The 72,089-nt window shown below is 41.0% G+C and overlaps 1 non-coding gene across 1 annotated transcript; it reads left to right on the top strand.

Moving 5' to 3' along the window:
* The first annotated feature begins 61,127 nt into the window (after nt 1-61,127).
* On the top strand, nt 61,128-61,209 carry TRNAS-GCU (transfer RNA serine (anticodon GCU)). Its single transcript has one exon. It is a non-coding gene; the product is annotated as a tRNA-Ser (tRNA).
* Nucleotides 61,210-72,089: the final 10,880 nt, after the last annotated feature.

Genomic DNA, 72,089 nt, shown 5'->3' with positions numbered 1-72,089 from the left:
AATGGGATAGAGGTGAGTTAAAGTAGCAGCAACATTGTATTTCTTACTTTAAGAATGTCCAAGCAAATATGACACCATTTTTTTGGATGCTACTTTGAAAAATGCCGGTTATGTGTGTGTGGGTGCTTGTAATATTCATCAATAAACTTTGAAATATTTGATAATTAAAAAGATTTCAAAAGAACTAAAATCTGCTGGAACAGCAAATAGAAACAAGCAATAGATGTGATATTAACATAAAATAGTGAGGAATTTAAGAGTAAAATCCTAAAAGGAGCAAAACTCTTACTTTACTTTCATCTTCCATTTTAATTGATATCTTCTCTGTTGAGGATTTTATGAATATTTTACTTTTTAATTATATTGTATATGTTTTTATAAACCACCCCAAATCTGTTGTAGAATGAGGCAAAATTTAAACAAAGCAATAAGTCATCCAGTAATTTTCATAAGTAAATAATTAATCCTGGTACTTCTAAGGCATGCTGTATGTCGTCTACCATTATTTTGGTTGGTTTAACTATATAGTGAGGATCATTAATACTTGTGGCTAATGGATAAGTCTTGAGGAAATTTAGAATGAGGTCAACGAATTTCTTTAAAGGTCCAGATAGTAAGTATTTTAGCTTCATCTGCCAGACAGTCACTGTTGTAACTCCTTGATGATGTTGCAGCAGGAAAGCAGCCATAGACAAAATGTAAATTAATAGGTGTGGTTGTGTGCCAATAAAACTTTATTTACAATAACTGAAAGCAGGTTGGGTTTGGCCAAGTGCCATAAGTTTGTCACCTCTAATTTAGGAGACAGTACTCTCCAACGGATTTTATAGGCTATCCTGAGAAGCATTTCAGGTTGTGTTCTGAAATAAATGGCTTCTTTAAGGAAGGCACAAGATAAATCATACCTTAGTTCTTTGTTTTATGTGGACAAGAGTCTTGGTTTCCAATACTGGGTGGAACAAGGCATTTTCTTATATTTGTTTTTGTTTTTATTTTAAGCAGCTCTTCATCTATATAATTTCTGCATCATAATTTCCAGAGACTTCAAACTTTTCAGTCATGAAATCTGTGACTTGGATAAGTCTCAGGGAAATTCTGTCCAAGAACCTGTGGAGACCTAACTACAAAAAAGACTCATCAGCAGTAATTTGCCCAGGATGGGGTCCCTTCAGCAACCGCTGCCATTCCCCGCCACTGCAGACTACCATGGAACAGATATTTAGAAAATCACTTGAGAGCATGAAAAGAAGGGGAGAAATGCTCACTCATTCTGTTTCTTTCATTCGTTGGACCAGGATTTGCCAAGCACCATGTATGAATCTGACCATGCTGGACACTGAAAATATGTGGGTGAACAAAAGAATCATTGTGTTTTCCCCACTGGACTCAAACCAATGTCTATACAGGTTGGATGGATAATGTCAAATATTAAAACAAACGAGGGCTCTCATTTATCTAGCAGTCTTCATCCAGATTGAAAGCTGATCAGAAAAGAAAGGAAAAAGCACAATTTGGATAGCATGTATACAAACCAGAAATGTAACAATTTGAAATCATCTATTGACGTGGACACCCCAACATGAAAGGCTCTAGTACATTGGTCAAAATATCAGTCTTTTTTTTTTTAATTTTTTTTAACCTTTATTTATTTTTGAGACAGAGAGAGACAGAGCATGAATGGGGGAGGGTCAGAGAGAGGGAGACACAGAATCTGAAACAGGCTCAAGGCTCTGAGCCGTCAGCACAGAGCCCGACGTGGGGCTCGAACTCATGGACCGCAAGATCATGACCTGAGCCGAAGTCAGCCGCTTAACCGACTGAGCCACCCAGGCGCCCCCAAAATATCAGTCTTACTGGAGAAACTCCTTTCCAGAATTCAAAGGAGACTTTTACCTGAATAGGGTTACTGGCACTTTCATGGTTATTTTTGTTATATTACTTAACTTTGTGAGTATTACCAGCTGGCCTTAGACTGATTACATAGAAGTTAAGGGTTTTTTGGTGGAAAAGGATAGCCTCCGAAGAAATTAAAGGCGGGTGACTTCTCCTTTCATAACTCAGCTCCCAGGCCACAATGAAAATCAGTTTCAGATAAAATTCTGACACACATACAGACTTTTAAAACTAAACAGTTATTACCAGGCAAACACAGAAGAAGCTCATACAACTTGTTTTTTTTGGCTCAGTGAAGTTCACACTCTCCCTCCTTGTATGTCCTACAGCTACAGCCTCACTTGGCAAGTTTGTTTAAGGTAGACATCCACAGTTCCACAGACAGGCTTTTGCTAATAATGTGGCTGACTTCAGGCAGGCAGAACCCTCTGGATCTCTGGATGCATATAGAGTGGTAAAGGTCAAGCTTCAGAATCATCAATCCTCTGGTCGCATGTCCCTGTTTATGCAAGGGAATGTCTCTGCAATAGTTTTGCCAATCTACGTACCTTGATTACTTTCAATTTCACCAAATAAAACATATTTTCAAAGTGTATCAGCTTACTAACAGGTCACAAACTTCATTCAAAATACACATGCTAATAACCAAGCGTCAGATAGTGTTTGCAATATAAATAATGGAAGCTTTTACCGTCACTGTCTCAGGAGAAAGCCTGCCTTTCTGAATAGAAAGCAAGTGTAGCTGCTTGGTTCCAACATGATTGGTACTTGAGTTATAGCTCAACCCAAGTAACAGGCACATTATCTCACATCTCCTTTTTCCTCTCTGTGCTCAAGTATTATAAAGTAAATTACAGGCAATACAACAATCAAGGGAACTGATTAATACATGCCTACTATCTATGCTTTTAATAATTAATTCATAAAATTACTGAAAACTGGGGAGAAAAGGTTATTTTTATAGTGGAAGTGAGAAGGTAGAGTGTAAATGTAACCAAATCCAAGGATATAGCCATTAGTAACCACCCCACACACAGGTAATAAATGATAGATAGACAGATGGTAGATGATAGATAGATAGATAGATAATATATAGATTGTTGGATGGATAGTTAGATAGTAGATAATATACAGATTGTTGGATAGATGGGTAGATGGATGGATAGATAGATGGATAGTAAATAGATAGATAGATAGATAGATGATAGAATAGATCCTGTTGAAAAACTTAAGTTCTAGGCAGAGCCATTTGCAGTGGTTGTATCTAAGATGTGTACAGCACAGACTACTAGTAAATGCATCATCTGTGAACAATGACAAATCTGAACCTAAATTCATCTTCTGGTGACCATCTTCTGCTCTACAGCAAAATCTGAAAGATCATAGACAAAGAAGTAATGTAATGTACTTATTCTGGCTGAATGTTTCACCTCCATCACCATGTTAGCCCTTTCCACAAACCCATGTGGTAAGCATTGTGATGCTTATTGAGGAGATGGGCAGTTAGAAAGCACTCTTCCCAGTGTCATTCAGTTGGTGAGTAGCTGAGCTAGTTCTAACCCAGTCTGAGTACCTCCAAGCCCATGTCTTTCCTTTTGTACTACACTAAACTTCAAGTTCCCTGCAAGTAAGGGGACTTTCAAGCTTATCCAGCTCTCTGAATCATGTGTGGATATTGGCCATAATGTACATGTTTCTATGATGTACATTTGTTCCTGCAGATTGTTCTAGGTGTGTCTGTCTTTTTATCATGTGGGCTGGTCTCAAGACTAACCCAGTTGACTGTTGCTCAGAGTCACTGACATTTTAACCTATGAAATTTGTAAATGCCCAATATTTTGTGAGATCATTAATGAGATCAATTAACAAGTTTGTCAAGGACCAGTTTTTCCATTCTCTTTAGGTCCCCATGTCTAAGCGCTTTCTCACAGAAAATGAACTTATTTCTGGAAAGCTTGGACTTTATTTTTTTGTATTTCGAACTTTCTCAACTTTCCTTATTTCCAGATCAAATTATTTCTATGATACTGAACCCTTCCTTCTCTGCTATCTTCAAGGAATAATGATGTCTTTCCTTGTCAAAGAGAATCCTTTGCCTTTGAATTCAGCTTTCTTTCCCCCTGAGGACTATAATCTATTTATTATCACCATTCATTCTTCAATCTCTATTTTCCTTTTGAATTCTTCTCCTTGACCAGTGAAATAAGATGCCCCCTGACGGAAAGTATGATTCCTTCTACCCTATGACTTCTTTTCCCTGCCCTATCTTCCCCTAATTTTTCTGTCCTAACATATTTTGAGCCTTTTTGAGGGTTTGTAGTATATCTTACCCATGTGTGTATTTTCCAGTTTTGCCCCCACTCCCCACTCAGATCATCTAATGTAAATGTAAAACACTAAATAGGCAACATTTGCTTTTGTGTTTGCCTTGATCTTGCTTGTGTGGTGTATTAACATTTAAAACTTGGTTTGGACAGCTCCAAAGGATAGAAGATATATATGTGACTTGTTCACTACTGTAGACTCAGCATATAGTGAATGTGCAATAAACGTTTGTTGAATGAAAGACTGGATAAGAAATGAAAAGAAAAGCCATCAATACAAGATGTAAAAAAAAAAAAAAAAAAAAAAAAAAAACTAAACTAAAATGTTGCCCAATATTTAACTCTTTGGTGTTGTGAAAACCATTTTCTCAGATTGTGTTTTTTTCATTTCATTGGCTATTAATGATGATGAATACATAAATACATAACCCTATAGTGGTTTCCTTAGTGCTCCTGGAGGCAGGGGTATGTAGCTAGCACAAGAGCAGGAATTTCTTGCTTTTGCTTCCTACTAGAAGCATAGCACTTGACATGTAGTAGGCACTTAGTAAATATTTGTGCAATGAATGAATTAACGAAGAATAATAAGGAAGTTGGTCTCTCTTCTCACTTGGACTCTCAAGTTGGACTCTCAAAGTCCTAGGCCAGACCCTGAGAATTGCACAACGACAGTCAGACTTTATGTTTGTAGAGTTCAAAGCAGTGTAGAAACTTAAAATGTGACTGGCTACTTTTCCCGGTAGTCAGCTCAGGCTGTGAGTGGGTATCATAACACAAGAAGCCACAAAATACTTGCTTCTGTGTGTTGTAGCAGTACTTGCAGGGACACTTAGTATAAATTTAAAATGTATAAAGAAAACTATAAATGTACTATAAACTTTAAAAAGTAAATTGAGCATCAGACTAGATAAAAGACAATCTATTTCGGGGATTTATAGACAGAAGAAATATGTGTAGATGGGGATTATGTATAGGGGTAGTGAATTTGTGTGTGTTATGGGTATTTATAGACAGGAGAAGAGGGGGACTGAAACAGATCTCAGCAACACATCCTGGTACATAGTGGATTTTATATAAGGGCACACAGGTGCACTAGTGTACAAGGACACACACACACACACACACACACACACATACACATACACTCATGCATACACACACATGCTGAATCAATGGCTGCCCCAGGGATGGATGATTAGGTGTGTCTAGGTAAGGTTAGATGAAGAGTACCAGTAGACTCCTCTCTCTCAAAGGGCAGATGGCCCCGATGTTTATTTGGTGACTTTATAGTCCTCCCTCAAACAGAAATTGTTTTTTTTTTTTTAATTTGTTTATGATTTTCTTTTTTGAGAAAGAGAGAGAGAGAGGGAAAGGGAGAGAGCGAACACATGGGGGAAGGGCAGAGAGAGAGGCAGAGAGAATCCCAAGCAGAGTCTGCACTGTCAGCACAGAGCCCCATGCAGGGTTTGAACTCGCAACCCTGAGATCATGACCTGAGCCAAAATCCAGAGTTCGATGCTTAACTAACAAAGCCATCTAGGTGCCCGCAAATAAAAGTTTAAACATTGCACTACTCGTCTAAGTCAGAATGCAAAGATTAAAGCTGCAGGGGTAGCTCTCCAATACCATCACTAACCATCATCAGACACGTTCACACTCACACTACTGCAAAGTCATCCTTGAACCTCATGGCACAGTAGGTAAGTTGGGGTGGCAGGATGACCCACCTGAATGCCCTCAATAGCAAGGGGACAGGGAAGTGGTGGAGTTATCACATTGCCTCAGCAGGCATAGCCCTGGGGGGAGACGGGGTTGACTCCTGCCATGAGTTCCCATCCTGCTCTGCACCAAGGTTATTCTTTGGCACTCAGTTTGAGAAGCAGCAAGAGCCTTTTATTCCTCTCTTTAATTGGGTATGTCTTTAAGTCCCCATTGCTGAGCTAATGGGGTGTCTCAGAGCCTCAGACGGAACATGCAGGCTGTGGGGAAAAATCACAGACTAGGACCTCAGGCACCACAGTCACCTTCATGTTTCTTGTTTGGCATGATTCTGGGTTCCTACAGGCAGAATGGAGTGCATTTCATGTTGGGAATGTCAAACATGGGCCGAACACTAGGACGAGAGGAGGAAAAGAAATAGATGAAACTTTTACCTCTTTTTTGACGAACCAGAACAAATGGAACTATAGGAAACCACTTCACACCCTTCCTTAATTTTTTTTCAAATTACATAACCTAATAAAACATTCAATTTCAGTATCCCAAAGTATGTTGGAAAAGTCTGTAGAGAAATCTGTGATGGAAAGAGTCTTGAGTTAGAAACGGGAAAATATGCCCCAGGCCACCCAAAACCACTTGAAATTAGTGGCTTTAAAGTGCATTCCCAAGAAGTGAACCTTTGGAAAAGTTACACAGTCTGCAAGCAGCACTCCTGCTCAGGTCTAGTGAGTGGTGGCCCTGCAGGTGGGCACAGAACGCTTACCGCTTGGCAAAGAACAGATCCTGGAATGTTGATGGGAGAATCACTTCAGCAAATAGCCCTAAGGGTGGGAAGAGGGACCAGTAACAGAAGAGACCTGCAAATGGGAAGAGGAAATATGAGTGCTCTTGACCAAGGAACTCATGAAATAGGTGTAAAGTGTCAGGAATGCAGAGAGAGGAGCAGAAGGCATGAGACACGTGACAAAGGGAGTCATGGACATGAGCTCAGGAGTAGAGTAAGCTCCTGAAAAATGCCATCTGTGGTGTTGGTGGAAATAAGGCTGGCCAAGACCAGGGGGCCTTTCGGGTGGAGGGGCCTGATTAGAGCAGCATGATGCATTCTAGGCAGGTTCAGCTCTCAATCACTGTTACATGCCACTCCAGGCACATCCAGACAAAGCAAAAGGGAAAGGGAAGGTTTCAAGGGCAATATTTGGTCATAAACACTTGTGTCCACAGAGACTATAGTAAAAATCACATGTCAGCAAGATGATGGAGGCACAACACCAAACTCAGTGCCTCCTTCATGAGGCCCTCCCAGCAATGTAGTTTCAAAGCACAGTGTCCAAGCCCCCATTCATTTGTTTATTTACTCAAGAATTTGTGCCAGTCACTGTTTGGGGCACAGAAGAATTAGCAGTGATGGATGTTTCCATGGGTTTTACAGTCCACTATGATGGAAAGGACGAAAAATAAAATTTACATTTTGGGAAGTACCAAGTGCTATGAATGAAAGTGGAGCAAGGTAAGGAGAAAGGAAGGTTTAATGTTCCCCAGATTGGTCAGCAGGGATGAGACAATGAAATAAGGGACCGAATCAGGAAGATATCTGGGGGAACAGAGCATTAGAGCAAAGGAAACAGCAAGTGCAAAGGTCCTGAGGGGAGTGTGCTTTGTGCACTCTGGGAGTAGCAGGAAGGGCAGGGGATTGGGGCTGAGAGGTCAATGTGGCCCAGAATAGGTAGGAACTTGGAGGTCACAGGAAGGATCTTACAGTTAATTTTTTAGTGAGATTGGGAATCATTAAAATGCTTGGGCAGAGCTTCCACATATCTCAGTTTGTGTTTTAAAAGGAAACTTTGGCCGTTTGAAACATCATCAGAGGCAATTGCAATAGCCAGGTCAGGAGAAGGTGGTAAAACCAGCATAATTTCTGAGTGACTTTTGGATGTCAGTTCTGAGTGAGAGTTAAGGATGACTGTAGGGAGGAGAAGCCTCTTTTACTGAGGTGACTAAGCAGGAAGGTGTGGCTGGTTTAGGACTTGGCAGTAATACCCTTAAGCTAACAGTTAAGCACTTGAGTGGAACACTCCTTTCCAAGGCCTTCTCTGTGTTATTCCAGAGCTGCACGCAGTGAAAGGTGGCAGATGGCTGCTTCCTTCACTCTGTGACTGTCATTAGAGCCCTAGTTCCAAAACATTATTGTATTCCAAAACTATTCCAAAACCCAGAAAAATTGCTCAAAAATACAGACTCCAGAGAGCAGCAGAAATTGATTCAGTGGGCCAGGAGAGGGATTCAAAAATGGAGTGGTTGTTAGCAAACACTCAGGGGATGTTAATGCAGAGTCCATGGGCCAGATTCTGACAAACCCTATTGTGGATGAGGGGCACTTGATAGTTTTGCTGTCATCAAAAACAATCTGGGAAGAACACATTTCTCGTATGTTGACCCAGTGACATCAGCCAACTCACCTCCTGGCCTTCTCTCCTGGATCACCCATGTCAAAGATCTCATGGTCTTAGCCCAGATGAGTCAAATTCACTAGCAAAGGCAACAGTCCTATTGGGAAGAAGGATGAACATAGCAAGCCAAGCCAACATCTGGAACACCTCCTTCTGGGACTCATTCAGTTTTAAAAGGTTTGTTAAAACAAGCTTTGAGACATCAGGATGCTATCACTTGACCAGAGGCTGGGTTCAGTTGTTGAGTCCAAAGTGATAGGCTGAAAAATGATAAACTTCGAAGGCCTAGTTGATGATAAACACTGAGAATAACCTTCAGGGTCTCATAGGTACCTGATCTAATATTTCTAGTCGGCATTTATTTGAAGGTTGTTGAGAATGAGAAAAGTTCTAAGGCCCTTTTTATGATCTTTATATCAACTGAGATTAGTATGGTCACATCCGGGAAATTATGTGTGGTCTGTGACTTTGCACAGGATGGTCATTAATGCAACAAGCATTTCAACTAACCAGGCAATGGAACTCTGCTTCATCCAAAGAAGTTTCATACTACAGGCATTCTTCCTCTGGTTTGATCTTATATACCAGAAGATCCTACATATTCCGTGTGATTCCAGAGCTATGCACAAACAATGCTGGTTAAAAATACATATTCCTAGGCTCTAGGTTAAGTGTTTCAAATTGGAAACTCCAGAAGCTCTGTACCTTTAAACAAGCTTTTCTATGTGATTCTGATATTCAGCCAGGCTTGGGCACCAATGATGAAGACAGTTCTTCAAGGAAGACCTTCCTCACTTGAGGTATGATGTAGAAAGCATAGAAGCTAGATTTGGGAACAGAAACGCAACTGCCTTATCTTTTAAAATAGGTGATTTGTGTCAGTGGGTAACCGGAAGTCACCCAGCAATTCCTCAACTGGCTAGCTATTCCTTCCATATCAAGTTAAGACAGAGCCCACATGGAATGACATGTGGTCTATTTGCAACTTAACCATTAGAAAGAAGAGCTAAACATTTGTGTCAATATGGAAGCCTTTGACGGTAGTAACAGAGTGTGATGTGAAATCTCCAAATCGTATGATGGGGGACATCAGCTTCAGCATAATTTTCCAAGCTTGTAGACTAGTGTCAGTCAGAAATCATAACCATAAGAGGCCAACACTGAATTATCTGCAGCAGTACTGACAGGCCAATGTCTTAGAAGAGATACAGCTCAAATTATAAGTAGATGAAGGCAAAAATGTCTTTAGGATATCATGAACTACAGATATTAGCGAGAGTTCCTCAGTTAATCTGTCCAATTTTTTTTTTGTTTTGGTACATGGTTCTAGAATAAAAAGCCACTGTGATTCAGAAACACCTGGCATTTAATAGACAACCACAGTTGCAGAATGTGAAATTGCCATGGTGAAGAAACTGTGGTTTATGCTCTTGGTAACATAATAACTCAGGCTGAGATTGTACCTGCTAGAATTTTCTGGAATATTAACCTCTTCCTGTTGACCTCCAAAGGCTCTGAATGACTTTTCTGGAGAGGTTGTAAAGATGATTAGAAATGTGTGCCGCCTCAGGAAGCGAAACATGATTTGAAGCTCTCAAGTTGTGTTTTGGAGATGACCAAGCTCAAACTGAATAGATTGTACCCTGGGAAGCAGAACATTACCAACCCCTTAAAAGGGGCAATGGGCATCCAAATTCATATTTTTATCTCAATGACACCCCTGCCCCTTGACCTAGTATCTGATGCCAGAATTGCTGGAGTCTCCCCAAAGTTCTTATTCCACTGATCCATTAGAGAAATGGTGCAATATAGGACATCTTAGAGATTTTTCAACTATTGTATTTCATGCTTTAATACCTTCTCTCTTTCTGTTTTCTCTCTTCAGGTGACCTCAGACATGGTCATGACGTCAATTACCAGCTATGCAAATCTTTCCAGAATTCTCTTCTAATTGTCAACCCAGCATTTCCACTTGTCCAAGCTTCTTAAATTTAACATATTTCTTTACAAAGACAGCGCAGATTTTTCTGCAGTGGAGCCATGGTCTGTAGCCCCACCAGACACTCCAGCAACATTCCTGGGAAGTCTTTGTCTAAATGAGAAATAACAGAATCCTAGGAGAAAATTAGCGCATGGGAGCACCACTGATGATGGATGCTGTGATCACGAATATGTCACCCCAGAGTTACCTTCCCTGCTTTCATCAAGCTGGGTTTTGGTGCCTAAGCAACTACTAGAGTATCTTGAGGCACCTCCTGCTCAAAATCTCCACACTTTTATGTCTTAGCATAATCCACAGACATGGCAATAAAAGTGACAATGTAGGTGCACAAAAAGAAAAAAAAAATCTGCTCAGAGTTCCAGGTACCTTGTGCAGAAAGAGCTGAATAAGCAGCAATCTTGAGGAATTAGCACATCTCACTTAGCAGTGAGACTTTTGAAAACATTCATCTTTTGCATTCAGAATGAAGCCAGATACAACACTTGGTCAAGGGCCAGAGTTGAATACTGTGCTGTAGATACATTTTGCCTCTCCCAACTTTCCATGTAGAACCAAATGTCTGCTCTATTGTGTCTTAACCAACATCTCAAGAAACCTTCAAGGTTTTTCCAACTTGTCCAATATGAATGAAAAAAAAAAAACATCCATTTGTTCTGGAAAAAACCTTTCTTTCCCAATAATTGGCATCAGAGAAACATAAATTTCATTTAAATGCCCCAACCAATTTCATATTCAAATGTCCTGATCTCATTCTATGGTTGGGTTGTAATCAATACATTCATGAGTCATTGACAAGCTTGGTTGCTTCAAACATGTCTTAGAGCTTGGAATCTTCACCCAGAGCTCAGTTCTAAGGGTTCCGTATGTTTTTAGTTAGGAAGTCAGCTAGAAATACAAAAGTGGAGTTTTTCTTTGGCACTGCCTTAGGAAAGATGGTCGTTCTGGGGAGGAGCGAGTTAGGGCAGGAAGGGAGGGGATGAAGGGCCAGGATGATGCTGTGGAGAGTTTTATTTGTAAATGAATTTCAGCCAAATGACGGGACTCTGAACTATTTGACGTTCTTTCCTTTGCTCTCCATTCAAGTTAAACAAACAACATTTTTCTGTCCCTCCTCTTCTTTAGTCTTTTTGGATGCAATGAAGCTGTGCATGGTGCCTCTGATTTTAAATATTCTGCCAAAAATACAAGTATGTTCATTTTTTTCCCTTCTTCAATGAGCACAATGTTTCCAAAGACCTGCAAAACAAGACATAATTTTAGGACATGAAATCAGATGAATACGTGCTACTGATTCTTCTCTTCTGCTAACTAAAATCACACCTTTCCCATGAGTGACCCTCCCCTGAATGACTCTAGGACACCCCAGCAATGGTGACTGTGGACACCTAGCATGCTTTTGACCAAATGCTAAGCATGGCACAGTCAGCACATTCAAGGTCCCCTGCAGCCTGTGAGGTGGGTGCCACATTATCTTCACTTTTCAGATGTGTAAACCAGCGCTCAAATTTCCAGACATTGCCCATCATGTCAAGGCCATATAGTTAGTAAGAGACAAAGCCAGGGCCTAATGCTCCTGACCAGAGGTCCATTCTGTAGACCCCTTTCCACAACTCTTCAGTGCCTCTATCGTGCCACAGCAACCTTGCTCATGATTTAATTCCAACTAGACCCTGGAGCCCGTGATGATGGTTCTTGTCTTGGGCTTTCTTTGCATCCAGGATGCCACCTCACAAAGGGATTTGTGCAGATATGCCAGCTGATTGAGGCTAAGCGTCGTGTGGATATATAAAACCAGAGACGTAGGGCACCTGGGTGGCTCAGTTGGTTGAGTGGTCCAGCTCTTGATTTAGGCTCAGGTCCTGGTCTCATGGTCATCTGCACTGAGTGTGGAGCCTGCTTAAGATTCTCTTTCCCTCTCTCTCCCTCTGCTTCTTCCCCTTCTAAAAAAAAATTAAAAATTAAAATTAAAAAAACCCAGAGACTCAAAAAATATGAAAGTAAGTAAACTTTATCATTACATGTCTTGTTAGTAGTAGCTTATATTAATGGTTATTAAAATTGTATGGCTTCCAGGCAAGTGTCAAAATAAGAAAAGAAAACCCAATAACCCATGTTAGCTTTGGTGAATGTATTGGGATCAGTTTTTTTTTTCTTTTTTATGACCACACTGTAGTAGAATATGGGAGGAGGGTTGTCCAGACACCCCAATGCAAGGAGTGTCCAAACACAGACTCACCTCCACCATGAGTCTCTGGCTTGGATCCCACCCAGCAATGGTTGTCAATGCTCCAGTACCTGAGGACATGGGATGCTCTTTTTCCAGAACCCCCTTGTTCCAGTGAAGCTTTTGGATCTCTACTTGGTTCTGAAGTCTGGACAGTTGTAGGGCATGGTCCTCCCCCAGATAGACACTGTGGGCTTAAAGATGGGGAGGAAAACTGAGCCACTATTTGTATGTGTGGAAGAGATCACTGGCCGTTTGGGAAATCTCTAGAAGTGTCTGAAAAAACCTCTCTTATTCATGCAGGCAAACCTGGTCTTAGAATTAGTTCCTGTATTAACTGTCACAAAGAAAGGGTCAGAGGATATTACACAGAGAAAGTGGGCTTTGCCATGGCCTAGGGTGTGCAGGCAAAGTGACAGCACTGTGGAGTGGTAATGGGGCAGAAGCGGTGGCCAGAGGAAGGGGGAGGACCCCGGAGGAGAGCTGATGCCAGACCAAACCACACTGCCATTAGGGCCCCGCCTGGGGCACAGCCCAAAAAGGAGCTGCAGCCAAGGGAACGGGTGTCCAGAGTTTTAGGAAAGCCGCTTTGACAGGTAGGGAATGTCAGCTTTCCATAGAGTAACGCTCTGTTCGCCACTTGTCCAAATAGCGATAAATCACCAGTAAATTCCTGCTGCTGTCGGGAAGGTTTAGACTTCAAAGCCTAAAATTCACAAACAGGAACCTTTCATTAACTCTGGAAAAAGAATTTCACTTTATTTCAATTTGTGTATTTCGGTTATTTAATGGCAGCATATATTGCTAACCAGCATGGCATACTGTTTTGAATCAGATGCCTTTTATTACATAGCCATCAGACACTGAAATTATTTGCTTAAATACTACACCAGCCTTCATCTGTACCAAATGTTTGAACTTGCCTTCTTAAAAGATGAGACAACTTTGCTTTTTAGTTTAAAAAAAAAAAAGCTAGTTTTATTCACTAGATACCATGAGACTAAAAAAAAAAAAAAAATTAAAACCTCAAAGCTGTAACATTTTGATTTTCGTGGAGTTCAAAGCACTACCTTTCTTCATTAAATAATGCAAAGCATCTTTCCTAAGAGAAGGAATAACAGCATGATATCATCTGGAATTAACTGCCTGGTGTAGTATTATTTTGTTGCGGTGAATAGCCTTACTTAGACCTTCATTTTGCCTCTTGTCTTCATGTCTCATCTGTGCTTAGAAAATCAATGTCAGAATTATTTTTTTTCATCAGGCACATGCAAAATGGAAAACTATTCTCTCCACTGAACATGCTGCTGCCTGGACCTTTTAAGGTTCAGGTCAAACACCTCTTTTTGTTTTTATTAAGAGGCACTACCTCATACAAAGAAAATATTAAACATTGATCTTGAGCAAGAGCATTCAAGAGCAAATTGGGGTCCAGCTTATTTTCAGCTGGGACAACCATTTCCTTCGGGCTTGACCTGAGGATCAGATGTTTGACTCTTCCAGGAATCAAGGTGAAGAAGGATAAACACACAAGTTTGAAGGGAAAAAAAATATGGCAATCCAACTCACGTTTTCTGTAAGTCGGCAGCAAAATATTTAACTGCCAGCCACTGACAGGTTTGGAAAAGTCATCAGTGGGAAAGTAGCCAAAACACTGCTCAAGTATGGGTGGTCACCAACAGTAAAAGGAGAGAGAGAGGAAGAGAGAAAAAGAAGGTCTTCATACAAATTGCACATGATGTGCTACCTATCTGCTTTTCTATGGACCTGAGACAGCATCACTGTCAACATCCTGCTAGAAGCTCAAATTAAGGAGACGCAATGAGGAAGCATTTCATATAAAAACCAATTAAAACACAGATGACCCAGTCATCCATACAGCTTTGAGTGGGCTGGCGTGCACCACACTTCCTGATTTCAAGAACAAAATTGCCATGTTACATCATATATTTTGCCTCCCCAAGCTCATGGTCAGGTGGATCTGAACATCAATCTGGGGTAAAAGTCCTTCCCATTATTGAAGTTTTCTTGTCTTACTGTTAGCCTGGCTATAAATTGACAGTAGATCAAGCTTCCAATAAGCAGTACAGCTGCCAACCAGCTCAACAGTGAGAACACATAAACCTAATACATTTCAGAGGTGCTCACAAACACCACCAGCTAATGAATTTTGTGGGTCTGGAAAACTACATTCTTTGGGGGAAGAGTAGAATTCCCTATTAGGTTAATCATGGTGATAGCATTGATATGCATAAATAAGGTCTTTGATTTACACTTCCCTCTTTGTTTGGTTAGTAATTTATTTTATTAGTGAGATGCACATTCATCAGAAAATATGAGTCGTTATTGTTTGCCTGTCTGGGGAAATGGTGTGATTGTCCTTGCAAGGCAGCCCAGCTACAGCACTACCCTGGATTTCCAACACCACCCTTGGATTGTACCAGAGGGCCACCCCTCTTCATGGCAGAATCTTTCTGTGCTTTGGAGCAAAAGCATCTGAGATAAAGTTTAGAGGCAACATCTCCCAAGTGAACATTTTATATTTGTACTCAAAAAGAGCTGTTTTTGTTTTGTTTTTTATGAAAGCTGCCTCAAAGACCATTTTTAAAAATTTATTTAAAATTTATTTAGTTAACACACAGTGCAATATTGGTTTCAGGAGTAGAATTCAGTGATTCATCACTCACATAAATGAAGCCCTCTGCTACCTTTGCATTTAGGACCAAAATCCAAGATTCTCTGACAGCCTCCATGCTCGTAATGGTCTCTGCTCATTCTGTAATGAATCTGCTATTTCATCATCCAACCCACTCCTCTCACTGTTCCTTGCTCATTTATATGGATGCAACATACAGCCCTTCTTCTTCATTTAGAAGACCCCAGAACTAATGTTTATCTTCATACGGAGAGCAGCCCCCTGAGTGTCCTTGCTTTATGAGGTTGTTCGCTTTACAGGTTCTGAGCAGGTGGCAGAACATGTTTCCATCCTCATTTTTTCTTCCATCTGCAAAATCACAGTATTCAAACTGTAAGTAAGTAGTTGCCCATATTTTCAGGTGATCTGCATGGTAACCATCCAATTACATACAATTGGTGTTCCTGGGTTTGTTCAACATACTAAACAGTTGTGGGACTGGATTGGTTACACTTTTTGCATAGATGTGGGTTCTGGAAATTTGCAATATTTTTGAGTCATTCTATTGCTTGGGAGACTACACATTTTGAGAGGAAAACATTGAACAAATCAGGAAGTGCAGCTGTTAGCACGTGATCAAGTTCTGCTGCCCATTTCAAGCATTCACCAGGATAAGTATTATATGCTTCTAAGGTGTGGCATCACTTTGCCATCAAAGCTTGTTTTCTCTTATGGTGTTAATTTAATAATCCCATATTGACCTGATATTGGAAGAAGAATAGGCTCTAGTTTGTCACATGGTAGTAACTCTGTCTTCTGATTTTTCATTACACAATCCAATAGCAAATCTCATATATATGTGTGTGTGTGTATATATATTACATATATATATACATACATAGATACTCAAAACATTTATTCTTTTTTTGAAAAATAATTTTTTGAGTATAGTTGGTACACAATGTTATATTAGTTTCAGGTAAACACTAATTTGAAAAGATATATGCACCTCTGTGTTAATTGTAGCACTATTTACAATAGCCAAGATATGGAAGCCATCAAATCTCCTTTATATTAATGATTGTATCTGTGTGCACATGAACATAATGATTGATACCATGTAATATAATTGTGTTGTTAAGAAGACCACAGTCTGTGTAGTAGTGGAGAAAAAAGGTAACATTATGAGCTTGGAGTTCTTGCAATGATTTAAGGCAGAATATTTTCCTTGTATGTCTTCTGGCAATTTTAAGGCAACATAAAAATATGAATGAAAATCAAAATAAAAAAAGACTTAGACAGTCTTTTCAACACTTCTGCTCCAAACTGATAAGGTTACTCATGAGATGCTTTGACAGCCTTTACATGGAATGGGACGGATATCTTGGCTAGCAAACAGAAGCGAGGGCAGTGTGTCAGAAAGGAAAGTGCTCTACTGAACTACTGGAAGAATGGAGTCCAAACCTCTTCTTTGTCTCTGACTATCTGTGTTATTTGAGGCACACTAATTCTCCCAAATCACTTTTCCTTTATCTTCAAAATTAGAGAAAATATACCCATGCCCTGGAAGTACTGTAAGGGCTGAAGTCAGAGTTTCACAATTACCTTTCCCATTATATGGAGAGAGAGAATTGTTGAAATTAGGGGAGATTTCAGATGCTTGTTCTAGAAATAATTTTGCAATGGCTTTATCTTTTGAATGCCATAGCCCCTCATAGGGCAATGACGAGGAACAGATGACAGCGTGGGTAGTATGGAGCTGAAATACCTCAAGGAAAAAACTCTCATGACTTTCCTACTTTTGCAATCTCTACCCCAGGACAGCTGTTCATTATCCGACCCTATGCCCGTTTTTAATCTCTTTGGAATTAAAACAAGTATATTTAGTATTGTGAGTTGCAGTCAGAACTCTTGATTAGGAATGGAAGAAAACCCTGTGGGAAACTTTGACAATAAAAGAATGGCACTGGTCATCAGGAGATGTGTGCTCTTGGAACCACCCACAAGGGTACCCCTGGGTCTCTGGGCCATGATAAACCATAGTCCAGAGCATTGATGGGAGCCCAGGACATTTTCTCTGTGGCTCTCAGCCATGCTTCCCTCCAGAGGCTGCTGATTCTACTATCTGTTGCAGATAAGCCTTTGGTTTCCCACTCTGCAATAGAGAAAAAAATTATTTGCAATCTTTTACAGGCAAAATCTCCCTGATTCAGGGTAGCCTTGCAAAGGGGTGGCCAGTCAAGGATGTGCTATTCCCCCCCCCCCCCAATTCTGGTGGTTTCAAAGGGGCCCAACTTGTGTCAGGTCCTTCTGCCTGGTCGAATCAGTGTAGGTGGCAGGGATGGGAGGCTCTCATTTTATAAAACATAGCTGCTCCCCCTGTAACCATATGGTTGAAGATCTGGGATGTGTAGTTTGACTCTAAGAAATCTGCTCTCCAAACCAGGAGTAGGGATGTGCCATGCATATTATGACTGAGAAAGAAAGGGGGGAAGGGAGGGAGGGGAAGTCAAGGGATGAGGAAAAGAGGTAGGGAAGGAGGGAAGCAAGAAGAAAAGAGAGACAGACAGAGAGAAAGAAGAAAAAGACCTGTGATTGTTGCGGTTTGTCCTTACAAAGCAAAGCCCCACATTCAACACAAGATAAGAAGAGTTTACGTTTATAGCAGCACTATCGACAATAGCCAAAGTATGGAAAGAGCCCAAATGTCCATCGATGGATGAATGGATAAAGAAGATGTGTTATATATATATATATATATATATATATATATATATATACACAATGGAGTATTACTCAGCAATCAAAAAGAACGAAATCTTGCCATTTGCAACTACGTGGATGGAACTGGAGGGTATTATGCTAAGTGAAATTAGTCAGAGAAAGACAAAAATCATATGACTTCATTGATATGAGGACTTTCGGAGACAAAACAGATGAACATAAGGGAAGGGAAGGGAAACAAAAATAATATAAAAACATGAAGGGGGACAAAACAGAAGAGACTCATAAATATGGAGAACAAACTGAGGGTTACTGGAAGGGTTGTGGGAGGGGGGTGGGCTAAATGGGTAAGGGGCATTAAGAAATCTACTCCTGAAATCGTTGTTGCACTATATGCTAACTAATTTGGATGTAAATTTTAAAAAATAAAAAATAAAATTAAAAAAAAGAAGAGTTTAGGCTTTGTAGTTCACTACCACCTGTTTGGAATTAACTTTTTTTCATACCAAAGTTTATTTGTTTTCCCAGATAAGACGGAATCACTACTTCAAATGACATAAGAAAGCACAATTTGATTTTTCTAATAAAGAAAATGTTTTTGTTAACTCACAAATTAAGGATTTTCACCAGCCTTCAGTTTGCTATGTGCAAACTGCAAACAGTTTAATATACACAGAAAGCTCAGGTTTGCCATGTAGGCATGTTCTTTGTGTGGAAAAGAGTGAAAGTTCTTTTCATCATTAAGGAGAAATATGTAATTTTGTTCATACATTTACAGTAGACTGCATCCTGGAACTCAGTAGGAAATTATAATTTTGGATAAGGGGAAATAGTATACATTTTGGAGAATAAGAGATAGAAGGTATAAAATATAAAATCATATGGTTAAGAATTGCATGGTACATAGTAAACAGAAAATTAAGCTCCATATCATACTTGTAGTATTTGAAAAGCAAGCAAGCCCTAACATAGAGTAAAATTGAATAATTTTTCACTGAATGTAATATGTATTTCAGGCATGTATAAAGGCAATTTATGGAGCAATTATGTTACTTTGGCCAGTTTTTATTGACTAATTAAGTCAACTATATAGAATTGTTAAAAATAAGAAGGAGAAGGAGGAGGAGGAGGAGGAGGAGGAGGAGGAGGAGGAGGAGGAAGAAGAGGAGGAGGAAGGAGAGGAGAAACAAGCCCAAATTGGAGTCATTTGTGCTCCCTCCTCCCAGTACAGCAAACTAAGACAATTATGATTTCAACCTATCCTAGGCATATGGCCTTTAAAGTAACTCTGAAATTTCCTGGTCAGCTTAGTGATGTCATCTATATGGTAAAAACCCTGCCTTCCTTCCCCACCTCCCCAAAAAACATCCTGGCCTGAAACAATCTTTCTTTTCTTTGTCAATTTCTTGTCCCAACCTCCTTCTTATAAAAACCTTCCATTTTGTACAATAGAGCATCTCTCTACTTGATGGATGGGATGACAATTTGTGAATCTCTTCATAAAGACAATGAGATCTTCAAATATACTCAGTTGAACTTTGTTTTACAACAATATTTTTATTAAAGCCTGATGAATGTTTTCTAGTTGTTTTTCTGAATGCTCTGACCCACATGAGAATAGGGATATACATTGTTTTTAGGCTTTATCTCCCCACATATAAGATGAGATGGCAGCCTATAAATCTCATTCTCTGAGTTGCCTTGGGAAAAGTCAGTTACCTTTAGGACACCCCGGTGCAGCTATGGAAACTTTGTATAACAAGTTCACTATCAGAAATGAAACAGGGGGCACCTGGGTGGCTCAGTCGGTTAAGTGCCGACATTGGCTCAGGTCATGATCTTGTGGTTTGTGGGTTTGAGCCTTGCATCAGGCTCTGTACTGACAGCTCAGAGCCCGGAGCCTGCTTCAGATTCTGTGTCTCCCTCTCTCTCTGTGCCCCTCCCCTGCTCATGCTCTTTCTTTCTCAAAATGAATAAACATTAAAAATTTTTTTTAAAAAGAAACGAAATAGAACATTAATGGTGAGACTGGATTGTGCTGATAACTACTGCTGATCCACTTCTTTCCATAAAAATGTCAGCCAAGGGTTTGGTTTTCATTTTTGTACAAGTGTGTGTGTGTGTGTGTGTGTGTGTGTGTGTGTGTCTGTATGTGTGTGTGTGTGTGTGTGTGTGTGTGTGTATCACAACGTTTGAGGTCTTTTGTTACAAATCGTTCTTAACCTTGAGCTTTAGACAGTCCGAAAAGAGGCTTGGAGCAGGGATGGTACATACCTCCATCTCAGGGGGAATGATGAGTACAGACAGGTCTATGTTTTAACTGATGGCCAAAGAGCCACAGCTTGATTAATCCCATAAGCCCCACCAAACAAGCAATGAAACATGTAGTGGCATGTAGAGGGTACAGGGACCAGGGCTAGCCAGAAATGTTGCCGTGTTCCCCCTACTCCTGGAGAGGTGGGGGCTCATACAGAAGCCCTGTCGCTGACCATTGTTGTTCCAGAGCTACCAGGATTGCTACACTCAGCATCTTCACCCATTCTATTGTGGACTTTCCATGTGGATGTTCTCAATCTTACCAGGAATCCCAGAGTGAGTTATGCTTCCAAATTCCTGCAGATCCAAAGGCGGAAAATGCAATTGTCTCCTCTCAGTCAATTTATCTTATGAATTTATGAATCGTCTGCTGTATAATATTGTCCACCCACCTTACCAACTACTTGTACAACAGCCCTGTGAAGTAGATGCTATTAAGTCTATATTGCAGAATCCAAAATTGAAGTTAATGGAAGTGGAGTAATTTGTCAACAGTCCTAGCTAATAACTAGTAGAGTCAGGATTGAACTCAAATCCATCTGTATTCAGAGTTTGTGTTTTTCTCACTATGCTCTATTTTATACAAATATGCTATCTATATTCATGTTATTCATTATATTTATTATAGATTAATTAAATAAATCTTGTATTTCAGGGGCTTGAATCTGGCTTTCAATTCAGAATTTATTGGCAATATTTATGGATAATATAAAGCACATGGCATCATAGGTTATAAAAACAAGGAGCATCACAACTATATTAATTTGGGATTGCAGTGATTGAGATACTTAATTATGTCACCAGGAAAACCCATAATCAAATTTAATCCCACTGTTGGTTTTTTTTTTTAGAACATTTTTAAAAAGAATTTTGACTAAAGCCAAATTTTGAGTAAAGCCAAATATGGTTCTATAGTAATTTGAATTTCCTGTTGTATAGCTGTTCTGTTCTATCAATTCAGTCCATATTAGGAGCTCCACCCTTTCCCCATCTGGCTCTAGTCTCCTGTTCCTGATTGTTTCTTATTGGTTTTGAGTAGTCATTCACACTTTAGTCTAAACAAACCTTTAACATCTCTTTTGACACACTTTCATTTTTAAGTAAATTCAAGGTTGAGGAAGATGCATGAAAGAGAATATGGGGGGTGGATATAATTCAGAAATTCAAATCATCCAGATATAGATGATAATCTCTTGGAGAGGGCCTAATTTTTAGTTTTCACTCAGTCCTTCTCTGTTCTCAGCACTGCTTTGGGATTTATGGGCTTGATCAGCTGTTTCTCCTCTGGTCCTTGGGGGAAAGTGGGGGAAGGGTGGATAAAAAGGTGGATATGTCCTGCCTTCTCATGATGTTATGGTTTTGAGTGTCAGGCATGTATGCACATTCACTCATCTCTGTTCTGTTCCTGGGCACCCTCTCTTTGCCACTGGTCCTCAGATTCTTTATCTGTCAAATAAAAAGTTGACAGCAGCCTCCCTGGCATGTGTGAGGATGACATGAAGTGAGGTGTGGAATGGCCCCAGCCACGATGTGGGCTCCCCCCTTTCACCCCAGGGTTCATCACAACCTCTGATGAGACCTACTCCTCTCAGGTTCAGAATCAGCAGGGAAACAAGATGCTTGTTCAAATCCAGGCAAATGAGCTGTGGAAGGGCATTTTCTCACTTCCCTATTGATCATCTTATATGATTACATTTGAAACAACTTTTTTGATGACCCTGACTGACTTCTTCTGTGTCATCTTAGGAAAGCCACTCGTTGCCTTTAACAGAAATATCTTCATCCACTGACTGAGAAGATTAGGTAGCCCTTTTAATCTTTGCTTATTCAGTGATTCTGAATTATTGGTAAAGTATAAAGCAAGTAAGCAAAGGAAGACGTATTGGATGTTCATTACAGTACCCTTTCAGTATAAAACAAATAAATTAAATGATAGGTAAATTGTTATAAGTTCATGATGGAATATTGCACATTCCTTAAAATATCATATTGTGTAAGAATATGCAATAAACATCTTTACCATTGTTAGCCAAAATAAACCATTGTAAACCAAAATATGTTTTAATAAAACACCATAAATTATTTGATTCCCAATTCTGTAGATACAAGTGTGGATAAAGAAATAGAAATGAGGAAATAGATATAAATAATTTATGAAGAACTATAAGAACACACATTAAAATATCAAAATATTGGATGTTATCATTGCCAGGTAGTAAGGGTTGAGTGTTTTAATTATTCCTTTAGATTTTTAGGTATTCCTTAATTTTTTTAAGTTTCTTTTGTTTATTTCACACATTAACCTTAATTATTTGGTTGCATTAAAGCCATGTCCTTGTGCCAGAGAGCGAAGTGAACTCATCGACGTTGGGGGAAAGATCTCCTTGTCAGTGAGAGCCTTATTTGGCCACATAAAGACAAGAGCACCTTTCTGGAGTCCAAATGTGGCTCCTAACTGCTGACATACTGAAATCCATCAATTTTTCCCTCCACTAATGATAAACAATACAGAAACTCAGATAGTTGCACCCTGAAGTTTTAGAGCATAAAACTCAAATGAGTATTCCCATCACTGAAATGCCATCACGTTTTATGAAAATGTACTGTGTATGCCTCCTTTTCCCAATTAAAAGTTCCTATTGGATGTACTCCCGTGATGGTCTCAGTCTTGATTTCTAGATCTTTCCTTGGTCCCTCTGCTCCTCCCTTCCACTGAATACAATGCAGTTCCAAGTTTTGCCTATCTCCATTTGCCCCAAGTCTTTAGACAACTGCAGGGCCCGCTGAAAAGTTGCCCACCTTGAGAAATTTGCCACTGTGGCTCCGCCCAGGTTTTCACTTCAGCATCCATGAGCTCCTTGTCGCCAATTTCCCTCCAAGTGGAGGGACACTGCCTGATCAGAACGAGGTTTTCTTGAGCTTTTGAACCTTGGTATATGGCACAAGGACGTCTGATCTCAGATGTCAGTTTGGCATTTGCTGGGGGTCTAAAGCCCTCTGCCAGACATCCCCACCAGAAAGGAAAATTAACTGGACAGGCAATATATGGTCACAAGCATTTCTGGACTCCAGCTGGACATGTGCTAGAAACAAGTGGGACTTTAAAGCCATAGGATGAAGATGGTCCCTGATATGTAACTAAGGGGTGAGTCAATGTGAGCAGTTCAATGATGTGTACTTTTACACTACATGCAACATTATAAATCTATCACAATGATCATCATCTGCTCCAGCCCAAAAATTAGTGGTCCCACTGGAAGAATGACTCACTAGGTCAATACCATGCCACTTGGTTAAACGCCCTGCAACTATGAGCAAATGTGGCATGTATTCAGAGACTTTGAGAATCAATAACTGGGGTTGGAGCAATCACAAGCAACACTGGTTCCCAGCTTTCAAAGGGTCTTTTGTGCAGTACCTCACTCTGCCATTAGAGGGCAGCAGTAGACAGCACCCTGAGAGGCTGCTCCCACTTGACCATTTTTAGGTCTAGAACATTCTTCAGAAAAGTATTTCTGTCGTTTTAGTGTCCTCACCTATAGCACTAGTAGGGCTATTGGTAACTTTTCTTTTCCTAAGATTTACTTTCCATGTGTGCTTATAAGAAAATACATTCAGGAACCTAACCGTCTATTAAGATACCAGGGTTTCATTAAGGGGCACATTGGTGCTGATAAGGGAAATTGTGTCCAAAAGGGCATGACATCTGGATATCTGATATTCAGGAGGGGAGCTTGGCCATAAAAGCCATAATACAATACTGATCTGAAACAAGGGTGTGAGCCATAGCTTAAATACCGCATGGACCACCTGTAACATAGACTACTCAATATCATGGAAATAATTTTAAAAGGAGGCCATAAGTGTGCTGACAAGAGATGAGCATGCCATATTGTTGGGGAGAAAAACAGTTTCATGAAGAGTTTGTAAAGTATGATCTCATTGTGTATGTAATATACAAATAAGGTTGTTCTATGCTTCCATGTGGTTCAGATTTGGGGTAACTGTGCATCCCTCTCATTAGGATTTCCCTTTTAGATTGCAGAGGAACCATCAGCTTTCTTATGACTTCCCTGTGACTGCCAGGGGGCCCCAGCTCCTTCCCATTCCCTGGATAACAAGCCATACTTCTGCTGTGGCTCCACTCATGAGGGATTCTGGTGGTGCTCTAATTTGTCTGCCCTGCTAGCGTGCAAGAAACTCCAGGCCAGGGAACAGGGCCCCATCTGCAACTGTGCCTCCAGCACCTACTGCAGCTGCCAACACAGGTGAGCAATGTAACCGTATTGGCCGAATGGAAAAGGAATAGAAGGTGGATGTGAGGAAGCTCAGTTGCCTATGCCAGGTCTGGAGTATGAGCCCACATGAAACTGCCAGTGGGGGTGGCCCTCCTTCATGACCCTGTGGGATTGTGATTTATAATAAGAAATACGTGTTTAGTCTTTGTTCCCATTTCGGACACAGAACTCCTAAAACTCTTGGAGTCTCCTAAGTGAAGTGAGACACAAATATGAGTCTTGTGCTAATGAGGTGACTTTTGGGCCCCACCTAAGGTTGGAGGCTGGTGGCAAGGGGACACAAACACGTAATTTTGGGTTAGAACTTCCAGTCCCACTTCTGATCTCTAAGAAGGGGATGGGCTGGAGGTTGAATCGATTGCCAAAAACCAATGATTTCCTCAGCTGTGCCTATGTAATGAAACCTCTATAAAACCCTGAAAGAGCTGGGCTCGGCAAAATTCTGGGTTGGTGAACATGGGAGATTTGGAGAGAGTGGCATACTCAGGACATGGAAGGCCCCCACCCTTTTATAATAAATGCATGACCCAGTAAGTAATATGTTTCTCTGAGTTCTGTGAATTGCTGTAGCAAATTAATTAAAGCTGAGGAGGTGGTCCGTGGAAACTCTGGTTTATAACTCGTTGGTCAGGTGATAGCTTGAACTTGCTTGTAACCCGTGTTGGAAGTGGCAATCAGTGGATGGAATGCAGTCTGGTAGGACTGAACACTTACCCCATGGAATCTGCAGCTATATCCAGGGAGATGGTGTCAGAATTGAGTTAAATTGTAGGACACTCAGCTGGTGTTTCAGCAATTCCCACGTATTGCTTGTTGCTGTAGGGGAAAACCCACACACTGGAATTGAGTGCAGGACCCAAAAGATCCCCTTCCCTTGTCCTTGACCTAGGAGGGTCACTCATTCGGCAGCCACCAGATGACCTGTGGGAGTGGCCAGCATGGGCCACTGTGCAGGAGGTGCAGGCACTGTGGGGAGTGACAGCCCATGGGCAGGACACAGTCTGAGGCAAGGTAGAATATTACCAGAGTTTCATTTCTGGGCTCCACAGCTGCTGACCAACTGGCCTCCCCATCTGAGCAGCTTCCAGCTTTCAACAGGTGGTCCTCTGGGTCTTCTGGACATTCTGGGAATTTAAAACACTGTGGTATCATCGAGGTGGAGTGGAGGTGGGGACACTGCACATCGGCCCTCCTGTTTCTGACACAGGCAACAGGCACAACAAGCCTAAGTGTATCTTATAACCCCATCATTCATCAACCCCACTTTCAAAATGTGTCCAGGGACACTTGGGTGTCTCTGTTGATTGAGCATCCAAGTCTCGATTTGGCTCAGGTAATGATCCCACGGTTGTGGGATTAAGCCCTGTGTCGGGCTCTGTTGTGGGCATGGAGCCTGCTTACGATTCTCTCTCTCTCTCTCTCTCTCTCTCTCTGCCCCTCCAGAGGCACACATGCACTTGCATGCATGCATGAACATGTGGTCTCTCTCTCTCCCTCTCTCAAAAACTAAACTAAAATAAACTAAAATAAACAAAATGTATCCAAAGAAAACAATGTGTAAAGATATATGTGCATTGATAAAGATAGTATCATTGGAAAAAAAAACAGAACTTGTCGAAGTGTCTATCAATGGAGCATTGACTAAATCAGGATCTGGCATATATATTGGAATACTCTAGGGCATAACAAAGATGATGACTGACAACATGTAGTGCATATAATAATCACTTCAAAATTTGGTTAAAAACAAATTTTTGGCTCCCATGCTGTGTGAGATTTTGATTCAGTGCAACGAACAGTCTCGGAATATCCTTTTTTTTTTTTTTAATTTTTTTTTCAATGTTTACTTATTTTTGGGACAGAGAGAGACAGAGCATGAACGGGGGAGGGGCAGAGAGAGAGGGAGACACAGAATCCGAAACAGGCTCCAGGCTCTGAGCCATCAGCCCAGAGCCCGACGCGGGGCTCGAACTCACGGACCGCGAGATCGTGACCTGGCTGAAGTCGGACGCTTAACCGACTGCGCCACCCAGGTGCCCCTCTCTCCTGTAAAATTTAAAGACTCACTTAGCACTAGCTAACTGGAATCTATAGAAAGTGACATTGTATCTGGTTTAATATGAGATTATGTATTGAGCTATTGTAAGTTTGACCCATCAGTGTTTCCGAGTGATCCACACAACACAAAAAAAGTGCACATCTTCTGGCTTCTCTGACACCTGAACAATTTGAGAATCACCAGCATGACAGGAAGAGTTTGGAAGACTTTGGATGCCAAAATCAAATGTGAATTCAAATCTCAGTTTTGTCAGAGTGACATGGGAACAGAAGTGAACGTCACCTTTCTGGGACTTGTTTGCCTCTGGACACAAGAATAATTTTAATGAGTAGAAAGGATGTTTATCAGAATGGGAGGGAATGATGCAAAACTCATGGTCCTGAGCAGGAACCCAGTCATTGTCAGGTGCACTGCTTGATGTCTGGGTTGAGCCCTTCCCCCCACAGGGACAAAACTCTGCAGTGCTAAAGTGTGCTTCAGTGACACACGTGCATGGACCTCAATGTCACTGCCATGCACTTTGCACCGGCCAGGAGGACACATCCCCAGCATCGTCTTCACCTGCTTTATTTTTATTCTACCTCCTGTTTATGCAATCTGGGGGTTTCTGCCATCAAGTATTCTGCTCTCTACACTTCTTTCTCTAGCCTTCAGAATGTTATTTATTAAACAGAGAAAGCACAGGAAGTACTTTCACGTATGTGTCTCTTAGGTCCTTTAATAGTCACTATATGAAAAAGTCAAGGTAAAAACAGGTCATTCCTGATTTTCCTAGAGAATTGTCCTGCCTGAAAATACATCTCACAATCTGCAGATTGCTGGGCATGTGGGAACAAGGGTGTCTTTGGGTGTCTCCAGCATCAGTGCCCTGGACACAGAAGGCCCCAGTGCTCCCTTCCATGGATTTAAGTGCTAGGGGCTGAGAGATGGTAAGTACACAAAGCAATGGTAGAAAGTGCAGAACATGATTAGCAACCATGCTGGGCACAGAAGTAGTTTTCTCTTCATATGAAAACAAGCACCTTTTGTTGCCAGAGAAGGTCAGAGAACAGAGAAGTTGCCAGCAGTGTTCTTATGAGATCTCAAGGCATTTGTGAGCTGTTAACCACTCAACTGACAACAAAGAGGGCCAAGGACTCAGAGGGGCCAGAGTGACTTCAAAAAAAGTTTCTTGATGGAAAGGACTAAGAAATGGGGCTGGAAGAGGGAGGTGAACCAGAACATGCTGTGGGCAGAAGGTGAAGTAGATCCAATGCCAAGGAGGGGATTGACCAGGGGATTTCTTACCATGAAAAGCCATGGAGAGCTGGAAAGGAGTCTACAGTGGTGCCACAAAGCACATAGACATTGGGAGGAAACCTTCAAGCATGGCTAGTTGAACTTGAGATCACTAATATTGCCCAAGAGTTGAAATTTGCCTTACAAAAGTAGATTATTATTATTACTTGTAATTAACTTAGGGTAAAGGGATCTTTCCAAAATGTTAACTCATTGGTCCAAAAATCAAACCTAACACTGTCAAAATCTGTGTGCATTGAAAACCATCCATAAATTAATAACCTATAGAAGACTGATGAATATTTTTGCCTCATTTAGACACTAATGTAAAATATTAGTGATTCTGTATTTTGAAGAGAAGATTACTGTGGCCTTTCCTCCATCATGTTGTCAGATATTCTGCCATCTGCTTTTCTCTAGTTGTTGTTGGTTTGTTTTTGTTTTTGTTTTGTTTTGTTTTGTTTAGTTTTGGTCTGGTTTTCCTAAGGGGGCAGAGCTTACATGCACCAAAGACCATTAGAAACATATAATAGACTATAATCTGAAAGCCGCTAGAGCAATCACTCAGAGATCAGGTTTCCATAAGTGGCTTAAATCTGGTCCCGGGCTTTACCAAAGTTGGGGGAAAGCTGGCTGCCACCCACAGAGTGGACTCCAGCACAGCCAGGATTCCTGCCAGCCCCTCACCTGTATGCTTCTCTGAGTCCTTTCTCAAGGCTTGGGGGAAAATAGGACCAAAAAAAAAAAAAAAAAAAAAACCTCACACCAAGATGCAACTACCCTCTCTATTCAGGGTGCCACTCCTTGGTTGAAGCAGATTTTGTGATCTATAAGTTTATTAGACCAGTGTGTTGTACACCTTAAAGTTACACAATCTTGCGTGTCGATTATATCTCAATAAAGTTGGAAATAAGTAAATAAACAAGCAAATTAAGAAAAAAAAAAAAGCAGAGAGGATACCATCAGGGTATCCTGTCACTGGGGAAGGACACCTACCATCTGTCCTGCCACCTGGCTCAAAGGCAGTCCATGGTCAGGTTGTCATGTTCAGGGTGTTGGTCTTCAGAGATTACTTCACTCTTACCAAGGGCATAGGAACCTCGTGCATAGGTGAGCTTGTCCATTTATTTCTTAACAGGTGCATTTCAAACAATCAAAAGCCTCCCCCTTCCACCTTCCCAGTGGGGGAGTAGAGTGGACTCTGCCCCAAAGCTTCCTTAAGGAAGAAGTAGGTGAGTGACCAGGGGAAGGGGGGTGCTATCATGTACAACTGCAGCTTTCTTTTCACACATTCTTTTTTGCATCTTAATAATTCTGACTTGGCACCAGCCATCTAAGTCTTGGCTAAAGAGTTAAACTGGCTTTTAAAGGTCACTAAAAATGCCTGATCTCACCCCATTGGGGGCTGACTCAGCTGGTTAAGCATTCCAGGTTCTAAGGTTGAAAAAGGGAGGAATACTAACTTTCAGGAGGTTCTGGGCCATAATTTCACACAGGGCCACGCAGGTGAGGCGATCTTGTTAGGATTGCCATGAATCTTACCCCTCCATGGGCAAGACGCATAGCTGACCATGAGAATCTGTGGCCCATGTGGCTTTTCCTATATCTCATCTGCAGAGTCTAGGAGTAATAATTCACTTGGCAGTCAATAACCTGTTGCAACCAAAACCATTACTGCTACAACCCCTAACAATGACACGAAGAAAAAGAACTCACCTGTGCTCTTACTAAATACCGGGCACTGTCCTAAGTCTTTACATGCACTGTCTCAATCACATGATGCACTTGTTCTCATTTGAAAGATGAAGACACTGAGGCACAGAGAGGTTCTGTAGCTTACCCAAGGTCACACAGCACTCAAAAGCTGGCTTTAAGACTTGCACCAGCCTATCTGACTTCAAAGCCTTTGAACTTTATCCACTATGTTCTCTGTTCTTTAGAAGGCAGATTCGTAAAGTCTTTAGAACTAAGGATGAGGAACATGACGTCCCAGAGAATTTAATAACTTCTCCAAGGTCACATGGCTAGGTCTTCTAAAGTTAATTTTCGTCCATACCCTGGAAAAGTGGAATAAATCAATTCAAAAGACCCCCGAGGCTCTCCATGCTATTATTTCTCCTCTGCCAGATGCCAAGTGGGAAATGCAATGGCTTACCCAGACTGTTCCACTTCACTCTCCAGGAAGGCAAAAGATGGGACTTGCCCTGCACAAGGGGTAAGAATAGGAAAGGAAAATTCAATGTGGAACTTCTCTGCTTTTCCCTTGTGGGTTTGTTATCTGTTCTCTGAGAAACACTTCAGACACTAGAAAATCACACACACACACACACACACACACACATCAGAATCATAAGAATAAAAATTAAGAATTATTTTATAAAAAAAGCACATTAATATATCAGGCATTAGGGAAGGGAAACAAAAATAATATAAAAACAGGGAGGGGGACAAAATAGAAGAGACTCATAAATATGGAGAACAAACTGAGTGCTATGGCAGGGGTTGTGGGAAGGGGGATGGGCTAAATGGGTAAGGAGCACTAAGGAATCTACTCCTGAAATCATTGTTGCACTATATGCTAACTAATTTGGATGTAAATTAAAAAAAATAAAAAATAAAACAAGTTAAAATAAAAAAATATATTAGGCATTAAAAACAATATAGTTTTATATGATCATTACTTTACTTTAAAAACTTGTTTTTAGGGGCGTCTGGGTGGCTCAGGCTTGATTTCGACTCAGGTCATGATCTCACGGTTTGCGAGTGTGAGCCCCACATCCAGCTCTGTGTGTGCTAACAGCTCAGAGACTGCTGGGATCCTCTCTCTCCCTCTCCCTCAGCCCCTCTCCTACTTACACACAAATTCTCTCTCTCTCTCTCTCTCTCTCTCTCTCTCTCTCTCTCTCTCTCTCCTCCCCTCCAAATAAATTAAATTAAATTAACTTTAAAAAAAAAAAACCTTGTTTTTAAACAGGGAACTTTTCATTAGCTTTGGAAACCAAGTCGCATAATTACATTTGTCTATAACCAACATACTACCTGTGACACAGTCTTTGGAGGTGCACATATGCAATGCTTACTCTGCCCATTGCTTTATTCACATTTTATTAGAATTCTCAGTAATGGCAGACTAATAAGGAAGTACTGGAAACTTCCTTCATGATGGTATTTGACAAAGTTTGTTATGAGAATTTGACTGTTCTTTGTCTTCCTCAGAACTGAGAGGAGACATTTTGCCCATCATGTACCTTTAAAGAGTGGGAATCTACTTTTGAAAAATTCATTTATTTTTTCCACTTTGGAGAGCATGAAATAGAATGAGTTGCAAAAAACAAAGGGAGGGAGGGAAGAGTATTAAGGAAAATAAGCATATCTTCAATTAGTGCCACTAAATGATCCCGAAATCAAATCTTGAATTGACCCTTTCTTGAAGATAGGGAGGGGGCTTGCTCATGAACTCTTCTGGGTTTCTTTCCTTCAGTCAGGCAGGGGAACTCCCACAGGGCCCTGACACATGGCAGGTTTGTAGGGCTAATCAGATATTGCTCTCCTTCGATACCTGCTTCCAAGAGAATGAGAACAGTGTTTGGTTCCATAGAGCTTACTAAGGGAGTGATGGAGTACATTTTATGTTGTCTAGGCTTCATGGTGCATTGAAAGCCTGATCTCCCATTGCCCTTGTGCCTTGTTCTTTCTTCTCCTGGCCAAGGAGATAGCCGAAATCCTTGATCTTTCCTTGATCTTCTTTTCAAGAGGAGGTGTGGAGAGGGCCAAAATAAGATGTGCAAACTGAGACTGAGAACAGAGACACCCAGGGTGTCAGAGATGCTGAGGACCTGTCCACTACTCTACAGGGCCCTGAGGGGGGAGGCAGGGAGGATCTCTGGAGGCCACAGTATGATTGGGGCCAGGAGAAAGCTGCTCCTGAGCCCTGTGGTTCAGGGTGGCTGAGCCCTGACACAGTAGGACCTCCACATTTCAAGAGACTGCGTGCACTGGACAGTGGAATCACAGAGGTGGCCTGCATATCCTGAAGATGGAGAGGTCCTACAGAATATTTTGTTAAGCATGAGACCCCAAAATCTTCATACAGACCTGGGGATGCCTTACATGGGGTGTCCTACCCCAATCTCAGACATCCTAGGGTCAGATTGAATTTAACTGAAAAAAAGAAAGAAAATTAAGTAGCATGACATGATTTTTATTCCCAAGTTTGTGGACTAAGATTCATGCTCATCCCATATCTATGTGTGGCCAGTCTCTGTATCAATCTGGGTCTTGACAGGAAACTGACTTCTACTCAAAAAGTTTTGACTGAAGATAATTTAATGGTGAGGCTCTTTGTGAGAGTGTGTGCACAGTTAAGGGAGCCAAGAAGGGAGGCTGAGGCATCCAAAGATGAACAGCATGGGGAGACATTACTGCCTCTGGCCTGAAGGAGCAAGGAGAGAGCTTGGTGTTTGCCAGAGCCCATGATAACTGGCATAGGGGAGGGAACTGCATGATAGAAGACTCAGCCATTGCCACACAACCAAAGCAGAAGCAGGGAGAAGGCAGACAGAGAAATACCCTATCCTCTCTCTTCCCGCCCTCTGGTCTATTGCTAGAGTCTCATGTTGGCTGAACCCATGGAGCAGCCAGAGTCCAAAGGAATCCTGGTAACCGGTGATGAAGTCTGGGGTGTCAGGCTCTCAGCAGAGCAGAGGACAGACAAAGGATTCCTAGTATCAGGGAGGGGAAGAGAGGATAACCAGCACACCACAGTCTGATACACTCATCAAGATGGTTTTCTAGAACAAGTCCTCTTGATATATGCTTGAGAATCCTGCACTTGGACCTGGGAAGCCCAGCATGGTTCAAGTTCAAACTTTGTCACTTTCAAGCCATGACTCAAAGTTCTTTCACCTCTCTGAGATCCAATTATTACTCATCTACAAAGTGACAGAGGATTAAATGAATTAATGTCTGTAAAGGGTGAACCACACTTCCGAAAACCTGGATACATGCCCTCTCAGTAATTAGCCTTATGCGGGGCCTTTTTTCCTCTGGACTTGAATGTGTTAATTGAAAAGGGGAGAGGTGTTTATGGCATGTTACCTGTAATGTAACACTTCCTGTGTTCTAGATTCTGTGAAGCCAAAGGAAAAGGTCTATCCTGAGCTTCTTCACCTGGTTCCTGCATGTAGTACCCCTTTAAGAAAACTGGAATTTTTAAAAAAGTTTTTATTTTAATTCCAGTTAGTTAAGATAGAGTGTCATATCAGTTTCAGGTATACAATACAGGGATACAACACTTCCACACAACACCACGTGCTCATCTCAACAAGTGCATGCCTTCATCACCATCATCTATTCCAACCATCATCCACCCACCTCCCCTCTGGTAACCATCATTTTGTTCTCTATAATTCAGAGTCTGGAGAAAACTGGAATTTTCAAGAATATTTAGCACATTACAATACATCAAACTTTTCTGGGTTTCAGCTTCCTAAACTATGAAATGAAATAACTCAAAGTACCTCCCAAAATCAATTCAGATTAATCTTGGGGGATGTGAAGATTCCTAGTATCATGGCTGGAATACAGCAAGTCAAAGTATCCCCACCTCTAAATCAAACTCACCTGAGGAGTGATTTTTTTTTTCTTCTTACCTTGCTATTGTGAAATAAAGCAGACATTCAGAAAATTACACAAAATCTGCATATCACTTAGGGAACAATTTTGTAACTGCTACTGAAATAACGAAAGAGGACTTTGCCAGAGTCTTCCATGTGTCCATCCCAGCCTCAGCGCCCTCTCCCCTCATCCTTCTTTAATAGTTATTCCTTCCCTGCATTATTTTAAACTCAAGATGTTGTTTAAGTCTTTTTTTTAACTTACAAGATCCTTCCCCATCCTTTTCTTTTTCTTTTAATTTAACCACTGGAGAAGCAGTCTGTCTGATCTGAAGTGTCTCCACAGTCTGGATCTTGCAGTCTGTACCTTCAGCGCATTCCTAGTATTTCTAGCAAACTGGCAGCTAGGTCCAAACCCATGATCAGATCATATCAGGGATCATGCTGGATCCCTTTGGCAAGATAAGATATGTTGTTATTAGGAGATTTTTCAGAAAGATTGGTAATAACCAACACTCTACCCTGACTCATTAAATAATAATCATTACTTTTATTATTTTTTTTAAATTTTTTTTCAACGTTTATTTATTTTTGGGACAGAGAGAGACAGAGCATGAACGAGGGAGGGGCAGAGAGAGAGGGAGACACAGAATCGGAAACAGGCTCCAGGCTCTGAGCCATCAGCCCAGAGCCTGACGCGGGGCTCGAACTCACGGACCACGAGATCGTGACCTGGCTGAAGTCGGACGCTTAACCGACTGCGCCACCCAGGCGCCCCAATAATCATTACTTTTAAATAAATCCACAAGAAGTTCTGGTGCACAGCCATAGTAAAGAGCCATGCCAAAACACTACAAAGTTTGTTATTTCTTTCTTAGAACAATGTCCAAAAGGGAGGTGATGGGTCAGGAGAAGCCCCTGCTCTTCACACTCCTCTTCACCTCCAGATCCTTATTACAATACTATAAAGAACTTTATAAGTGTCACATCTCCTCACCTAACATTTCCCCCATGAGATAGTTCAAGACTCTCCTCTCCTCATATTTTGTATTGAGGCTTTGAGTCCAATTAAAAGTTAGTATAATAAAGCATAGTTCTATAAAATAGCTGCTGAAGCATGAGACCCAAGCTGTCTGAGACACAGACTCACCCCCCACACCACATGCCTAGCATGAGGCACAGTGGGCGGCACAGAAAGAGTGTTGGCCCAGGGCCCATCCCAGAGACCTGAGTTCAAGTCCAGCTCTGCCATTTTACCATGCCCATTCTCCTTTCCTTACTAGTGGAATGTGGGGGCTTGACTCTCCCCAGTTCCAAGATTCTGTGAATCCAGACTTGTGTTTCTTCTTCACCCAGTGCAGCTAACACAAAGACAGCAGGTGCTCAATCCATAAACTGAGCAAGACAAAAAGCATGCCTACCACAGCCTCCTCACCCCAAACACTGTGCCTGTCACCAAACATGGTGAAGAAATAACAATTGAATGAAGTTGTCTCCCCTCTGCACTGAATTAGTATAGATACACATGGTTTTATGGCTTGTAATAACAGCATTATTTTTCTTTGTTTTGGCCCAGATATTCTAGATGCCAGAGCTGTCTTATACTAGGTGTTTGGTTATCCTCCTCCAGAGTGGGTCATAAATATTTTTGAATCCTGATATAATGCATCTCATATTCTGTTTTCCTGGAGCTCACAATTCCCCTCTTTGTTAGGCGGCTCAGTTTCCTATACACCTATGATTTTCTCATGTCTCAAACTCCCTTGGTTAAAAAGAAAGGAAATCAACTTGTATACATTTAAGAGAAAAGGGTGGATTTCCCAGCTATAGAGATGGGAAGGGCAGTGTAATAGTTTTCTATTGTTGCATAACAAACACCACAAATTTTGTAGCTTAGGGAAACATACTTTTATTAAATCACAGTGCTATGAGCCAGGAGTTGGGCACAACTTTTCTGAGTCCTCTCCTCAAGGCCCCATCAGACTAACGTCAAGGTGTCAGCCAGTCTTTATGCTCATCTCTAGCTCCCCATCCTCTTCCAGGCTCCTTCAAGTTGTTGGCAGAATCCAGTTCCATGTGGTTCTGGGACTGAGGTCCATGTTTTCTTGACGGCTGTATACCAGGACATTTTCAGACCACCTTCCAGTGACCCTCTCCACAATATGGATGCTTGTTTCTTCAAGGTGAACACAAGACTATCTGCAGTTGGCTAAGATGGAGATTTCCATAATGTAACGTGATCACAGGTACCCATCTTTACTCTTGTTCCTATGCAGGGCTTGTCCTGGTGACAAGTAACATAATGGCCCCTGGATGCCTGTGGCATTATTAGCAGCTTCAGGATCAAAAGAGACCATGAGTCTTTCTTTCCAATTAGGAAATCCTACTGAAGGATTCTGACTCAGATCACCATGCCTGGGACTGGGAACCAGGACTGGCCCCATCTGTGGCCATGGGGACAAAATTATTGCAAGAAGTTGGGTAAAACCAATTATTTCCACGTTAGAGGATACTGAATCCCATGCATTCTTTAGATCCCCTACAGCTAAATTCAACATATCTGAAACCAAACATAGCAAATCCCCCTGAAATTAACTCCTCACACTCGATCCCCGAGTTTAGTTGGTGGGACCATTCATTATTAAATCCTTCTAGCTATTCTGGAAGCTGACTCATTTTTTCTTGTCCTCCAAATATAATCACCAACTTTATCCTCACCCCCATCCCTTTGCATTCTTCCTGTTGCAGGTTGGGTTCATAAGAGGCAGATTTTGAGGTAGAATTTAACATGCAAGGTGTTTATTTTTAAGTAGTACCTTTGGGGGGCACTTTGGGTGGCTCAGTCGGTTAAGCATCCCACTTTGCCTCAGATCATGATCTCACGGTTCCTGAGTTTGGGCGCTGCATCAGGCTCTGTGCTGACAGCTTGAAGTCTGGAGCCTGCTTTGGATTCTGTGTCTCCCTCTCTCTCTGTCCCTCTCCCGCTCATACTCTGTCTCTCTGTTTCTTTCTCAAAAATAAATAAACATTAAAGAAAATTAAAAAAAAAGAAGTACCTTTGGGACTAACACCTGTGGGAAGAGGGAAAGGAAGAAGAGTGTGCAGAGGGAGAAGTTGAGCTGTGATGCAATATCAAGCTTGGTCAATGGGATGGGCAGTCCCACAGCAAAACGGCCAGTCAGAATTCATCTGGGTTGTGGTGACCAGTTCTTTATGTTCCCAGACTGTGCATGAGCCACTGGAGGAGGTGTCTTTGGGTGAGGTGGTTCTCTGCGCCCCCCTGAAACCACTACGATCTAAAGGGTGTCTGCCTATAGCCCTCCCAGCAGCTGGAGCTATGAGATCTTCTGTAACAGGGGTTTGGGTGGTATGGTACACTCCTAACCACGTTCCGTTACATTTACCCCTTCTGTACGTTCCCAGAAAGTCCACCCTAGTGCAGGTCCTTATGGTCTGATGCTTAACTCTTATATAGTGGGATCTTTCAATTCTGGTCAACTACTAAATCTCTTCTGTAATCACTTGAAACCACTGTCCAAATACCCTTCATGGCTCCCAATTTCCTATGGATTCAAGTTCTTAAATCATAGCTAAGTTCTGAGATGTTTTATAATCCACCCCAATCAATAATTCTGAAACTTTCTTCTATTCATCTACCTTCTTCATCACAATATCTAGTTCTTGTTCTCGAAGCTGTTTCTCCTCATCTTCTCTCCCTCCTCACATTTTTCCATTCCCTCTGCTCCTCCCCCATCCTATTCTACTACAAAATCCTACCAACCCTTCAAGATCCTGCCATTAAAAACTTCCCTCCACTGATGGTCATAGACCAGAGAAATGTCATCTTCCCCAGAAACATCAATTTCTTATTTTAAGCAACATTAATTCCATGCTTCTGATTTAATGTCATGTAGTCTACATTATCAATTACTGTATACATACTTAATTTAGGTCTTCCTGAAAGCAGGCGTTGAGATAAGGACTTGGGGACAGGTTGTCTATTTGGAGAGGATCCCCGTGAGTTGTGGGGGGGAGTGAGGAAAATAAGACAAAACAGGAAGACATGTGTGTGTTAGTGAGCAAGTAGTGCATGGGTTCTTGGGGCTCAGGCCCACCCGGAAACCTTTGAGAAACTGCACAGACCCATCTCAGAGTTGTCCCTTGAAAGACAGGGAGAGTGGCGGCCTTGACCCATTGACTCCCATCTGCCTTAAGGGATGACCTTGTTCCCAGGAATGTTGGCTTTCCTGAACTGTGAAGTTACATGTGCATGTAAAGGAACAAGTGAGGGAGAGCGCTTAGGCAAAGGACACAAGAAGGTACTTGTGGTAGAGAGCTACTACCACTGTGCCTGGAATTGTGGACCACAGAGCAGGTGGACTCAAGAGAAGGAGGGAGGGCATGGAGGGGGTGCATCTGTAGTGTTCACTCTTTCCCCACCTGAATGATAAGCTGTGAAGCCATTCTTTGTATGTCCCACTTGGTTTTGAACATGAGGACAATGCACAAATACTCATTTATAGGTCTGAGAAAACCCACTCTTTTGTTGTCCTTTACACCCAGGACACTTCTGTGACCAGTTGTGTTGGGATATCACAGCAAGCAATTCTGTGACATCATCCAGGTGTCATACAATTTATACCTTACTGGTGAAAGGCTCAGCCCCACAGAGCTGCCCTCCCCCACTTTTGATGCCAATCACAAGTTCAGGCTGTCACCTGTGCCTGTAACCAACCAGTGAAAAAAATCAGGGTTCCTACAACCCCCTCACTGGGTTTAGTAATTTGCTAGAACGGCTCACAGAATTCAGGGAATATCTACTCGTTTATTATAAAGGATACATAAAGGATATGGGGTGCCTGGTTGGCTCAGTTGGTTAAAAGTTCGACTTCAGCTCAGGTCATGATCTCACAGTTCATGGGTTCAGGCCCCACATCAGGCTCTGTGCAGATAGCTTGGAGCCTGGAGCCTGCTTCGAATTCTGTGTCTTCCCCTCTCTCTGCCCCTCTCTCTCTGCCCCTGCTTGTGCTCTGTCTCTCTTTCTCTCTCAAAATGAATTAACCTTAAATATATATGTGTATATAAATATAATTATATATTATATATTTATATTATATATTATATTATATATAATTATATTTAAATAAATAAATAAATTTTATATATTATATATTAATTATATATATTAATATATTATATAATTATAATACTATATAATTGCTAATTATATACAATAATAATTATATATTATACAATATATTTATATTATAAATATATAATATATAAATATATGTATATATATGGTTAAAATGAAGGATATGAATGAGCAACCATGGAAAGGTACATGGAGTGAGGTCTGAAAGAGTCCTGAGCACAGGAGCTTCTGTCTCCATGGAGCTAGGGTGCACCACTTTCCCAGGATATGGATGTGTTCACCAATCCAGAAGTTTTCCAAACCCTAAATTCTTTTTTATGGAAGATTCATTGCACTGGCACAGTCTATTAAGAAGTCTACTTCCAGCCCATCTCTCTTCTCTAATCATGGCTTGATTTTTCTGGTGACCAGACCCCATCTAAGAGCCCTCCCAGAGAAAAAAAAAATATTATCACCCAGGAGGGTGCAAAGGTTTGGGGAGCTCTGAGTCAGGAACTAGAGGCAGAGACCAATATATGCATTTTCCATTATTTCATGAATGGACATTGGGACTGGAACAGGTCTCTTACATCTGCAATGTCTTGACTCTTCCACATTATTGCTTCTCTCCTCCTTCAGTCTCCTCATTCTTCTTCTTTACCTCCTGGCTACCTTCTGATTTACCTCCTAACGCTCTGACCACCCTTTTTACTTCTCTATTGCAACCTTGTATTCCTCTTCTCTACCCATTCCTGTTGTCTTTTCCTACATTTACCCTATACCCTTCCTGCCTCTGAATGTAACTATTAACTGACCTTTTAATTCATCCATTATACTTGTTCTTACTCAGACTAGGCCTTGTTCCAGGGGCAGGAATGCAGCACCCAGGGGGTTTGCTTTCTCTTGTTGGCACATCGACCAAGAGAAATACAGTAGAATATCAGTGGTTAAAAATAAAACAGGTTAAGAAGATTTTTTTAATGATCAGGTGGCTGAGTCAGGTGTCTCCAAATGGATAATATTTTAGTAAACACATATCTCCATTATTAATTGAGAAAAGTAAGATTTAAGAGGTGACTTGTCCAAGGTCGTACATCTAGGAATGATGATAACTGGAGGTTTTGCCAACCTTTTTCACCAAAGCCCCAACTTGTAGAAGCTGTCCTGAGCCCTTGGAGGGTGAAGGGGGCAGGTATGAAGAGGTCCAATCAATCTCCTGCAATGGAGGAAAGCAAGAATGTTCTCCACCCTTTGTCTTCAGAAACATAATGTCTCTTAGCAATTTGCTGCTCATGTTGAAATAAGATCAGGAAGTCTTTACAAGTTCCAAATGATAAAATGACTGATCGTTTCAGCTTGAGTCTGCGTGCGATGAAAAAGAATAAGAATACAACTGACAATGAGGAGGAGGAACAGAAGCCAATTCATGTCCTGGACGTTAGGTCCCAAAATGGAGCTGATGGAAGAACGCTTACACTTGGGCAAGGTAACAGGGATGTAATCTGAACTCTGACTTCCTTTCCACATGCTCTCCTCTGGCTTTTGGGGTCTCAGATGTAGCACATGAGAACTCCTTTAAATTTCCAAGCTTCCTGGTTATATGATATTGATTAGGTTTTTTATATTTTATGTCCTGTAATTTCATTTTCAGGCTCATAAACTATATAGCACCAAACCTAGGCTGTTTCAAATATAATGAGACTTCAAAACCTTCAAAATGCTTCTGGTTTTCCTCAGTATCATTTTACAATAGCTATACCACCTTATATTTAAAAACCTTTCAGGGTGGTTTTGTTGGGTGATTTCTTCAGCCAGTATATGCAGTAATACATTTTAAATTTCAGTTCATGGGGCACCTGGGTGGCTCAGCCAGTTAAGCAACTTACTCTTGATTTTGGCCCAGGTCATGATCTCATGGGTCATGGGATGGAACCCTGTGTCCGTCTCTGTGCTGACAGCGTGGAGCCTGCTTGGGATTCTCTCTCTCTCTCTCTCTCTCTCTGCCCCTCCCCCACTCACTTGTGCTCTCTAAATAAATAAATAAATTGCAGTTCGCGCTCTCCACCTCATTACCCATGGACAAGTTAGGATGTATCAGGTCTGGTATTCGTTTCTGAAGATGATACTGTGTGCAGTGGGTTCAATTCATGAACAACCTGCACTGAACTTTATTCTCATGTCCTGGGCTTTGTTGGTTTAATTATAATTTCCCTATCAGGTGGCACTGAGCTTCGAAGCTCAGTTTCTCCTACAGATAACAGGTTTTGTCCTTCCCGGGGGCATTTGCAGACCCCTGCCTCCAGCCTTTCTGAGGAGGAGTCAGCAGACACAGTTTATGAGGACAGCCAAGTTAAGAAAGGCTATTGCTAATTTTCCTACACACACCAGTACTTGCTGATAGCACCTGTACCCACTCTTGTCAAGGCTCATACTCTGACTTCTAGCATGGCCCACTGAGCCCCTGGGATCCCAGTAGGGACCTGGTGAGAACCAGCCCTGGGCCTCTAGCACCATGGTTACACACTTCAGCAGGTGTGCAGAGTGACATCTGTGTCACTCAGAGAGGGAGAGCGAGGGAGAGCCCTGGCCTAGACCAGTCATCCATGGGACAGAGGCCAGAAGCAAAGTTCTGTATCTCAGCTTCTTTCCCACAGTCAAGAAAGACCCTGCCTTTGAGGTTTCCATGAAGAAAGGAGGTTCCGACCTCCAGGGAAGGCAGCAGAAGCAGCCTGCTCCCTGGCACATGGAGCCTCAGCAGCTCTCTGCTAATGACATATGAGCTGTTGACAGCGCTGCCAATGTCTGAATTAAAGTTTATGTACTGACTCACGGAGCGAAGAGAGAGTTTTAGAGTCAGGATGTGAGAGTTCTTTTTCTTTCCACATTGGAGGTCGTTAGAGGCAAGCCCTGTTCCTGGCTGCCTGGCCAGCACCACGGAGAGCTGGCCCGACATGAGCAGGGCTATTTATTGCTCCTGCAGGTGAGCTTCCTGCTGACGGCCCTCTCAGTTTTCATCATGGATGACGCTAAATCAATTAGTAGACAGAACGCAAATCATGCCTGTTGCTCATGCCGAGAATCTAGCAGGAGTCAGGACTGGACCATCCGTCCCTTGGCTCCTCACCCAATCCACATCAGGTCCTAGATGGATATACCCTGTCCCATTTCTCCATGGAGCTGGTCTCTGTCTAGTTCTCAGTGTCCTAGGCTCGACACTGGAATGGCCTCCTTCCCAGTTTATTGTGCTCATTTGATGCTCCTGCCCAATTTTCTATCCCCTCCTCACATGCCTCCTCCAGACACATGCTAGTCTCAAGCCTCCACACCTGCCTTGGCTCCAGCCTGCAGCTTCCTGAACTTGGCTTAACATTGGGGTCACCTGGGGAGCTTAAAAATAGGGATGCCCATGTCCATTCAAGTGACTCTGATCTAAATCGGTCTCGGGTGCAGCCTGGGCAGGAGTATATTTTTTAAAGTCTTCCTGGTGAATGTGCAGCCAGGATTGTGAGCTACATGTCCCAGTCTTCAGTTGGTGTATCCTCCACCAACCAAGCCTTTAGGGTCTTGTTCAATGTCACTTTCCCCAAGAAGCCTTCACTTTCACCAAATCCCTTTTGGAGTTTCAGTCGCTCAATGCAAACTTTTCCTTCATTTCTGTTCTCAGAATGTGTAATTATATATTCGCAGATGTCATTTTCTGATCAATGTCTATCTCTGTCATTGAGCCCACGCATCAAGGACCATGCCCACCTTTTTAAGTACTAAGTCTTCTATGGCTAGCAAAGTGCTGGGCACAAAGTGGGGGTTTCAGTGTGAACCAGCTGAAGGAATGACAGCACCAGGTTGCAGCCCTGTCCTGGGTACCAGAGGATGCGGAGTCCCTCTGTGGACTTGCCGTGGCACTTCTTTCCAAATGACAAACAACGGGTCACAGGCTTCTGGCTGTGTGATGGTGCATGGGTACTTTGTGGAGTTAAAGTGGAGGTGGGGGAAACAAGAAGGGAAGAGGGGCTCAGGTGAGTAGAAAGTAGAGGCTGAGCCACCTGCCTGAGATGTGCCCCGAAAAGAAGGTCAACATGCTGTCAAAAGTTTTGAGTCCTACCATTGGCAGCCACAGTGCATTTGCTTTAATGTGAAAATGACATTTCAACTATCAACTATATGACTTTTCCAGAAAACATGCCTTATCTGTAACTATAACTGTAGGTTCATATACCCCAAGGCACATACCCACCCATTCTCGAGAAATAAGATGTCCTTTTGATAGTGTGCATTCCACAGAGCCATCAGGTCAAACAGGGAAAGAGATGACAGTGCTTTTCACAGAGAAGCTGGCATTATGACTTAAACTGGAATCTTTAGACTCAGAAAGACCTGGGTTCAAATGTTGTCTCTAGCAGGCTTTTCCTTGTGGCTTTGGTCTAATTACTTCATCTCTTGGAGTCTCAGCCTTCTCATCCACAGATTGGATCCCCCTGGCAGAGCCCCTAGAGAACTGTCAAGGAGATTATTTGAATCAGCCTTTCAATCAGACTTTATCCCACTGTCTGGCATGTAATAAACTCTCAATTAATGCTCAGCAGTTTCAGATAGGGAAAAGCCAATGCAATATGCAGCAGCCTTTTTGAATCCTGATGTGGCTGTTAATACCAGCAGGCAAGTACAGCAGGGGGGTAGGAGCCAGTGTTTCCTGGTTAGCGTTTCTGATTAAGAATAGCCATTCTTTTATGGGAATTCAAAGGAGAGTCATTGGGGCGGGGGGGGGGGGTCTGCAATCTGCCATTCTTCTTTCCCGGGATCCCATGGATGGTGTGATCAGAGTAGATGAAAAGAGATGTCTCTTCTAGCTTTATAGGCCATCCAGTGACTCCCCTTTGTTCTCTTCCACCTCCTGTCTTTGACCTCAGCACTCCCCACCCTACCTTTCACCACCGTGAAGGAGGAATGTTCCCCATCAGCTATTTCAGAGGCTGTGGACGGTATCTGAAAGATGCAAATATTCAAAGCCAGTTAACATTACATTTAAAGCAAAAGGTCAGGTGTTTTGGAAGGAAAACTAGATTCATTTATATATTGTGCTTAGAGACACCAACATTTAGACTCTTCAAAACAGAAGGGTCTGTTTTCACTGTTGTCATCTGCACTATTCCATGTAAACAGGGAGAAAAGAAGACACATCCCAGACAGACAAGTGTCTTGCGGGGTGGATCATAGTACTCATGATGCCCTTTCTATGGTAAGTGACAGAATCATACTCAGGCATGAGAGAGTATGAAGACAGTGCTCAAGAGAACATGTGTGTGCACATGTGTGCATAGCCTTAGGCTAGGTTCCCCCAGGAGCCCACCCTGAAGCCAGAATTCAAGTGCAAGGAGTTTAGATTGAAGGTGAACATGGGAATCCCTAGGGGGGGCGAAGGGATGTGAGGTGGGAAGCAATTTACAGGCCTGCTTTCAAGCATCCTGGGGAATAAGTCCCAGTCCCTCTGGGGAGCTGCGGGGGATGGTGTACAACACCCTTAACAATGATATTTATCTACACACTTCCTGTCTGTCATTGTTTCTGTCTTGCTGTGTGGCCAGGGAAAAGCCTCAAGGCAGAGACTCCCAGGTGACAGCAGCCCCACCTTCAGCAGGTAGAGTGAGTATCCCCTGGAAATAGCACCTGCCACCAGGTACAGGAAGCTGCCTTCTGTGGTGTGGCCCAGAGGTTTCCGAGGCAGATGCAGAAACAGGAAGGACACAGGTAAAACCTTTGTTCCTGCCAGTGGAACTGTTGGAGGTTGTCTGGGCCTCTCCTGTCTTGGAATGTCATTTCGTACTTAAGTAATCCATTCTTCATTCTTCTTAACGCAATATTCTGTTTATTGATGAGCCTGGCAGATAGGTGACTCTGGCTCTAATGTCAAAAGGAAACAAAGGTCAGTTTAACATTGCATAGGGGGAAGTCCTTACTTTGTGCTGAATCTTATCAAGTTTTTGTTTGTTTCTTTGTTTCTGAAAACAGAACCTCAACGCCAAGGTCCTTGGGAAAGAAACGTCAGCAGGTTGTAGGGAGAGGACAGGAGTGACAAAGGCAGCAGCCAGCCACCGAGGGCTTCTTCAGGAGCTGTGCCAGCAGGGTGGCCACCCCAAGGCCTCCCAGGGCCCTACAACCCTCCCCCCACCCCCACCAGGAGCCGCACTCAGAACCTGGACTGGCCCGGGCTGTCACAAGGCTCCGCAACTCACACCTCAACCAGCTGTCCTTTGATTTACTGTTTCCATATTAATAACCTTTCTAAGTCTTATTAGAAATAAGGTCAGGCAACTTTCCTTAACTCCATGCAACATTTTTTTGGGAAAAATACTGGTTGGTTTTCTTATATTTTGCTTGGACATGAGGAAGATGTAATAGCTTTCCTTTTTTAATTCGCATATAATAAAATAGTCTTCTTTTGGCCTACAGGCCCTTGACTGTTAACACATGTTGACATCCCTATAGTGCCCAGTGCGACTGGAATGCAACGTGACTGTTTTTTAACACTTCTAGCTCAGAAGGACATTTATTATTTTTCCTCTTTATTTGTCTCACCATATTTTAGGAAAATCTCTAGCTAGCATAACGAACCTGCGTTTGTCCTGATGTTATCCCATAGGAACCAGATGAAGTTGGTATGTTGACTTAAAAAACAGGGAGTGAAAGTATAGGCACGTTTTAGATATGGCAAAAGTAAAGGAGGTGGGAGAGTGGTGCCTGCACCCTTAGAAAACTTGTTCTCTCCACTTGGTCTGAGATCAAAATGATGCAGCCTGTCCTGGGGGCCATCTGGGGGGCAGACATGTCACTGTCTGGGGTGATAGTTTCATATTTCAGAGCCAGACTCCTTATCAACCTCGGGGTGCTCTGTGGACCCAGCTTTGGTTCCAGATGATGCTGTGAAGGTTCAGGACACAATGTGTTGCAGAATTAGCCACGGATGGGGACAGTGACTGCTCTACCAGAGCCGATCCTGCAAAACCAGGTTTTCATGTAACTTGAAAACCATACCACTAACAGCATCATTCATCTTGAGGGCTATGGTTGGCTCTATGATAGAATAAAGAATTCAATTCCTGTGAAAGATAAAATGTTTATCTTCGAGTTCTTGGGTAACCTTTCTTCTGGCCTTTTTTTTCCCTTAAATGTTTATTTCCTTCGAAAGACAAAGAGACAGAGAGAGACAGAGAATCTGAAGCAGGCTCTGCACTGACGGTAGAGAGCCAGATGTGGAGCTTGGACTCACGAATGTGAGATCATGACTTGAACCAAAGTTGGAGGCTTAACAGACTGAGCCACCGAGGCATCCCTCTTCTGGCCTTTTAAGTTTGAATTCACATCGTCACCTGAGCTTTATGCAGTAAAACCTAGGATTGTGAGTTACTTGTTCTGTGAGTGTTCTGCAAGATGAGCAAACATTTCCAGTAAATTTTAAGTTGATAATTGGCCGATGTCTTGAAATGCAAGTAGTATGTGATGTTGAATGTTACATGAACACAACTGAGCTAATAGTTCTTGAAATTTGCTTTGATGTATGAGTGCTTTGGATTACAACCATGTTTCCAGAACGAATTACACTCACAAACCAAGGTTTCACTGTATTTAAAATTCTAATTTAAAAGAGGAAGGAAGCTTAAGCTTTGTATTTTAACTGCCTTTGGCCAAATGGCCTACCCCAGAAACACTTAAAGATTGAGCCATATTCTTTCAGTCTGGGATATTAAAATAAAATTTTAAAAATACAGGTGGTCCAAGTCCATGTGTGGTTGCCATTACTTATAGGAAATTTCTACCAAGCATGTGGAAGAGGCCCAGCTTTGCCACCCAGTTCTTCCTCTGGTCTTCTGAAAGTCACTGGGTCAGAATTTCACTTTTCTTATTTTTGGAATGAGAAGTTTGGACTAGATTGTTTCTCAAATGTTTTCAGTCTCTAAAAGGAATAATCCTTTATTATCAATCTTTTACTATTCTCAGCTTCCTTGCTTCCGTCCTTCTGATAATGAACCGCAGGAGCCATTTGTGGAGCACTGTCCATGAAGAGAACTGTGGTGTGGCCCTACGTGCAGGACCTTAGTTAGTCCTCAATCTTAGCCAACCAAGGAGGCATTATTTACCCTGGGTCCAAATTGGGAAACTGAGTCTCTGAGAAAATTAAGTCAAGCACTCTAACTCACGAAGCCCACAAGTGAAAAGGGCAGGCAGAATTGAAGCTTGGGCCCCATGTTCATACCCACTTGGCTTTATTGCCACCCTTTGCCTTTCAAAAAGAGATTCCAGGGGAAAAATGACATTCCAAAGCCAAGATCCCAAGTTCATTTATTTTCTTAAAGTGCCTCAGGCAACTAATGTACTTAGGACTTAGAATGAACTCCCTGGGACAAGCCCCCACCTGTGGGGGATTCTTCAAGCAAGTTTCTGTGCTCTGAGTGCAAACCTCATGTCCCCTTTCCCCAAGGGAGCACCTCTGAAGGCTTAGTCCACTACAAAACCAGCAGGAATGGCTGGTGTTCGGGCTTTGTTCAGTCTGAGAAGTAGGTAGAGGGAGAGCAAAGTCCAGCATCATTTCTCAAATGGAAGCTGGGACAGAACATTCATCCCTGGGTACACCTCCGAGGGCTAACAGGTAATGGGACTCCTCAGGCATCCGTTTTGTCAATCTTCCTGACTCCCCTTTTGAGAAGGGTTTGCAGTAACTCACAATAGAGAAAGTGGAGGATCAGGGAATAAAGTGTCCCAGAGGACAGAGTGTTCTGGTGATTGACTTTACCCAGAAACATTTTGCTGCTGTTTTAACACCTGTTGTTAATTTGATTCCGTTAAAAAAGTACTTGGTGTAGGGGAAAAAAAGCGGTTTAGGAAAGCGATAATTCTAATTTTGCAAAGAAGAATATATATATATATATACATATATATATGTATATATATATATATAATTTCATTGACCATAAAAAAGCTTAATTATTAGAAGCATTGTAATTTACGTGCTACCAAAGGAAAAATATTATCAATTAAATTTGATGCAAGTGTTTCTTATCCTTTAGCATTTTATATTTTATTTATTTTTTAAGGTTTATTTATTTATCTTGAGAGTGAGAGTGCAAGTGGGAAAGGGGCAGAGAGAGAATCCCGAGCAGGTTCTGCACTGTCATCACAGAGCCCGATGCAGGGTTCGAACTCATAAACTGAAAGATCATGACCTGAGCCCGTTCGATACTCAAAAGTTCAATACTAACCAACTGAGCCACACAAATGCCCCTCCCTTGCATGACATTTTAATTTTAATAATGTTTAATGCAATTTAGTGAGATTTTAAAACTTTTTTACACATAGATTTTTTTTTTTTTTTTTTTGGTATATCACTCTTTAATGTATGAAAAAGAGACAGCTTCAGGTAAATAAGCGGGTTGATGATTTTCTAAAACCTGGCCACGATGAGTTCGGCTCTTTTGGATCAGTTTTCAACCAGAGACTGATTTTCTTATGGGGTTTGTTTGGTTTTTTTCACACAATATCCTCTCCCATACATTGAAGACACAGCCTTTCTTTTTTTTTTTTTTTTTTTTTTTTAATGTTTATTTATTTATGAGAGAGACAGAGCATGAGTCGGGGAGGGGCAGAATGAGAAGGAGACACAGAATCTGAAGCAGGCTCCAGGCTCTGAGCTGTCAGTACAGTGCCTGATGCAGGGCTCCAACTTGTGAACTGCGAGATCATGACCTGAGCCAAAGTCCGATGCCCAACCAACTGAGCCACCCAGGTGCACCACCACCCCCCCTTTTTTTTTTTTTAATGTTTAAGACACAGCCTTTCTTAAAGGGACATTCCACTATTGCCTTGACTAATTTCTTCCAAACCAAAGGCATTCATTCTACAAACTCAGAAGAGCATGTGAAGGAAATGACAATTGTACCATTACTACTGCTGGGGTGACCGGAATCGTAAAACGAATTCCAATTTCAGGATGGTACATAGCAAAAAAAACCCCAAAAACAAAAAACAAAGTAGAGCAGGTAGGAGTGTACACAAATCGGGCAAAGACTTTTCTCTGAGATTGAGTCCCTCAGCCTTACCTCTCATGTTGTAAAGTATTATCCTACTGACCTGTTCCCCATCTTCTCAGCTATTTCTAGCCTCTGAGCCTTTGTACATGCTTTCTTTTGCTAGGGAAGTGACCCTCTCTTGTTCCTACTTCTGACTTGGATACTTGTTTTTTTTTTGTTTTTTTTTTGTTTGTTTGTTTTTGTTTTTGTTTTTTTTTTTACAAATAATATTTGTAGAGTACAAAATGAAAGGTACTAAGATACCTCTCATATTGTAAAATACAAAATATTATTTTGCTTTTCCCTTACAATACTTGACAGTTATGGTCTTAGCTTTTAGTTTTTTTCTTTTGCTCCATTATAGCTTTTTAAAATATCCTTAGGTTTTTTTCCTCAGTTTTAGTGAGTTAAGCCATGATTTTACATCAGTAACTTGACACATACTGCTTCTCTGCAAAAAAAAAAAAAAAAAAAAGGGTATTCCCTGACCTCTCTCCCCACCCCTACCTCCCCACTGGAACTTCTATCAGTTCTCTGATGTCATATTATCATAGTTATTTTCATTTGCCTCCTATTTTGTCTAACAATTAACTTTGCATGACTTGCTTATGGTTTGGATCCATAATTGGAAAGCCAGTAAGTATAATATGCATTTTGTGACTTTAAAAATACCATTTGCTGCTACACCAGATAGGATTATAATATTGCAATTTCTTTAACATGGGTCCAATGCCAGTTGAGTAAAATTTGTTCTAAGATCAAAGCCAAATGTTTTTTTGGATCAGTTTTCAACTGGAGACTGATTTTTTCTTACATTCTACTGGTTGTTTAAAATCATGCCACTTTTTAATTTGCTTCCACTTAGAACATGACTTTATTTGATTTCTGTTTGTTTTTTCCTAGAGTTTTTAACTGCTTTTCATGCTTCTTGTTGACAAAAGAGTCATGTGTCCATCATATTTTTAAGTTGTTCTATCATCTCACCTTCTCAGAGAGTCCATTACATGTTGTTTTTCTAATACCTTCTGTAACTGAGATGCTTCCTCCCAGAGCTTGTATCCTTCGAACACAACCTGGAAAGATTTCCCCCAGGTGTCCAGCCCAGCTGCAATCCTATGACTTCACTCTCCTCTGCTAGAGTCCACTATTTCTACTATTTCCCACATTTCTCCTTTATTTTGCTGGGGTACATTTTATCAACTTTTTAAAAAAATTTTTACTTATTGTATATTTATTTTTGAGACAGGGGAAGAGAGAGAGACAGAACACAAGCAGGGGAGGGGCAGAGAGAGAGGGAGACAGAGAATCTGAAGGAGGCTCCAGGTTTTGAGCTGTCAGCACAGAGCCTGACACAGGGCTCAAACTCACGAACTGTGAGATCATGACCTGAGCCAAAGTCTGACACTTAACTGACTGAGTCACCCAGGCGCCCCTATTTCTTAAGAAAGTTGTGTGTCAGATAAAGGGAGATTCTCATGGCTAGTTAATTTCATTTTCCTTGCCTGTTAGTTTTCCTCAACACAGAATCCCACATCCAAAATGATTTTCCTTCACAATATTCAGTGCTTTGCTTCACTCTTTAACATTTAGTACCACTTTGAGAAGTCATTTCAGTCTTGTGTTTTGTCCTTTGCCAATGGCCTTCTATGCCTCTCTTCTTGATGTCCCATAACGTGTTAAGGAAGTGTCTTGGATTTAGGAAGACTCTCACAAAAGGTCTTTACATTAGGACAGACACCTGCCCTTTTGGAAGATCCCAATTTGGAGAATAAAACCCACTTTGAATGATTTCCTTGACCACCTTGGAAGTGGTTGTTTTGCCTGTCTACCCATTTTGCTAAGGTGTAATCATGCCGAAAACGGCACAAATTGGAAGTGTTGTGTGGCTTGAAACTTCTTCCCAAAATGAACACATCTGTGTATTCTACACCTGGCTCAAAACAGAGATATCAGCACACCTGAAGTGGTCTTCTTCTCTTTCCCAGTCAGGCTCCCCCCCCCCCCCCGACCTCTCAAGCAACAGCTGTTCTGACTTCTAAGGTCCTCCGACTATGCCACCATCTCAGCTCCCCCTAGGTCTGACTTCTAAGTTCTGAAGATTACTTCTGCCTGTCTAGACTTAATGTACACAGAAGCACACAGCGTATACTTTTTGTGTCTGACTCCTCTCCTTAAGCATTTCTTTTGCAACTAAACTTTTGTGAGTCAACTAAATTGTTGCCTATAATTGTAATGTATTCATCCTCAATGTGCTGTAGTGTTCTATTGTGTGAATATGTATCTTTATTCTATTGTTGTTGGATATTTGGGTTGCTTCAGTTTGGAACTTGGCTGAATTGTGTCCCCAACACTGTGCCCCCCAAATTCACATATTGACCCTAAATCCCAGCGTGACTTTTTTTTTGAGATAAGGACTTTAAATGAGTAATTAAGGTAAAATAAAGTCATTAGGGTGGGCCCAAATCCAATACGACTTACCTCTTTACAAAAAGAGGACACAGACACATACAGAAGGAAAGCCACAAGAAGACATGGGGAGAAGACTGCCATCTACAGGCAAGGAGAGAGGCCTCAGAAGGAACCACCTGTGCTAACACATTGATCTCAGACTTCTAGAAGCCTCTGGAATTAGGACAAAACAGCTCTCTGCTGTTTAAGCCATCCAGTCTCAGGTACTTTATTACAACTGCCCTAATAAACTGACAGAACTATTACAAACAGTGCTGCTTTGAGCACCTTGTATCTGTCTTTTAGTGAACATTTGTACTGGTTTCTGCTAGAAACATATTCAGGAGTGGAACTGCTATGTTCTGGAGTATGCCTATGTTCAGTGTAAGTAGATACTTGTCAAAGTGGCCTCCAAAGTGGTTGCATGAGCTTACATTCCCCCCAGCCATGTGTTAGACCGCTCATGGGTCCCAACCAACACTTAGCTTTGAGTCTCCCCTCCCCTCTCTTAGCCTGGACCCTGGTCCACCATGCTCCCTGACTCCTTCTTCCCCTGGTTCTTCATCACTGAATGCTCCCATAGCCCCTTCTTTGCCATCCTATCTTACTCAGACTTATTCCATTTTTCAAGTCCAGACTTTTTTTCCCTTGCCTTTTTGATTCATTGATCGCCTTTCTCCTAGGATGACTTTTTCTCTTTCATCAAGGCTTATCTATCCTGACTTCAGTTAGGCAATGGTAACTATGAATTAATCAGGCAGATTATACAGTGCAAATGGCATAGCCTCCTAAGGTTATGATCTTATTCTTGAGAAATTATCACATCCTGTAAAAGTTTAGAAAGAGTGGGCAAACTGTTGGGGAGCTTTTCCAGGTAAGAGACATTTTTGTGCTTCTCTGAGGCAGGATCAATATGCAGATGACTGTCCTAGGCATGAAATCACTTCTGGACATGGAAAGTGAGTTTACAAATTTTTCACTTCTTCTGGGTTTGAATTTACTATTAACACTGATGGACACATTCATTTTCAGAATTCATTTTACCATACTCCACACCAACATTTATTCAGATGTTCGAAAGGCTTAAGATAGAGTGTAATGCCATTAACACTGCCAAGAGAAAAAAAAAAAAAAACTGCCAGCTTCCATAGGGTAATGTTGCACATGTTGTGCAAATCAAGGCAATTCTGATCACAAGTACGTGTGGGTTTATCCCTGAGATGAAGGGTGGTGTATAGGGGAAGAGACAGCTTCCCTTTAAAAGCCTGTTGCCTCTGGGAGCAGTTTACTTGATGGATGACTTAAAATCTGTAGCACAAGAGTCTACTGTTTGCAGAGCTCAGATAACACAGCTGGAAGAGCTAGCTGATGCACAGGTCAAAGGGCAGGAGCTGACATTGACACAGGGCCTGCACGTAAAGTGCATGGCCATGTACTTTACAGATGCCATCTTTTTAGCCCTCACACAAAGCTATCCCTTGGTGCTCTCGTTTTACTAAGGAGGAAACCAATGTTCAAGAAAGTTAAGTAACCTGTGTGAGATTATGCATCCCTTCACTGTGTAACAGGGTTTGAAGCCAGGCCTGTCTGGCTCCAGAATTTATATCCATTCCAGTCTAAACATTTATGATATTTAAAAGAACTTGAGGAGTGATTCACTGAAATAAATGTGATGCTATTCAAGAGAAATAAATATAATACTATTTTAGTTTAAAAGGATGCAACTGTGCAAGTGCAAGATTGGAAAGATTTAGGGTAGCTAGCATTGTTAATGTAACCACCAATTAAAATTTGGTGTTGTCATCCTAGCCAATTTTGCAAAATAGACTCATAGAACTATACTGTCTCCTGAGGAGGATGGAGAAAAGGGTTAGCTTGGAATATCTGATGTCAAAACACTTGTTTCCAACACATATCAGTTAGGCGACCTCAGGCAAGTCACCTTAGGCTCCTTTTTGAGCCCCAGTGTACAGATTAACCTATACAATGGGAAGAATCAGTTCCTGATTCACTGTATTGTAAGCACTAAAGAGTAAAATGTCTAGCATGATGCATGGCATATAGAGCTCAGTATGTGTCTACTGAGCATTCCTAGCTCCCAAGCCCACACATTAAGATTTAAGAACGGCCCTGAGCTGCCTCCAGAAGAAGGTAAGTGGACGTTGCCACCTGGATTCCATCTCAACTGCACTAAGAGCAGAATCAAGACTGGTAAGTTAAAAGACAGGAAAGAAGAGAGATTATTTCCTTTTATTTCTGCCAGCATTTAATAAATATTGCGTGAGTGCTCAATATATGTCAGGCACATTCCAGACACTGTGAATAAAATGGCAAATGCCTCGTCCATACCATCAAAGGACTTCTCTTTTAGCGGAGGAGATAGGCATAGAACAGTTAAATAGACAAAATGAAAAAGATTACTGCAAATTTTAAGTGTTATGAAAGAGTGAAACGTAGGCTGAGGGAGAAACCAATAAAAGGATGGACTGCATTAAACAGAGTAGTCACAGAGGCTTTTTGAAAAGATTCCAGTTACTTGGAGACTTGGAGGCTGTAACAGGCAGAAAACATGCCTGGTGGAAGGAACAGCACGGTGATGGCTCCCAGTGGTAAACAGTCTGGGCTGGCCAAGCAGCTGGACATACACAGTGAGTGAGGTCAGAGAGCCTGTCAAGTGGGACTGAGAAGACCCAACAGTGCCCATGGCAGGTGAGGAGTTTGGGTTTTATATTTAGTGCAGTGGACAGGCATTGAGAGGCTTTGAGTGGAGGCCAGTGTGAGGTGGGTGATAGCTCATGCAGAAACTGGATTTGGAGAAGGATAAAGGAGAAGCTTGCGGTAACTAACTCGGGAAACAACAGTGGCTGGGATAGGTGGTGGTAGCACTGGAAATGGGGAGGATGGATGGATTTCAGACATGTTTTGGAAAGGAATTTGACAGGACAGAGTACATTGTCCAATCGGAAAAGGACCTCTAAGTTCCAGAGCTCCCTGCCTATTTAAGGGATGGATAGCCATCAGAGAAGAATGTTGTTTGGTCGGAAGTATACTAGGGGCGCCTGAGTGGCTCAGTTGGTTGAGTGTCCGACTTCGGCTCAGGTCATGATCTCACAGCTCATGAGTTCGAGCCCCACGTCGGGCTCTGTGCTGACAGCTCAGAGCCTGGAGCCTGCTTCAGATTCTGTGTCTCCCTCTCTCTCTGCCCCTAGCCCACTTGCATTCTGCCTTTGTCTCTCTCAAAAATAAATAGACATTAAAAAAATTTTTAAAAAGGAGAAGTATACTGAAGGGAGCCACTAAGAATTTGTGTACTGTCAGTCTAGGATTACTGAGTACCTGAAATTGTATATTCCTCACTTGTTTAGGATAAATATCAAAATCATCTTATAATGTTGATGATAATGGAAAGAACTATATATCAAATCATCATCTACAGATATTTGGGGATTAATTAATTAGGCATAATCTAATATGGCACTTCACAGATATGCTAGAAAAAAGGTTGGGGGGAGCAATTCAAACATATATTTAAACTGGGGAAAGATCTAGAACTTTATTGGCACCTGACGAGGGGATGTATAAAGGGGAAATGGTGCTGTGCATAAATTTTACACCATCGGAAACTTCAAGACATCCTCTCAGGCAAGCTCGGGTCCTATCCTTTCTCTCATGGGATTGTTTTCCTTTGGTCAGATATTTTTTTCAGAACCTAAACTCTTCCATGTTAACAAATACTGCCCCTCAGGCTATTTTCAGAGATTGTGAAGCTCTGGAAATAGACAAATATTGCTTATTTTGAAGACTTCTATGAAAAGTCATGTAGAATTAGGGCTTAAACCAGTGGATTGTGACCTAGGTTTCACATTAGAATCATTTGGGAATCTTCTAAGAAAAAAAAATGCCTAGGGTTTCACTTTGGAATCACCTGGGGGATCTTCTAAGAACAGTGAAATGCCCAGGTAGCATTCTAGGAGAATAAACCAAACTTTGTAGTATCTTTAAAGCACTCCCCAGGTGATTCTAATACAGTCAAGCTTGAGAAATATTGCTGAACACTTTCTGACACTGTCTCACTCTGTTGTTTTATTTTGAAACCCTTCTCCTCCCCCAAATGGCAAGAATTTCCTTGGAAAACATATGTGAGTGTATGTATATACACACACACACATATATATTTTTTTAATTTAATGTTTATTTTAGAGAGACACGAGCAGACAGAGTACAAGTAGGGGAGGGGCAGAGAGAGAGGGAGAGACAGAATCCGAAGCAGGCTCTAGGCTCTGAGCTGTCAGCATAGAGCCCAATGTGGGGCTTGAAGTCATGATTCATGAGATGATGACCTGAACCGAAGTCAGATGCTCAGCTGACTGAGCCACCCAGGTGCCCCTGTAAAACATACATATATATTAAGGGCAAGAGAAGTTTCAAAAAATGAAGGAAAGGCATAAACGGAGAGGTCCACAGTCCTCCTTCTTTTCCACTGACCATGGAAGTGGAGTCTGTGGGGTTAATACCAGCTGGTACCTGCAGTTTTCTCTCTCCTGATGAACTCAAAGTAACCATCCATTAGCTGGACAAGGGTGGGGGGAATCAGATACAGATGCCCTATTCACTGTACTCCCGGATGGCTCTGCCCTGCCTTTTTAGTTTGGCCTTTATTTATCTTTTAAAATTTTCCATTTCCAACTTTTAGTCAACAGATTCTCCGACTTCAACTCTTCTCAGATGAGGATGGTGATGAAGAAGAAAAATACCTACCTGAGTTCTGCAAACATTTTTAGCAAACCCACACACAGGGTGAGCATAGTCTAGGGTGCATAGCTAAGCCCTTTGTCAATCCGAGGCCTCACTCCAACTGCACACTGCTTGGCTGGCAATCAAAATGGCTTCATCTTATTAGAAATCCCCAAGGCTTAGAGTCAAAACTTGGACGTTTACTGTACACATTAACAGGACTTATTCCACAGGCTCATAATAAATCTTTATAACCACATATGGCTGAGTTATAAATATCAGCTGGGAAGACCAGTAAAATCACAGCATACAAAAAAGGTGTCTGCCCAGCTTGGAAGCACTTTAGACTTTATTAATTTACTTATTTTATCGAACTGCAGCATTTCAGATGCTGGGGTGAAGTTAAAGCACTAGTGATGTGAAGTGGAGAAACTAATAAAACAGAAAAATCACTCCAAGAAAAATAATGCAACAATTAGTTCACTTAGTACATTCCTTGGCAGGGGTGGTGAGGGGGCTCAGTTCTTAAAACAAAAGAAAATGAAACACAGGGAATTCTCCATAGATCATTTCTTCATGCCAGGCAGGTGTAGGGAAGTTCTTTCTATTTGTTATGATTCTGATACCTCTCTCCTGGAAATGTAGGACATGTAATAAGGGAAAAAAGCAGGATGTGCCCCCAACTGTCTTTCAGATGCCCTAGCATTAGCCAGCCTGGGCTACTTTTCTGTTTTCTGAAGACTGTGTCTTGGGCAAGGCTGGTGAGCGGTGGAGGGAGGACCCAGTCCCTTAACTGATGAAACTCCGCGCCTCTGTTTACACATCAAAATGGAAAACTGGTCAACACAGCCCCAGATGGACACACACGGTTCCAAACTCAGAAAGCCTGTTTCAGTTTTAAGGTCCCCTTTTAAAATGCGTTCACAGCTAAAATCATAGGGGCAATTGTTATTCTTTTCCCAGGGAAGTGACATCTTTATTTTGTGTCACTCTCTTTCTCCTCCAGTCACCCTTCCACAACATTTGAAACGTGGCTTCAAAAACCACAATGTAAAGTATTACCTTGACAAAGATACATTTTATTTCATACAGCTTTTTAAGACCTAGGAAGGAAAGCAATTCTCAAACATAAGGAGATAGAAACGTTAATTGAACTGGTGATGATTCAGAATCACTGCTCACTCTGTAACATTCTTTTACTAGAGAAATAGAAATACTTTGGATACTTCTTATATTTCATTGTTTTCAAGATTACTAAGTGGTTCTAAATAACTTTCTTCTGGCGTTTCAATGTTTGCTCTAAGACATACAACGCAGTGCTTTGTTGGTGCATTTGCAGCCAGAACTCTAACATGGACTTTGGGACGTAGGAAAGGAAATTTAAAACATGGCTTTGGGAACCAAACCTGCAGAATTTGGTTACAAAAAATTACATTAACCCTAAATAGATTAGGCACATATAGGAGATAGTCAATATCTTCTTTGGTTGTTGTTTATATCAAAAAACATTAAGTAATTTGCTATCATATAATTTATTATTAATCATTTATTAAGTAAGTCAAATAGAATACATTTGAAAAGTATTTTTTCATGTAGTTTGTCTGTCTCCCAAAATTATGTTGTCCACAAAGTGAGCTCAGAAACACCAAAAAAGAAATGCAAATATAATACATATTCAATTTAGCATATCTCGGTAGCTGCATAAATACTTACATTATTTTAAAAATCTAGAAGGAAATGGATCCTCAAAAATATAAATTCCTGAGAAATTGTAAAGGGATTAAGGAAAAGATTGCTTTGTTTGCTTTTCTCAAATGAAAAAAATATTTTCTTTTACTTTGGAGATATTACAGTATTTTTAAGTTGTATTTCACCAAATAGTTAGAAGCTAATGAATATGTATGATGAGATATGCATACTATTTTAAGGGGAAAATTTATTTTACCAAGGTTGGGTACATGCTAGAGTACTGCCTACTTGCTACATATCCAAGGGGGACTCTCAGTGCTGGAACAGAAGGTTGCAGACAGCATCATTTACATTAGAATTTAATAATCTAGGGTGCCTGGGTGGCTCAGTCAGTTGGGCATCTGACTTTGGCTCAGGTCATGATCTTCCAGCTTGTGAGTTCGAGCCCTGTGTTGGGCTTTGTGCTGACAGCTCAGAGCCTGGAGCCTGCTTTTGGATTCTGTGTCTCCCTCTGCTCATGCTCTGTTTCTGTCTCTCTCAAAAATAAAATAAACATTAAAAAATTAGAATTTAATGATCCAAAAACTATCCTGTGGGTCCTTTTTTGTTGTGGTCACCATGATGCTCCACCAAGAAAATTGTCCCATTTTGTTCATATGGGCCCAGCTTACATTTCAGGAAACAAAAGAGACTAGTAAAGAAAGCAAAATACAACACCATATATTATTTCTAATTATGGTTCATAAGCATTGAAACAAACCATGCATTTAAAAAAACACTATGCCTAAACTTTGAGATACACTCACACAATTGTTAAGCCAATAAAAGTCATTACAAGGCGATTAGTATAAGACAAAATTGCTAAGGACACCCTCACTGTCTTTGAATCACCTACACTGTGGGCACTTGCTACATGGCTTACCCAGTTCTTCAGAGGGCTCTCTGTGGTGGATCAGCTAAGCATCAAGCGTTCTGGAGTTTTTCCACATAAAATTTGCAGAAACCACAACTATGTTAATGACTCATATTACACACATGTTGTATATATGTTGTTGAAATGTAGCATGGTCATTTAGCCTTTAAGTTATATCACTATTTTTTAAATGACCTATTGCACTTTCAATTGGTCAATTTTCTTAGAAATTCAATATTTATTATATGCCAGTTCATCACACTTCAGGTCACCCACCCCCCACTGCTTTCATCCCAGACTTGGAATTTGCTGGAGGGGCCATTTTAAGACAGGCTTTAAGATCTGTAATAAGATAGGGGAGTCTTTACATAACATTAGGTGATTTTCTCCTCATTATGGGAAATAAGACAAAATTAAACACACGTCTTTGGTAACAAGATTCTACTTCCTATATCTTAGAGTTTGTGACATTTAGCTTTTTGGAAATCTCTGCTGATGGTTAGGTCAGGGCATAAATGATATTCGAAGATTTTAGACAAAGGCATTTCCTTCAAAGTCATGGTCAGGTGAATCTTTGATTCCCATGTGGACTCCAAGTAGCAACTCTGTAACAAGACCTTTTGGCAATTCTTTATCAAATAAAAATTTGTCTATTGCCAAAGAAAGCACCTACAAGTGCAAAGTTCTGTTAGGGAAAGACAGTGCATGTATCCTGTAGGAGGAGAAGGTGCCCGCAGTCTATATGGGGAAGGGGTCATACCAAACTGCTCATTTTGTTGTAACCCCTGGATTAGTTCTGCAGATTTCACCTCTTTTGGCTCCAGAGAAATGAAACCTAAGTGTACAGTAAGCCTGTATGAAGGGCCCAGAAATACCTGTTGGCTGACTGATTTAGGGCAAAACTTGGAACATGTTTTCAATCCAATCTCCAAATTAACTGGAGGGCAGTTCTGTGAATTCAGATATTGGAACAGCTGGTTTTATAGACAATCTGAGACCAGGCTTTCGCCTTCAGTGTCAGTTAATTTTTTGAGGGGGGTGAGGGAGGGCAAGGAATGTTCATATTAAATTCTATTCCTCTCTGAATAAGTACTCCCATCCCAGCCAGTTGGAGAGAGACTCCTAAAGGTAGCCCTGGTGTAAAACACATGTGCTAAAATAAGCACAGCTTTCAGCACCCATTTGCAGGAGCCGGTTCAATCCTAAACACACTTTTCCTCTCTGTATCCAAAGCCTTTAGTGGAGAAGGGCAGGGGTGGGGGGCAGTGTGAGAAAAACTGAAGGACGAATGGGAAATTAACATGCATGTCACAGGACAGAGGAGCTAGGCTGTGGAGGGGTCCTCATGGAAAACTGTGTGCACCAAAGATTTGCAGGGGCTCTCTCTTCCTTAGAATTATAGCAGGGCACCTGGGTGGCTCAGTTGGTTAAGTGCCTGATTCTTGATCTTAGCTCAGGTCTTGATCTCAGGGTCATGAGTTCAAGCCCTGCATTGGGATCCACGCTGGGTGTGGAGCCTACTTAAAAAAAAACAAAACAAAAACAAAAACAAAAAAACAAAACAAAACAAAACAAAACAAAAAACAAAAAAAACCTGAGTCTACACCAGGGGGTCAGGTTCATCAAAGAAATTTAATAATATATACTGAATTGAAATGAATTGATAACAAGCCAGGTGAGTATTTATATCACTCAATTAATTCATCTACCAACTCCCTTAAAAACATTTTTAAAAAACATCAGATATGTTTTAGGATCCAGAGCAAAGATGCAGTCTTTGTTCCCCATAGCAATCTCTAGGGAACAGGGATGGGTGGATGAGGCAGAAGTGATCAAATATGGCCCATGTCCCTAGGCACCAACAGCAGCTTAGAGACTTCCCACAGGAGGTGATGTGAGCAGAGCCATGAGGGGCTCCAGGAAGTGGCATGTGCACACTCTGGAGTTGCTGGATTACAAGACAAAGCATCACAGGGGTGCCCATGCTGCTGTACCTGCTGGGCTGCCACGGAATCCTTCTCTTCTCCACTGCCAGCTTCCCACTCTTCCTCCAAGCCCCAAACCAGATGCCAATGTGAGGTGTCATATCCTCCAAACACTCAAGTATAAAGAGAGATCAGTCCCCTGAAAGGTTAACAGAATGGTAGTTCTCAGACTTGACCACCCATTGCAGCTGTCTACAAGTTCAAATTACTGAAGTTGTGACTTCAGTGGTCTCGGGTGTGACCTGGGCCTGGGGATATTTAAAAGCACACCCCTCCCCCCATATCGCAGAAAAGTTTGAGAAAATCACCCCAGAGGACAGCTATTTTCAGCTGTGCCAAAGTCAGTGATTCTCTATTCCTCTCTCCCTTTAACTTTTCCTGTATTTTCAATGGAAAGCAAAAAGGCTTATACCCTCTATTACTTTTACAGGCATGCTGAACAGATTTACAAAAAGGTGAAAGCACTTGAAATACTCTGTGTATTGAGAGGAACATCCTGTCTAAATAATTTGCTGTTCAATCTTTTATGTCCCCGGATCAACCACTGACTTATATTCTCCTGGGACTGGAGTAATAAATAGCTCTTCTGTCTATTCTTTAAGTCATGTATTAAAGAAAAGGCAAATGCATGTGACGAGGTGGCCGAGTGGTTAAGGCGATGGACTGCTAATCCATTGTGCTCTGCACGCATGGGTTCGAATCCCATCCTCGTCGTTCAAGTTGTCCACTGGACAGGTTGCATCAGATTTTAGTGCTTTGTGAGCAAAATATTTCACCAGTGGTTGTAAGAAAAGAAAATGGACTCATATGACAAGAGGATTCAAGTGTCACATGAGAGGACCTAAAAATACACATCTATACCTTGGAATTGGTACCCAAATCACGCTAGAAAACAAAATGTTTGTTCTATCAACTAACAAAAGAGCAATCCCACAGAAAGCTCCTTCCTGGTGGTGTTTAAGAGGCATAGACACCTCAGCCAGACTTTTGAGCTGGCCGAGCCTGGCCTGGCTTCCTGCCACAGTGGTGTATCAGCTGAAGTCAGAGAGGCTGGCTGCCAATGACAGAATGTATAGACAGAATAAAACTGATTTCTTCAATGGCAGGTTATGTTTGGAAACATCCTGCCCTGTTTAGGCTGCCAAGCCTGCGGACATGGCTCAGTTGATTGTGGGTACGGGAGGAAGCCCACCTCATGGAACACAGGTGCTGTCTGGCCTATGCACCCACCTGGGGCCCAAATGAGGCACCCTTGTGGGTTCAGCAGCCGATAGGATGTGCATTCTGCAATCTGGAAGCTCCCAGAACTGGTGCTGAAAGATTCTGTCCTGAGTCATGTCAACTCTGCACCTACTTCCCTTACAGGATTTGGGGCACAATTCCATGACCACCTACCGACTTTGAGGTTTGTCAGTCACACAGCAGGATGAAAAAAAGCACGCAAAGCATGAATTAGCATGGTGTGAAAAGAAATGTCGGTAAAAAAGAGACAAGGGTGTGAGGAGGTAGGAAAGCATGTTCTGCAGGGAAAGGGATGCTGATACACTGAGAGACAAGTGCCGGGAAAATTGACATCCCTGTCTTTTTCTGAACAGTGACTCCTATTTTCATTGCACTTTTCTGTTTACAGAGTTCCATGGGCCTCTCTCATTTTACTCTGGCAGACTTCAGCTGAGATGAAGAGAACTTGCAGCGGTTAGCAGCAGAAAATTATCTTTCCAAGTATGAACATTAATGTGAAACAGTTCACCAAGGGGCTTCCCATCCCATTGGTGATCAAATCTGTCTCACCTGCAGATCTGATGCAGCCAGCAGTGCTGACTTATCTCTAGTGCAGGAGAAGGGGAAAATCTCCTTATTCTCTGAGGGGTCAAAGTCTCATAATATCCAGTCCCACATTCTCTTGCTTATGTCCTTCTGAGCTGTGAAGGCCCCTGACAGCCAGGGTGGTCTCTGCTCTGCCCACCTGGCTCCCAAATTACCAACCTTCTGCTGTTGCTGCACAATATGATGCTGGGGAAAGGGGCCTTTTCCTCACTTGCACTACAGCCACCTACACCTGAAAATTTAGATAACACACTTACAAAGGAAAATGGGATGGCTTTGGTGTAATTTAAACCATGAAATGTCTTGTTCACACATGCTGTAAAGCAATTCACAAAAATCTGCTTGCAGGAACCCAAAAAGCTGAACAATTTTAAGATTTGTATTTACATTAGCCATTGTTGATTTTTTCTTATTAAAACAATGAGATAATACATGTTAGATTTTGAAAAGTATAAAAATTAGTAAAAAAGAGAAAGTTACCTATCACCTATTATGCTTCACTTCTGATTATTACTATGATTTTTGAAAATATATTCACATCTATGTATAAACAGATAACCGAGGATCCTGCGTGGCTCAGTTGATTGTGTATCTGGCTTTGCCTCAGGTCATGATCTCATGGTTCATGAGTTCAAGCCCTGCATCAGGCTCTTTGCTGACAGCTCAGAGCCTGGAGCCTGCTTCCAATTCTGTGTCTCCCTCTCTCTCTGCTCCTCTCCCACTCACGCTCTGTCTCTCTCTCTCTCAAAAATAAGTAAACATTAAAAAAAATAACCAAAATTTATGATCATATTTGATATGTAATTGGGAATCTAGTGTTTCAGTATTAAATTTCTTTTCCTTTCCAATTACAAATGTGGATTATTTTTAGTATACAAAAGTAAAATATTGCAGAAATTAAAAAAAAAACATAAAAGTAAGACTTTCTACAATAGGTGTTAGTGAGGGGGTGGAGAAAGGGGAACCCTCTTGCACTGCTGGTGGGAATGCAAACTAGTGCAGCCACTGCAGTAGTCTGAAAAACAGTGTGGAGTTTCCTCAAAAAGTTAAAAATTGAACTACCCTATAATCCGGCAATTGCACTACACAGTATTTACCCAAAGAATACAAAAATACAGATTTAAAGGGGTACATGCAGCCTAATATTCATGGCAGCATTATCTACAACAGTCAAGTTAGGGGAACAGTGCTAGTGTCCATCCATCGACAGATGAATGGATAAAGATGTGGTATGTATGTGCATGTGTGTGTGTGTGTGTATGTGTGTGTAATCAAATATTATTAAGCCATAAAAAATAATGAAACCTTGCCATTTGCAATGACATTGATAGAGCTACAGAATATTATGCTGACTGAAATAAGTTAGTCAGGAAAAGACAAATACCATATGATTTCACTCACTTGTGGAATTTAATGAGAAAAGGGACGAGAGAGAGAGGCAAACCAAGTAATAGACTCTGAGAGAACAAACTGATAGTTACCATACGGGAGATGGTTGGGGAGATGAGTGAAATAGGTGATGGAGATTAAGGAGTGCACCTGTCATGATGAGCACCGGGTGTTGTGGGGTGGTGTTGAATCATTAAACTGTACACCTGAAACTAATGTTACACTGTTAACGAACTGGAATTTAAATAAGAACTTTTTAAAAAAGTAAGACTTTCTAGTAATTCTCACCACCTCCCATCATCATTTTTGAAGGTTTAGTGCATAATCTGACATATTTCTCTCTTCCCGATATACATATACTCTTAAAATTTTGTCCTCAGGAGCTTCCCAAGTTATTACATGATCTTTGAAAGTATTATGCTAATGGAAAAATATGTATCACAGAGATGCACCGGAATTACTTAATCCCTTTTCCTATTGAATTTGTTTCTCCAGTTAGATTAACACCTTTTGCTATTAGCAAATTTGATGCTAGGCATAACCTTTCATCTTTGGCCTCATTACCGATGGTTTCCCTTGGAATAAAGTCTGAATAAGAATTAAGGAATCACAGGACAAGAATTTTTGATCAGATTGATACATATTATTAGGCTTCCTTCACAAAATATAAGCACTTTCCACATTCAGCATATACATTTGATTGCAATTTTAACCAATTTATTTGGTTAAGATATTTTTGACATTTCAGGTTGTTAAATCTTATTAATTTTCTCTTGTGATTTCTTTCATAGAAAGTGTTTCTCCCACATGAAAGCAGCTAGACTTTCACATATTTTTTCTGTATTGTAAATTCTTTTGTACTTGTTTTCATTTTTGTCCCATTTTGCTCCTTAATCTGGTTAGAATTTGTTTTAGTAGGTCACATGATGTAAGGATATTTTATTTTTCTAAAATAGGCAAATAATGTTCAGTACCAATCTTTAGAGGAGAGCATATTCTTTGACTGGCAGTGGTTCTTTTAATGCAGTTAATCCAGGGTAGCCATTTCTGGTCCATTGGCCCACTGTTGATTGGGCACTGATGCCACCTGGTTTGGCTTTTTATAGCTCAAATCATGGCAATTAAGCAGGGGGGTACTGAATTAGATGATGCTGTGCAAAAACCTGCCAACTATGTGACTTTGTGAAATGGTATACAAACTCTCTGGCTTCTGCTAAAAGGGAGTACTTGCGGTCCCCTACATAAGGTTGTTGGAGGAAGGGAAATGTGGCAGCTTAGGAAACACAGGGAATAGTATTTATTACAGATGGGTTACAAATAGGAACTACTGTTATGTGTTGCATTTTGTAGCTGCTAGGAGGAGCCTCTCCCTGTTTGTTTTGTTTTTTGTTCGTTTGTTTTTAAGTCCTGTGTATTTTCGCCTGGTTATCTTTTCAGAAAAATTTCTCTAACATTGTCAAAGGAAATCCAATCAAGATTTTGATTAAAGTTATTCAACTAGGGGGCGCCTGGGTGGCTCAGTCGGTTGGGCGTCCGACTTTGGCTCAGGTCATGATCTCGCGGTCCGTGAGTTCGAGCCTGCGTCGGGCTCTGGGCTGATGGCTCAGAGCCTGGAGCCTGCTTCCGATTCTGTGTCTCCCTCTGTCTCTGCCCCTCCCCCGTTCATGCTCTGTCTCTCTCTGTCTCAAAAATAGATAAAACGTTAAAAAAAATAAAAAAAAAGTTATTCAACTGATACATTCATTTGAGAAAAACTGACATTTTGCCATAATCAGTAATCCTGTATCCCACATGATATGTCTTCCAATTACTAAAATTTTATGATCTTCAGGCAAATTTTGTGGTGTTTATGTTTTGCTTTTGCACATTTGTTCTTAAAGTCTTTTTTTTTCACTTATATGATTCATATATTATCATCTTTTTTGAATGAATGCTTATCCTTAGAAAGCTATTTAGTTTTGGAGTATTTGTTTTATATCTAGCAACATTACCCTATTTTGGTATTCTAAAAGTGTAAGTGATTTTTCAGGCTTTCTAAAAATTCAGTTATAGCATCTGTAAATAATAACTATGCCATAAGGGTCTCTACATCTATACATCTGCTCTGTTACGTATCCTGGAGAATCAGCTACAACATCAAGAACAACCCTGGAAACAGTAGTGTCAGAAGTCATCCCGCAGAGCAGGGTATCAAAGTAGCCCTTTCTATCTCTGCCTTATGCTGAGTGATCTTGCATCCACTTTTCCCTGTGCCTCAGTTTCTAAATCGGTTTAAGGCAAATATTAACAGCACTTACCTAGGAGATAACTCATTGCTGAGTAGCTGATCAATCCTTCCTGTAATTCATTACTGCATCTGCCTATACCTGTCCTCCTTCCTTCTCCCTTTACTCATTTGACATTTTCATTTCACCTGGATTCCTTCCCTTTTTTTTTTACAGCTAGTGCCTCAGATGGCAATTACCCCTGGGGCCAAGCTTTTACCATCTCTCTGAAACTGCTCAGTGTTTCCTCTCTCACCAGAGGACAGGGGTTGCCTATCCACACTGTTGGGCTGGAAGCCTTCTCTTGAGATTCATTTTAAGGTTGGGGGTCGAGAGGAAGAATTGAAATTGCTCTGTGGTTTGGGAAATTCAGAATTGTGGCATCTTGCAAAGATCTTCAATGCAGGGAATTATGGAAAGACATGGTATGGCTTTGGATTCAGTGATTTGAGGGAACTTCAAATATAAGCTGTGATGAATTAGCAGGGGATTTTCCATTATAATGCTGCCACATATTACTATTCTAGATTCCCAACCACAAACAATGATCACTGTATTATTTACAAATGTTTGCCCCTCCTAATAATTTCTCTCCCCAAACAAGATAAATCAAAATTTGAGCATTTTGGTTTTGGTCTGTGGCCATATACAGCCATCCTCCTGGTTTATCTTTGTGATTCTCATCTCATGAGAAACAAGAGTTATGTAGCAATTGGCTGCAAGATTAATTCCAACTTGATCTCATTTTGCTTCAATTTAGCAATTTCTCGATGGTGTATCAGTCCATCAATCAAGAATATGAGGAAGAGAGATGACAGCAAATTGGATGAAGCTGAGAGATGGATATAATAATATCCTTATTGCCAAGTTTTATGTTTCAGCCTAAAAGTGTATGCTTAGATTAAAAGACTCAAAAATTGCAATAATGCCTCCTGGTGACTTGCATTACAGTGTGTGTGTGTGGGTGGGTGGGTGGGTGTGTATGGGGGGCAGGTGAGTGGCATGTGTTAAGACTGGGAGGGAGAAGAACCTGGACACAGTTCCCTTTGGGCCAAGCAAATCCCAAAGGCAGCCTGAGGTGGTTGTTAAGAAGTCATAGGATGCATTCCCTGACTCACACCACTTATGGTTGTGTGACCCCAGGCGATTTGCTTATCTTCTCTTTGCCTCAGTTTCTGCATTTGTAAAATGGGAATAATAATAGGATTCATAGGGTTATTACAAGTGAATTACTGTGTGTAAAATGCCAAGGACAGTGCCTGATTCAAGTATGTGAATGTAAGTGCTACGTAAGTGTCTAAGACTTCCAGTGAGGATGTAGGGAGTTAGTGGGCTAAGCAGAGCCAGGACAGGGTTTGAGTGGTCCATTTTGTGGAGGTGATGGTGAGGGTCGAACTCAGAAGGACTCAGTAGTCTAGACAGTTGCAGCACATGCCAGGCCAGGCCAGGCCATAGAATGCAGTTCTGTGAGGCGATGTCAGATATAGCTTCACACATGGGGAAAGGGGCTTCAGAGCTGCAGAGAGCTGTCCAAGGCCCAGAAGAACAAGCGGTCAGGTGAAGGTATGGTAAAGGACATGGTGACAGAATTTGGCATGGCCAGGAGGATGCTGAATGGTCTTCCATCAGGCCCTGACTGTGCTGGGAGGTGTGCTTCCAAAACAAACAGAAAAGATCCTGTTGCCAGTAACACTGCTATTTCACAGCAAGGAGAAATGAGCAAACAGAAGGTAGGAAAGATATGAGAGGAGAAATGTTACAGGAAAACACTTCTCTTGACTGTGTTCTCTGACTGCAGGAGTCCAAAAGAAATACCTGTGGAAGGGAAGAATTCCACTAAATATAGAAGTACATGATTTGTATGGAATGAGTTCCATGAAAAATAAATCTCCCTTCACTGGCTAAAAGTGTATTATATTTATTCAACAATCATTTCCACAATGAAGTAAAATATGACCCATTATTATATTTATTTCCATTTTTTTTACAATTTTTGAGGTGACAAATCCATCATAACTAGGTTATGAATTTAAATTTTGCTAACTCCACAATGATTAAAAAAAAAAACAACTGAACAATCCAGTTAAAAATGGTCCAAAGACCTGAAAAAAATATCTTCTAAAGAAAATATTTGAATGGCTGATAAACATGTAAAATGATGCTCAGTGTCACTACCCATAAGTGAAATGCACATGAAAACCACACTGAGATGCCCCTTCACGGATATTAGGATGGCTATCATGAAAGAAAACAAAAAGAAAAAGAAAAAAACCAAAATACCAAGTGATGGCAAGAATGTGGAGAAATTGGAACCCTCTTGCACACTGGTGGGAATGTAGAATGATGGCGCTGCTGTGGAAAACAGTATGGTGGCTCCTAAAAAAATTACATGTAGATTCACCATACATTACAGCCATTGCACTTCTTGGCATACACCCGAAAGAATCGAAAGCAAGGACTTTAACAGATATTGGTACACCTATGTTTATAACAACATTATTCACAATAGTCAAAAGTGGAAGCAATCAGTGTCCATTGACAAATGGATGAACAAAATGTGGTATTGCATACAATGGATAATTCAGCTTTAAAAAAAAAAGGAAATTTTGACAGATGCTATGACATGGATGAACCTTGAAAACATTATGCTAAGTGCAATAAGCCAGACACAAAAGGAAAAATATTGTATGATATTTATAACACTTGCAGTACCTAGAATAGTCAAATTCATAGAAACAGAAATGTAATCGTGGTTTTCAGGGGCTGGGAATGGGGTATGAGGAGTTGTTGTTTAAAGGGTATAGAGATTTAGTTTGGGATGATGAAAAAGTTCTGGAGACGGATGCTGGTGGTGGTATAGAGCAATGTGAATGCACTTAGTGCAGAAAACATGGTCAAAATGGTCTGTTTTATATTATGTATATTTTATCACACACAAAAAGTCTCTGTACTCTGACCCATCCAAGCTGCCACCTGCTTGACCTACTTTCTTGTAAATGTTCCACTGTCTTCATGTAGACCTTGAATTATGCATTTTCCTCTCAGCAAGAAGAGTAGCAAGAAGACATCAATTGCAGATATTGAGAAATGTACACAAATCAGCTCTTCATAAGAGTTGAAGTCACCCTTATATTCCTGCTCATTACTTTAAAGAATTCGGTTGATTAGTATGTCGGCCTTCAGAATTGTCTATTTTTTAAGCTTCAGAATTCTATGTATAAAATTTGTAGTTTCCTCACATTTTGACTTTAATGTTTATTTGTTTGTTGGAGTGGAGAGATTAAAATGGTGCCAATCTCTGAGAAAGAATCACTGGAAATTGTGGAGAATTTCAGCGCATGGTAAAGAGTATGTAAATATATCTAAAATGAACAGATTCACTTAGCTTACCCACTCTGACTCAAAGCATCTACATTTAGAAATATAAGCCTACTTCTAACCCTTTTTGAAAGTTGTCAAAGCATGTTTATGGATCTCTCTATAAGAAAAGCAGCATTTTATAGGCAAATTTTTCTTCTTAAAAAAAAATCAAAATGTTGTGCTTAAACTGAGCATGAAATCTAGCCTTGACTTAAATATTACCCCAATGAGCAATTCTAGGTACATTTCCTTCTCTGGCACAATGAACAAGACCTGGAAAGTTAGAGGGCCAGCAGGGCTCTTTGGGGAAATACCTTAAAAAAAATTCCCAGAAAAGGCCAGAAGAGACTGTTTGCCCCTTGTGCTTATTCCACTTTTTAAAAGATCATTTCCTCTCCAGCACTTAAAGCAGAGTAATCATAGCAAGGGTTAGAGAAGCTCTACTTCAATCTTTGGAATGTTGAAACTTTCCACATGATTCCACGTTCTGTCTTTGGATTTTTAATAGGAGCAGAAGTTGTTAATTTGGCCTGGGCAGGTGGTTTGTAGGAATAGGATATCCTGGGAAGCACCTGGGGTGGCAAGGGCAGGGGGACTTACTCCATTCATGTAAATAAGTGCAGATAGAGTATCAATGGTCATTGTCTCGCCCGGCTTCTACTCTGCCGTGAGGGGGGGGGGGGGGGTGCTGTTCATGGAGGAAAGTGAACATTAGGAAAGACTGAATTCTGTAATATGAAAATGGAATTTGGAAACTAGGCAGATGAATTCAGTCACAAATGGCCCCCAAAATGATGCAGAGGATATTTTCCCCTGAATACTCTGTTCTTTGATTAAAACCAACTTGTTCTACATTCTTTAGCCCTACAATTTTTCTGCTTCCAATTTATCTAAACAGGATTTTATAGAATTGGGCTTTAAAAAATAGTGGCATAGCTACCATTTATTAAGTTCATGTGCTGGGTCAGGCACTATGCAAAATCTTTTATTATTTCAATTAATTCTCACAATTCTATGATGTAGCCTCTGTTATGATCCCAAGTTTACCAATAAAGACATTAAATCTCAGAGAATGTACATGAATTTCCCAAGGTCCCTTAACTCCTAAGTGATGAAACTAGGATTTTTGTAATGCTAGCTTTGTCATTTTATTTGATTTTAATTTTTAAGTTTGAATTCCAGTGTAGTCAACATACAGTGTTATATTAGCTTCAGATGTACAATATAGAAATTCAACAGTTCCCTGTGTTACTCAGTGTCATCATGACATCGTGAAGCACTCTTTATTTCCCATCACATATTTAACCCATTCCCCCCACCTCCTTTCTGATAACAATTAGTTTGTTCTCTATAGTTAAGAGTCTATTTCTTGGTTTATCTTTTTCCCTTCGCTAATCTGTTTTATTTCTTAAATTCCACATAGGAATGAAATCATATGATATTTGTCTTTCTCTGACTGACTTATTTTGCTTAGCATTATATTCTCTAGCTTCATCCACGTTGTAGCTAAATTTCACTCTCTTTTTATGGCAGAATATTGTTCCATTGTATATATGTGCCACCTCTTCTTTATTCATCTATCAGTGGACACTTGGGCTGCTTCCACAATTTGGCTATTTGTAAATGATGCTGTTATAAACATAGGGGTACATGCCCAATAGCATAATTAATGGATAGTAGGGTAATTCTATTTTTATCTTTTTGAGGAACCTCCATACTGTTTTCCACAGAGGCTGAACCAGTTTGCATTCCCATCAGCTTCCCACTTGTTTTTCTCATGTTGTTGATTTTAGCCATTCTGACAGGTAGATGGTAATATCTCATTGTAATTTTGATCTGCATTTCTCTGCTGATGAGTGAAGTTGAGCATGTTTTCATTTGTCTGTTGGCCATCTGTATGTCTTTTTTAAAAAATGTCTGTTCATGTCTTCTGCCCATTTTTAAATTGAATTATTTATTTGGGGGGTTGAGTTGTAACAGTTCTTTATATATTTTGTATACTAACCCTTTATTGGATATGTCATTCACAAATATTTTCTCCCATTCAGTAGGTTGCCCTTTTATTTTGTTGGTTTTTACCTTCACTGTGCAGAAGCTTTTAATTTTGTTGTAATCCCAATAATTTATTTTTGCTTTTGTTTCCCTTGACTTGGGAGAGAGATCTAGAAAAATGTTGCTACAGCTGATGTCAGAGACATTAATGTCTGTGCTTTCTTCTAGGATGTTTATGGTTTCATATCTCATATTTAAATCTTTAATCTATTTGAGTTTATTTTTGCATAAGTGTAAGGAAGTGGTCCACTTTTAGCTGAGCACTTTTACCAACACCATTTGTTGAAGAGACTATCTTTTTCCCATTGGATATTCTGTCTGGCTTTGTTGAAAATTAATTTACCGTATAATTTTGAGTTAATTTCTGGGTTTTCTATTCTGGAACTAGGATTTAAATGCAAGGCTTGCCTTATTCCAAAGCCACTGCTCTTGACCACTAAATTAGATTACTAGTCTATATTAATGGACGTTACCACGCAATAAAGCCATGACTATTACTCAATTGTATCAAAATAAGATGTTTATAACCTTAATCCTTTATGCTTTTGAAAGGACAGAATACTGAAAAAAAAAAGTCACACTAAAAATTGTATTTTAAGACAGTGTTTCCTCAGAACCCATAAGTCTAGTCTAGGGCCAATTAATTTGGGGATCTACAATAGTCATCAGCATAAAAAATGCCCTGAGAAGTCTTATAGGTAA

This window comes from Herpailurus yagouaroundi, unplaced genomic scaffold (genome assembly GCF_014898765.1).
Source record: "Herpailurus yagouaroundi ecotype Mexico unplaced genomic scaffold, PumYag 196, whole genome shotgun sequence".
Classification (NCBI taxonomy): domain Eukaryota; kingdom Metazoa; phylum Chordata; class Mammalia; order Carnivora; family Felidae; genus Herpailurus; species Herpailurus yagouaroundi.
The sequence above is the reverse complement of the archived record's forward strand: the minus strand, read 5'-3'. Positions and strand labels throughout refer to the sequence as shown.